Genomic DNA, 72,089 nt, shown 5'->3' on the forward strand with positions numbered 1-72,089 from the left:
TCGGGAGGTGAGTAAACCCGACGGCCCGCGGCCATGAACGCTACAAAGGGGCATGGAGACTCTAAGTTATGAGGAACGATTTAAATAACTAAACCTATTTAGCCTTGAAAAAAGACGACTAAGGGAGGACATGATTAACGTATATAAATATATTAATGGCACATACAAAAAATATGGTGAAATCTTGTTACATGTAAATCCCCCTAAAAATAACAAGGGGGCACTCCCTTTGTCTGGAGAAAATAGGTTCAATCTCCAGAGGTGACAAGCCTTCTTTACTGTGAGAACTGTGAATCTATGGAATAGTCTACCGCAGGAGCTGGTCACAGCAGGGACAGTAGATGGCTTTAAAAAAGGGTTAGATAATTTCCTAGAACAAAAAAAATATAAGCTCTTATGTGTAGAAATGTTTTACTTCCCCTTTCCCGTCCCTTGGTTGAACTTGATGGACATGTGTCTTTTTTCAACCGTACAAACTATGTAACTATGTATAAATGTAACATGACCCTCTGACCATTTCCTCCCTCACTTGTTTGCTAACATTGCTATGCTTGTGTAAAGTAGGAGTCCTATAAAAGTTCAAGAGCCTGAAGGAAGAGGGGGTAGGGCTAGCTTGGCCCGGGCACCACTTCACATTGATCCCCATCACAAAGGCCCCACAATAGATGCATGGGCGGCCTCTATAGTATGTATGCCCTAGTATCCATAGATAGATTCACATTCTGACACAGTGCTAATGATGTTCAGAGGAGGACATATCCTCTTTTGGTCCTGTAGCTGCTGGAGTTTATCCCTTATTTTTTTGTTATATTTCAGGTAAAATATTACTCTTTTTTTACGTTTGCAATAAAAAAAATTCTAAACGAGCAATGCATCTGTGTGAGAGTACAAGCCCAACGGGAAACAAATGTGCATGCCCAATGTCCCAGTCATATAATTTGGGACGGAAACTGATATTCTAGAAAGTAACCCTCCATGCCCATTAAAAAAAAATAAAAAATTCCTGTCTTCCTTTTGTGTTTTGTTTCTATGATTAATCTCTTATAAACTGAAGAGTGATGGCTGTATCGTACAATTTCAACCAGTTGCATAGTTCTTAGCCAAATATACTGTACCGGTTATACTACTCCCAAATTCTGGGAGATCTTCTAGCTCCCAGGCACTGTTCATACCTCATACATCTTCAAGAACAAACACTGCCTGGCAGATAATAACTTTTCAACACTTACGTAATAGAGCAATAAACAGTTACGTTACATCCATCTCTTCAATTTGTTGTAAATACCCAACAATATAACTAACAGCTTTTTATTCTTTATGTTGCCGAAATCTGGAAGCAATTCAGCCAGTCACCTAGGAGACTAATTATACAAATGAAGTATAATGTAGTTGACTCACACTTAGAAAACATGTATCATTGCTTGGATATTAATATCATGACTTTTCTATGCCCTTTAGTGGACAGAGATGACACAAAATTCTAAGTGGCAAGCAAATAAAAACACCTCATTACAACCAACCTCATCACAATTTAAAGGGGTTGTCTGCTTTACCAAATACCTGATTTGGGAATTGTGATTTAATAGAGTCCTATGCTTGGTTCGGGACCCTCATCTAGTGGAGAGTGGCTAAAAAGAGCCTATCTCGCTCTGAAGGTCCTGGCACATCCTTGCGTGAAACGGACAGACCATTGATTTCAGTGGGTACTGCATAATGCTTAATTTCTCCTGTGGTGGTGTTGCAGAGAAGTAGAACACTTGCTGGCAATTTCCCCTGCAGATTATATCTGATCACTAGGGATCCCAGCAGCAGGCCCCCCCCCCCCCCCCCCCCCCCCCCTGTAATCAGTTTATCCTCAGGGGACCTTTCTAACATAAAAGATTGTCCAAAGCAGACAGCCCCTTTAATTAAAGGAGTTTTCCCACAAAACAGGATAGGGGATACATTTGTGATCGCTGGCGGTACCACCACTGGGACCCCTAGCGATGACAAGAACAGGGGACCGGAAGTGCCACGATGTGCTCCATGAGAATGGAGCGCTAGTGCGCATGCTCCGACCAGCGCTCCATTAATTTCTCTGGGACATCCGGCAGCTCCATAGAATTGAATGGGACACTGGTCAAGCATGCGTACAATTCTCATGGAGCACTTCAGGATACTTTTGCTCCCCCGTTCTCCTCATTGCTGGGGGTTCCAGTGGTTAGCTCCTGTGGATAGGGGATACATGTGTTTGTGGGAAAAGTTCTCTAATCTTTCTTAGAACAATGCAGATATTAAGTTTAAGTCATTAAGACAACTGGGGGACAACCAGGGGCAAGCAAGCCCTATGTGCAACATGTGCAGCTGCATAGGGGCCTGGTAGGCAAAGGAGACAACTGCTACCTCAAAGAGGCTCTGTCACCAGATTCTCAAATCCCTATCTCCTATTGCATGTGATCGGCGCTGCAATGTAGATAACAGTAAAGATTTTTTTTTGTTTTTAAACGTTCTTTTTTGGCCAAGTTATGAGCAATTTTATATATATGCAAATGAGCTTTGAAATGGACAACTGGGCGTGTTTTTTTTCGTATGTCCAACTGGGCGTGTATTGTGTTTTTAACTGGGCGTGTTTACGTGTATGACGCTGACCAATCAGTGACCAGTCAGCGTCATTACAGTAAACCATGCGTAATCTCGCGAGATTACGAGGTAAATGAGATTTTGTTTCCCTTGCTGGAAATCTCACAGAAAAGATTCAGAAGTGTCAGGATTTTGAATACACATGACGTCCAGGCTGGAGGTCATGTGTATTCATTATCAGGACACTTGTGTATGTGGCTGCACATCGTTCTAGTAAGAACACTATGTGCTGTGTAAATGAATGGAGAGGAGTGTATGACGCTGACTGGTCACTGATTGGTCAGCGTCATACACGTAAACACGCCCAGTTAAAAACACAATACACGCCCAGTTGGACATACGAAAAAAAACACGCCCAGTTGTCCATTTCAAAGCTCATTTGCATATATATAAGATTGCTCATAACTTGGCCAAAAATGAACGTTTTTTAAAAAACAAAACGTTACTGTTATCTACATTGCAGCGCCAATCACATGCAATAGGAGATAGGGATTTGAGAATCTGTCACCAGATTATAAGTGTCCTACCTCCTACCTAATCTGATTGGCGCTGTAATGTACATAACAACAGTCGTTTTTATTTTGAAAAACGATCATTTTTGAGCAAGTTATGAACAATTTAAGATTTATGCTAATTAGTTTCTTAATGCCCAACTGGGCATTTTTTAAGTTTTTGACCGAGTGGGCGTTGTAAAGAGATGTGTATGACGCTGACCAATCAGCGTCATACACTTCTCTCCATTCATGTCCATCTGTATTCACAGCACAGCGTGATCTTGTGAAATCACGCTGTGCTGTCACATACACCCACATTAACTCTACTGAAGTGTCTTGAGAGTGAATAGACATCGCCTCCAGCCAGGATGCGATGTCTATTCACACTCCTGACACTTCGGTAAAGTTTCTGTGGGACTTACTCACACAACACAGCGTGGTCTCGCGAGATCACGTTGTGCTGTCATTCACAGCGTGATCTTGCAAGATCATGCTGTGCTGTATTAGGCGGGATTCACACGAACGGGTCGCGCCCGAGCCCGAGTGCCGGCCGGTAAAATCGGCCATTCTGCCCGGCCGGTTTGCCTAAAGTTTTGCATCCGTGCCGGGCCGGACAGTGACATCAGCGGCAACTCCTGAAGGGGAATCCCCATGTGTTCGGGGATTCCGCTTCAGGAGTTTCCCCTGATGTCACTGCCCAGATATGGACAGAGACATCAAGCGCTCTGTCCAGGAGCGGAATCCCCGAAAACACGGGGATTCCGCTCCTTCAAGGAGCTAAAGTGCGGCTAGCACATAGCAGAGCGGGGAGATACCTCCCTGCTCTGCTATAGTGGCGTCGCTGCAGTAGTAGCAGCCGCAGCAGCAGCATCGAAGGTGTCGCCGGGCCAGGAAAACAAGCAGGGGACGGGAGCCAGCGCAGCGCTCCCTTCCACCTGCTGTACACCCCGGCCCTGCCACACCGTGTACAGCGATGCCATTCGTCAGAATGGCATCAACTCCTCCTCCTCACATGCACTCTGCGCTGTGAGGAGGAGGAGATAGAGCGCAAGCGCCGGGAAACCCGGCCATCACTCGGAACACATTCCGGTGATGGCCGTGTAATACCCGGCCCCATAGACTTCTATGGGAGCCGGGCGGCCGGGTACCCGGGCGAAGATAAAGCATGTCCTATTTTTTGACGGCCGGATTTCCCGGCCGTCAAAAAATCGGTCGTGTGAATAGCCCCATTAGGGGTCTATTATTCCTAATGCAGCCGGGTGCCGGCCGATTTATGAACGGCCGGCACCCGGCCGGGAAACCCTGCCGTGTGAATGAGGCCTTAGACTTGACTTGAATGGAGAGAAGTGTATGATGCTGATTGGTCAGCATCATACACTTCTCTTTACAATGCCCACTTGGTCAAAAGTAAAAAAACGCCCAGTTGGGCATTAAGAAACGAATTAGCATAAATCTAGAATAGTTCCTAACTTGCTCAAAAATGATTGTTTTTCAAAATAAAAACCACTGGTGTAATCTACATTACAGCGCAGATTATGTAGGAAATAGGGCACTTATAATCTGGGAACACAGCCTCTTTAAGAGAAAAATAGTAGCACTACCTAAGTCTATTAGAATGCATGCAAGGGACTATGCTATTGATTTTGATGGATTACAATTACTGATGGATTGAAACACCAGGAATGCACTATTCCCTGTGTGGCCGTGCAGCTTAAAAACTCCCCCTGCTCCGGAAAAGTCTGCTCCTGCGCAGTCTTCCCGACCCCTCCCCTCAGAGATCGGGAAGAATTCTCATGACGTTTTCTGCCCCAACATAGAGAGAACTGTAGGGCAGTACAGTTCCCACTATCCCCTCCCTTCACTGATATCTATGATTAGTGCAGGGAGAGAACAGGAAGCTCATTAATCATTGTTCGTGAAGGGGTGAGTGAGTGACCCACAAGACACCAGATATGTAACATTTACCCTTCCTCTGCCCTAGAACACCAGGGATGGAGATATTAACCCCTTCTCTGCCCTTGACCACCAAGGATGCAGATATTAACCCTTTCACTGCCCTAGACCAGTAGGGTTGCAGACATAAATTTCTTCCTTTTCTAACCCTGGACCCCAGGGACGTTGCCATAAACCTATTAACTACCATAGCTAATTATTTGGTGCTACAACATCTGTATCCACCACCGTCATTGGTGACAATCCCCTTTGGGAGTTAAAATTGTAGCTATATAATTTGTCATCCAGAACAATATATACATGGCTGAATAGAATTTAACAATACAAGCGGACAACTCAATCGTGTATGATTAATAGGGGGGGGGGGGGGTTGTAGTTTTCATTTGAAAAATGTTTTATTTTTTTAATCATCTTCTATAGAAACGCATAATCTTACTAAATATATTGCAGCTATAAATTACAGGGAAATATTACAGAGATCATGTTTATTTGAATAAAAAAAGCTAATGTTGATTTCAATTCTATTTTCAGAAAGAAATCCAAATGGCAAAGAACATAAACCATTCATAAAACTGGAAAAAAAAAGGACAACCCCTCCTAAGATATGGCTGAGAGGATTTCCAAATCAGTGATTTTTCTTTGACCTCCCATTGTATTTCTGAATACTTAGCTTAGATGTCTAGACTTCTGTGCACCACTCCCCTGTCCTGAACGTTTCTGTGTTCCTGATGTTGTTACTATTGATCTAAAAATGTATTCATAATCTACAGCTTAGATTGTATACATACATACATATATATATACTATACATACATATTTTATATACAAACACATACATATATACATACATACAGCTTTCAGACGGGCATAATACAGGTGCTTTTTGGCGCCCGCATTACTAACACAACACCCTGATCTCCCGCGGTTTATCAGAAACAGAGTTAAAGCACCATAGGCTGCTATTGTGCTGTAACTCCGGTTCTGATGAACCACGGGTGATCTGGGTGTTGCATCGGTAATATGGGTGCAAAAAAGCACCTGTATTATGCCCGTCTGAAAGCGGCCTTAGTGCAAGATCTAATTTCCATGAAGTCTTTCACATTCTCTCACTTTTGGGGCTTATTAATTTCAGAGCTTCTGTTAAATAATTTTTCACAGATTTTAAAAAAATCAATCAATACATGCAACAAGTTGCTTCCGAGAATCGAGGAATAGAAGCTGTCTCCTATTTTAAATAGGGGTTATCCGAGGGAAAAAAAAAGTCTGTTTTTTTTTCCCCCAGAAACAGTACCATGCCTATCCATGGGCTGTGTCTGGTATTGAATGTTGTGCGGCAGTACCAGAGACATACCCATGGTCAAGCGTGGTGTTGTTTCTGGATAGAAGCAAACCCTTTTTTCTAATCCTGTACAACCCTTTTAAATATTAATGCAAATTAAAAATATCAACATAAGGGCTCCTTTACACACAGAAAAACGCTTCTAAAAATGTTAGCGTTATTGAAATGAAACATGCATTTTTTTAAGGCATTTTTCATTTGGTGTAATTTTGTACATGATTTTTTTTCTGCCGTTTTTGAAGTCCTATATGGGCCTATGGGTAAATGCCTGAAAAAAAAGTCATACCCAGAGCATGCTGCATTTGGAAAAACCCCACTGCCACAAAATTGCCTAAAAAACTCCACAAACCAAAACGCATTTTATATTTTACTACAGACTTTAATGTGACATCTGGCTGCACTACAAAAAAGAACCACAAAACCATAAAAAATGCAGCAAATCTCTGTGTGAATCCAGCCTAAGGACGGGTTACCACCACGTAGCGTAAACGCTGCGGAATTTACGCAACGGAATTCTGTGCAGAAAATCCGCAGCATTTACAGTAGCAGCAAAGTGGATGAGATTCAGAAAATCGAAACTATAATAAATTGACCTGTGGTGTGGAATTTAACTCGTTCCCGACCGCCTACCGTCTTTTGACGTCAGGCAGTGTAGGTCCCCAGTCTACAATGGCGTCTTTTGGTGTCGCTGTAGATCAGGCTGATGAGCGCTCATCCTCTAAGCAGGAGCTGTAACTAACAGCTCCTGATCCTAGAGCAGCCTCCTGAATACAGCTGGGATCGGAAAACTTTCAGACCCCAGCTGTTTAACCCCTTGATTGCCGTGGTCCGTGACCGCGGCATGATCAAAGAGAATTCCACTCTTTGATCGCATCACCGGGATTCCGGTGACGAGATCAAACAACGGGGAATCCCTCTGCAGTCAGCCCTGGGGACCTACAAAGTATAGAGGAAAGACCGATACATAGACTCTATTTTGTATCCACTCTCGGCATTTGCTAAAAAAAAAACTGCATCAAAAATCCAGCTTAAAATATGTTACTCATATATAGAAGTGGATGGGAAGAGTAAAGAAATATATGCATGCAGATTATATACATGTATTCATACACGTGAAGACATGCACTGTAAGGTTTTTCTGCAGTGCTGTTGGCTAATCATATTATATCATTGTTTTTGTAAACAATATATACGAAAAACCAGACAATCTCTAGACACACCCTTATTGAAACTGCCTCTGTCATTGCATGAAACTAGTAGACTTGTGCTTCGCAGATCTTTGTTAATCTAAGGCCTTGTCCACACAGTGCAGATTTGATATGCATTTTTAAAGCCAAAACCAGAATTCAATCCAGGAGAGGAGAGACCTTTCTTTATATATTTCTTCGGTTTCTTATATTTTGGCTCATTGATGCATTTATGTGGTCCCTCTTGGCCTGTGCATTAATTTACATACAATGGGGCAGATTTACTGATTTGATGAAAGTTTTTTTTTTCTTAGAAAGCTCGTTGCCGATAATTGCCCTGTGTAAACAGGGCAGTGATCAGCGTTAAACAAGCAAATACTCGATCATCTGCTGGTCGTATAGTTTTAAAAAAGTAAAATATTATCGTTGTCGGCAGCACATCTACCTGTGTAAACAGGGAGACGCGCTGCCGACATGATAATAACGTATGGGGACGAGCGATCGGAGTAACGACCGCTCATACCCATCCATAGCTCCGTGTGACAGGAGAAACGAGTGCCGACCAACGATGTCTCGTTGATTGGCGCTCGCTGCACTGGCCGATTATCACATGGACACATGTATTTTAATGTGGGCGATTCACACGGCCGTTGTTTTAACGGATAGTGTGAAGGGTCCGTTGAAAAATAGGACGTGCTATTTTCTTCCGTTTTCACAGATCCCTCGATAGACTAAAGTCGTTTTTCACGTCCGAGTTTGCACTTGGTTGTGTGAATCAAGCCTAAATGTAGAACATAATTTTGTGTCCGACCTATTTATGAAGATATGCGCCAAAAAGAACAGGTTTGTGTCACCATGGATACTTTTCGAAAACTGTTGTAAACTAAGCCAACAAAGAGGTGGTATAAGAAAGAGAAAAGTGTCTAAAATGTCTAGCAAAATGCACCAAAATTATACAGCCTGCACCACTGTGATAAATTTGGCGCATCTTCTTGTCTAAGTTTACGCTGCAGTATTAGTAAATCTGTCCCAATGCCCATATTCGATAGGTAACCCAAGCAGGGGTGTTATTCAGCAGATGTTATAGCATCCGCGGAGATGTTTGCCTCTAAAAGAGAAGGAAGACTGTGTGGTGAAGCTTCAGCCAAAAACTGCGGAGTGATGTACATGTGTATGTGAAGATGGGGGGGGGCATCATTTTGGAAACTGCGGGTGTACATCCCAGTAACGTGAAGAGGTAGTTGTTATTTCCTGTGGTAAGGACCTATAGTGTGTGAATAAACTTGGGAACTTGCATTTGAGCGACCAGAATGAGAGAATAAACAGCCCTAGTATGTAACATTAGTAGCATTTCACTAATTATGAACATTTGCTTGAAGATTTACTTTAAAGATACTAAACTTTATCTTATCCATATGTTCTCTGCAGTCCAATAAAATGTATTGTTGCCTGCAAGCAGCCATTTCAGTCTTGGCCATATAATAAAATTGCTGACAAAAAAAAATCCGCCCTCCACCAGTTCTGATAATCTCCAGAACCATTTACAATGCATTCCTATATGTCAATGATATTAATTATTAATAAATGTGTGTGTTAGTGACCCTTTAACAAGTCTGGTAATTTTGCATCACATAAAAATATGTATACCACAAAGCTGCATTGGGCAATTGGCGTAAAAAGTTAATAAAATACACAATGACACAAGTAGTTACTTATAGATCTTTATATGTAATAAATAGTTTTATTATATATCTGTTATCCAACAAACACTTTGAGACCTTATTTACAAAACAAAATTAGTGCTAATAATGTGGCGTACAAAGTGCTTCATAGTAAAGAAGGACATCAAAGACTGCAGGAGATGGCAACCAAATATATCATCCCCTCCACACAAGAATTCGCAATATCAGTAACTAAGGCCGAGTTCACATATGAATTCGTATTTCGAAAAACAACAGCATTGCCGGATCAGTCACATGATAGAAACCAATGGCATCCAACAGACCCAATTTCCATCATGATGTCCGTCATTTTGCCGTAAAAAGTAACTGCATCCTGTGCTGTTTTTTCCGCCATTTTTGACAGAATCTACAACGGACCCTCCTAGTGGACCCTCCAATGCAGTTGTGAACAAAGTCTTATCCACAAATATATTGTTAAAACTACTAAATTGTAGATATCCTGGACATGAAGGGATATTCATTACCTAATTTTATCCAAAGATATGTTCAAAAACGTTTCATATTCTCTCATCAACATTAGTTTTTTTTTTAATGGAAGGGAATAGACATGAGAGTGGAGAATAGATGAGAAAACACCAGTGGACATATATACTATGGAGATGTACACAAAAGTTGCCAAACTCCTGCAGTTTCCAGAGATCCAACAAACCCAAATATGAGAACTTCAAATCTACATGTCTTGTTCCGATGTGATCTAGAAGATTAAATTTACAATTTTGAGCAAATCAACAAATTCAGCATTAGAATTGCAGACAATATGAGGCGAAGGGGTGGTTTACGAAATTAGTCTGAAGGAAAAAAAGACATGTAGCCCACAACAGCGTATTGGTTCCTATGAGCTACAACAATTGTTTTTATTTGATAGTGCCACACTTACTTTTATTACTATATCATAACTATAAAACATGGTATTGCACTGTAGAGTCTATTATCATTAAGGCCTATTAGAAAAGTGTAGAAAGAATGGACTGCACTCCTAGACAGGAATATTCAGGTGCTATAAGGGTTCGGGACGGATATCCCACAATATAGTATAGTAGAAAAACCCAAGCACTCTATAGCAATGATGGACGTAGAAATAGATTTTCTAAAATCATTGTTTTTTTTATACAAAGTAATTAAACTTTTTCTTATGTTTTTTGTCTTTTTGTCAGGCGATTTTCAAAAGACGTTTTGGCCCATCCCAGGCCTTTGTCACAATCGCTGTATCAGAGAAGGATGTCTGTGACAAAGGCCTGGGATGGGCCAAAACGTCTTTTGAAAATCGCCTGACAAAAAACATAAGAAAAAGTTGAATTACTTTATAGAAATGATGGACGTAGAAATAGATTTTCTCAAATCATTGTTTTTTTATTCAGAGTGCTTGGTTTTTTCTACTATACTATTAGAATAAAGTGCTCATGCAAACATAAGACATTGCTACTGGGAAAAGAAAAAAGATATTAAGAAATATGATTACTCATTCATTTTTGGGGACATCGGCAGACCACTCCATTTTGGCTGGTGGGTTGGAGCTCGGGACGTACAACCTTCACATCAAACTTGTATCTGTGTTTATTTATTTATTCTTTGCTAAACATTGTTAAAATAAACCTCTAATAAATACAGTTTAAAAAAAAAAAAAAAAAAAAATGAATGCTAAACCGGTCATAAGAGTAGTGGGAGAGATGGATGGCTGCCAGACACCTATAGTGCAGATTATAGTCAATAAAGTCAACCAGGAAAAAATCTAAGGCCCCATGCACGCGACCGTATTTTCATCTATCCGTCAATATTGTACGTAAATACGGATCCATAGTAATCCGTAATTCATCCGTATATAGGAAGGGTGTCCGTAAATACGGATCCGTAAAAAAGGGGGAGGCTGCAAATGATGACACAAGCATGTTGCATAGCAACGCTTCCATAAATACGGACGGTTTACGGATGCACATCCGTAGCCGTACGTATTTACGGACGTGCCCATAGGCTTCTATGGGAGAGTCCGTGCCGTAATTACAGACAAGAATAGGACGGGTTCTATAATTTTTTCAGCACGGACACCCATCAGTAAAAATACTGAAAGGTATCACTGGCCAATAGAAATGAATGGGTCCGTAATTACGGTCGTGTGCATTTGGCCTAACCTGTCTATTTTTCCCATGATATCTGATGTTAGGGGGCGATCTGACAATCTCATTTGTCAGGACAAATATTTAGTGAGGGGCTATAGAGTGTAGATTTTGACTATGCTTTTATATATACATATTTAGTGTATCCATTCAAAAGTCTATTTTCAGAATTATCTACTGAAAGATCAAACCATAAAAACATATGGAAGAAATTCGAACATTAAAACCCGTATACAAAGACTGGCCAAGAATCGCCATTTGATCTTCAGTAATAATAATGCTGAGTACTAGATGATGGAAGACTACAGTATCTATTTTCTGTCAACCAATTAAGGGCTTGTTGCGTTATTATGTTCGTATTCCCTTGCTGGGATCTCTTGCCAAAACAAAACCACAAGATATGGAAGGGAAGATGGACATAAAATAGGCTTCATAAGCAAGTACCTAATATTTGTAGTTCACATCTTACAAGCAATGTAAAGATCAGTATCTCAAATTTTTTATAACGTAATAAATACAATTTCTTTAGTGCTGCCACAGTCATAAAAAGAAATTTAATTAAATTAATATATGCTTTAATAAAATATACCCCCTTACCTTATATTAGCGTTAACATCAAAATATTACCTGACATAAAAATCTCCTTTTTATAAATAAGACAGTCAGGATAAAACAGAATATACGATTCAGACAGTAGTTTCAGATAACTAAAAGAGAAATCTTAAAATGTTTTTTTTTCATCAAGACCCAGCGATCATCTTGGTGAAGCCATAAATTACCCCTGCAGGGAACATGTAGTATTACATGTCAGTCACTCAAATAAGAGACCATCCATGCAACACATGGATGGGGCTAGTTCGCTAGAGTGAGAGCTACTATTTGTTACTCTCATCTCTGGCTAATTCCGGGGTTCCTGAGTACCCCCTTCTATGACGTCTGTACGCCCTAATATGGACGGGGCTGTCATCTTGAGACAACTGTACTGAAAAATGTATTGAAAAAAAATTCAAAATCAAGGTAAGCAACATCCTACTGACAATGCTAAGGTAGTTTATCTTCAGATACAAACCAATTTCACAACCAATTTCAACATCTGATTGAACTTTAAAGGGTTGTGTATGTTTGTATTTATTTCGATCTGTTATTAAGCACACTTGATGGTGTAGAGATTGTTCATATTTTCCCATCAGTTTGGAAAAGTCATACGTTTACAATATTTTTTTTAACATGTAACCCAAAAAAGACGAGATAAATCCCTATATTCGGTAACTGTACCTGCCATTTTTAAAATAAAAAAAGATTAGAAATTAAAAGCTTTAATTAACTTAACCTCAAATATTTTCCTGTTTTTTAGATAAAGCTTTTCAGGATTGTCTATACAGCGTACTGAGCCATCAAAAGTTTTATGCCTCATGCACATGACCGTGTGTGCCGTCATTTTTCATGGACCCGATTCACCCGCTAAAGTAAATGGGTCCGTGAAGACTATCGGGTGCCAATCGGATGACGTCAAAAACGGCCCGAGTGGTACAACGGTCATGTGCATGAGGCATTAGGAGGTGGGGGGGCTTCAACCATTTGTAGTCTATACCAAAGTTTCTGCATCCCTTCATTTTGTTGTTGAGTGCCACAATATAGGACTATATAGATAACAATGTCATTGCCACACCAAAGGGTTTAGGGCACGTTGTGAGGACTGGTTGCCCATGTCAGTGGCCAAATGTAGTAGGGAATAAAAAAAATTATCATCTCTATATTTCTGTGGCATTGTGAGGTTTTGTTTTTGTCTTTTTCAAACCACAGAACACGTATTCCCGTCATTTTTGTGACTTTTTGCTCCATTGACTTGAATGAAGAAATGCACACCAGGGAAACTTGCATGTAAAAACCACAACCATTATGTGATTTGAAGTAGAGGCTCCGCCCTGAATTACTACTTTTCCAGTCTGCAGGGTTTTGCTTTTTTAACACAATCCTTTCCAGGAAGTATAATTTAGGAGCAGTGGTTATAAGACGAACATATCCAACAGTTGGGTCTGGGCCAACCCATAACAAGGGCAGGTTTGTCCCCCTGGAAACACAATGCCCACACTCTGTGTTTCCTTACATACACACATTATATATATATATATATATATATATATATATATATATATATATATATATTTGCACACTATACAGTATATACGACACATATTTCCTCAAGGAGAATTTTCTTCATACATACAAAATAACAGAACCCGTATGAGCTAAATTTGGTTGCTATGGCAACTAAAGTGGTTAATTGCTCTCCAGGGTCCCTATGAAGTGCATCATCATTTCCACCTTTCCTACAATCCAGGTCATGTCTATGGTTCTTCAAAGTAAAGATTTACTTCCTGAAACTAAGATACTTGAATGGAAAGTTTTGACTTGTCTTGAGGAAGGATTCGTGGAAAACATATGTAAAATCTGGAACAAAGCCAATCACGGGCTACATCGACTTGGTGAAGGAAGTGGAGAACAGCGACGTTTCACTTGATAGTAATCTGAGGAAAGAACGGAGAAAGAAATTATTAAAAATTGGGTTTCATTTACACTGACATGCTTTTCTCATTGACTTATACATAAAATGCATTATAACATTTGTTAATTTACATTGAGTCGTATTATAGATTTTTGTTCTAAATACTTTCTATTATACAAAAGACTATTTAACCAGGTTAAATGAAATAATCTGTGTTTTCTTATGTGGCAGAGATGCTGTTGGGTCCCTCAGGCACTAGGTGTGACCACAACCCATATAGTTACACCCGTGCATAATCACATTCTAATTTCCTGTTCTCACTAAAGCTGTCAACACATCCATAATTTGGGTACCATTCTTCTTTACCTGGAAGCTCGGCTCAATGGTTGTCCTAACTCCCATACACTTGAACTTATAGAGATGCGTACATGAGCAGCCACCTCTCCACTTATTCTCTGTCTGTATGTGGATGCCACCTCAAAAGGTGGAACGTGGCTCAGACATTTATGGCATTTCCCTTGAACTTACCTGTATTATATAATCCCTTTATACCAAATACTAATCATCAAAATCAGTGTTATCTACACATTAAGACATGTGTAATGGGAAGAATTAAATGTCAATTGATCAGAACCCCTCCGTGAAGAAGGCATTCACAATTTGAGGATTTCTTATTCAGTTAGAATTTTTACAATTACATTTTCCTATAGCTCAGTTTACATGGAAGAGTGACCAAATTGATGCATCTCTTCAAATGCTGATCACCTAAATGGGCCTTTACCATAGCGCCTTCTAAGGGGTGTTCCCTAAATTGACATTAATTATTGCCGCTCCCTTCAATTACTATAAGACTGACTGAAACAGCTCAGCGCCGTGCTTGGCTGTCTCTGTCAGTCCCATAAACTTGAATGGAATGGCAACGCGCATGCTGGTACACCGCTCCTTTGAAAGTTCTCCTCACTGCGGTCGTGCAGTGAGGAGAAACGAGGGTTCAGGACCCCCATTCTAGTGTTCAATGGGGCCCCCATCAATCAGATTCTTATCACCTATCCTGTAAATAGTTGATAAGTGTCAATTCTGGGAATACCCCTTAAAAGAAATTGATGGCCTATCCTCAGGATAGGCCATCAATATCGCAGCTGTCGGCAACCGACTCCCGGCACCCCCGCCGATCAATGTTTTGAAGGGGTTGCAGCGTTTATATAAATGCTGCTTGCCCTTTGTTTAATTTACTGCTCACACTGTGAATCTCCGACGGTTTACAGTATTACAGCCTTCTCCCATTGAAGTGAACGGGAGAAGGCTGTAATACTGAGACCCGCAGCTACAAGTAAGTAACGGCGATTTACAGTGCGAGCAGTAAAGGAAATGAAGGGGAAGCAGCGCTCCTACGAGAACTGTCGCCCTTTCAAACCACTGAATGGGAGATAGCCGATCAATTTCTTAGGACTGGAAAAACCCTTAAATGTCTCTTTTGCTACATAACACTCATTTCTTCAGATACTGTTCACTAGAGTATTCCACTCTGCTACTACTTAAGAACAGCAGAACATTCATCTCTGCAAGGTCGAGGAGTCAAAAACAGATTTTTCTTTTGTGCGGAGTTGTTATTTTTATAGGAACGGAAAACCAGTGTGTTTCCTTTAAGTTATAGGCCAGTGTAGGGACAGCTAAAGTAGCTCTGTGAAGAATCTACCTTACAACTTCCAATAGTCAGCTAAGCTTCCAGAACCTTTGTGAGTGTGATTTACAAAAGAGTGTGTAGGATTAGCTACAATCACTTTTGGTTTTCTTTTTGCGTGGAGGTAGACTTTAAAGAGAACCTATCACCACCATTTCACCTATTAAACCCACAATACCTGGTGGAAGAGGGTGAAATCATTTTTATGTAACCTATAATTATCTTCTGCGTAGGTTCTGTACCTTTAGTACTCCGTTTTTTTTAGTGTTCCTGCACCGTATGCTAATGAGTATAAAAGAGTCATATCTTCATTCCTCAAGCATTTCCGAGATAACCCCGCCTCGTCACTTTTGAGTGACAGCTTACTTTTGATTGACAGAATTCAGGGTGGGCCAGTTTGCGGCGAGGGGCGGGCATAAGAGGAACGAACGAGAGTGCCGGATTACCATAAAAGGCACATTATGTTTGCAGACCGTTATTTACGGTCAGAGGAGAAGTTTAGGAGAGGGGATAATGGCAATTAACTTTTGACAGCAGCGGCCAGCGAGGGGTGAGTAGAGTTCAATAGGTGAAATGCTAGTGACAGGTTCCCTTTAACAGTTTCATTGCCAAGAATGAATGTAATATGGCATGACGCTTGCCCTGTATATAATATAAGAGATAAAATCTTTGTACCATAATATACTAGATAAAGTCTCGGTGCCGTATTAAAGCTTAGAATCTTAGTTTTCAAATGATATCATGAAAAAAGCTCTGGGTGCAATATTCAGGGAGCAGGATGAAAAGTTTTACTGCCTGGTTTTGTGTCGGTTTAAGGGGAAGGGGTGAGCAGCTGCAAGTGACATCAGGAAGAAAGATCACCGCTTGATACGGTCATCTGTCCCTCTGTAAAGCCTTCCATTGACCCCACAGAGGTTATATGGGAAATTTTCTTCATGTTATCGATCCACCTCTCTTAACAATCTGAGAGGATATCTACTCGGATTGTCAAATTTTGGGGGGTTAATGGATGTGGTTTTTTTTCTACTAAAGGAGTGAGAATATTTGAAGTTGCCCCCTGTATACCCCCTGCTCCTAATCACAACACTGGCCAACTCTGTCTATTAGAATTTTACTGCCATCTGGATCGTGGAGAATTTTGGTCTGTTCAGTTTTTTAACTATACGTTCATGTAGACACGTATCAACTCTGCACATCTTGAACTTTTATCTTTAGGAATTGCGAGTCTCTGCTTAAGTCAGACTTTTAGGTTTAAATGAATTTTGAAGCATTTTTTACAAATATTAAGCTTTGATGCAAAATTGCATGAAGGCGTCCATGAGTGTAAAGTGCTGGGTGCTATTTTCACAATTTCTATATAATATGAATTTTTTTATTTTAGAATTCAGGTTTTATTTGTGCTTGTCAGAAGTCTAAAAATTGTCGCGAAAGGATTGAAGGAACACTTTAAGCAAACTGATACAGTGTGTTATGCCTAGTGCACTGCCCAAGGCGGCAGTGCATGACGCAGAGATTCCCTGTTTGTATACTTTGAATCCATACGTCATGCACTGCTCCTTCAGGCCCTGCACTAGGAATAATACAAAGTACAAGGTTTGCCAAGAGTGGTTTATTAATAATAGAACATTTTGCAGATCATTTCATTGGCAAAAAAAACCCATACCGCATGTTTTAATTACCGGTAATAAGCGCTTGCTTCCGCTTGCAACAATTTGATCCTCTACTTTCAAGCTCCTGGACCGATACAAGGCTGGACGTTGTGTCATCATCATCTGTTGTAGTCTCCTGGTTTAGGTCTTTCACTCTCTCCCACACATAATCCCCCTGCAATGGAGTCTCAGCCACAAAGTCAAAGTTCCATTTGCATTTGGCTTCTTCTGAAGTATTGGTCATGATTGTCTCGAATTCACTTTTAAGGAGTTCATGATCCACTTCTCCAAATAGGTTCCGACAAACCTTTTCACCACCACCGTTAGCCTGTAAGATGGCCCTGGCAGAAAACATTTTCTCTGCAAAACAGATCAAAATTATATGGTAAAGAACCCCACATATCACATACAATATTAATACTTGACTAAACAGTAACCATTGTTGCATGTACACATTGTATCAATTTCTGTATACATTTCCATCTAAAAATCAGCATCTTCGTTTTTTGCAAAATTGTTATAGATTTTATTTAGGCATTTCTTTGTTACGTCTGTTATGGGAAAGTTCGGTAAAAACTTTTATTTTCACAGGAATTGTCTCTCATTGCAGAACCAACTCTATAGTTACATAGTTAATAAGGTTGAAAAAAGAAACAGGTCGATCAAGTCCAACCTATAATCCTACTGTGTTGATACAGAGGTAGGCAAAAACCCCCATGAGGTTAACGCCAATTGCGTCATTAGGTAAAAAAATCTTCCCTATTCCAATATGGCAATCAGAATAAATCCCTGCATTGACGTCCCATCTCCAGAATCTAGTACTCATAACCTGTACTATTATATTTTTCAAGAAAAGCATCAAGGACCTTCTTGAACTTGTTCAGAGAATCAACCACCACAACATCCTGTGGAAGAGAGTTCCATAGTCTCACTGCTCTCACAGTAAAGAATCCCCTTCTATTATGGTGGTGAAACCTTTTTTCCTCTAGATGTGGAGGATGCCGCCTTTGTCCTTGTTACAGGTCTAGGTGCAAAAAGATCATTAGAAAGATCACTGTACTGTCCAATTATATATTTGTACATTGTAATTAGTTCGCCCCCTAAGCCGTCTTTTTTCTAAACTGAATAGCCCCAAGTTTTATAACCTTTCTTGGTACTGCAATCCGTCCATTCCCTTAATCGCCCTTCTTTGCAACCATTAGTTCAGCCATGTCCTTCTGATACTCAGGTGCCTAAAATTGTACACAATATTCCATGTATGGTCTGACTAGGGATTTATACAGAGGCAAAACTATGTTCTTGTCATAAGCATCTATGCCTCTTTTGATGAATCCCATGATTTTATTTGCCTTGGCAACAGCTGCCTGGCACTGGTTGCTATAGTAATGCAGCAATTTGACAGAATTTGGTGCATAGTTGCCTAGGTTGCCAGAATTGTCATTCAAAAGAAACAGAAACAGATGTAACTAAGAAATTGGACATCACAATTTACCATGGATAAGTTATTTTAAGAGGAATGTATTTCTTCAGAAGCTTAAAAATGGTAGAGTTCCCACGTCGCGGATTTCACGCAGATTTTCAGCGCATATTTTACACTTTGCAATGCAAAAGGGTGAGATCTGCGTCAAAACCGCAATAAAATCTGCGACAAATCCGCAACGTGTGAACTCAGCCTTAAATGGGTAGCAATGGCTTCACATGGTGCAACTAAAGACACTACCAACATTATGTCAGATGAGGCCCAAGTATTGCAGAAGCCTGGTCAGAATGATCAGATATCTGCATATTTGCTACTGAAAATACATAGAAAAACCCCACAAATACGCCCTAATTCTTCTAGTAAACATTTGCAGAAGAATAACCTCGAAACTCGCGAGTCCTCAGAAACCGAGTTTGACTGCGTCCTTCATTCACATGCATTACTGTGTGTATATGAGCTATGTGCTTTGTATAGAAAAATACAAACTGTGCGCCATAAACCACATCGTCTGAGAAAAGGAAAACAGACATGATAAAAATAGTCTTGTTTGCCTGTATCATATTACTACTGTTCCCACCCAGTCCTGTGCTGACATCATTGCACAGTGAGTCAGGCATGTTCCAGCTTGCTCAAACATGCACCTTGTCCTCACACTTGAAGGAACTTGTCAGTACAAGCTTCTGCAGCTGTCACACACAGATTAAGATAGGAGGTGCACTGCCAGTATGGAACTATAGCTCCCAGCAAACTCTGACAGGCATTGTGATAGGGACTGTAGTTTAATAACTTTTAGGTGGCCAGGAGTTTAAAAGATGTGCCGCTCTTGACTATGAAGTTCAGGGACAATAAATATATACGGTACTGTGCAAAGGTTTTAGGCAGTTGTGGAAAAATGTTGCAAAGTAAGAATGCTTTCAAAAATCGAAGTGTTCAGGTTTTGTTTTTTTTATCAATTAACAAAATACAAGGTGAATGAAAGAGAGAAATCTAAATCAAATCAATATTTGGAGTGACCACCCTTTGCCTTCAAAACAGTGTCAATTCTTCTAGGTAAACTTGCACAAAGTCCTAGATTTTGTAGGATTATAGTCAGGTGTATGATTAACCAATTATACCAAAGAGGTGGTAATTATTATTTTCATATGTAGGTTGAAAGACAGTTATTAACTGTAACAGAAACAGCTGTGTAGGAGGCTTAAAACTGGATGAGGAACAGCCAAACTCTGCTACAAAGGTGAGGTTGTAGATGACAGTTTCATGTCATAGGTCCATAATGGAAAGACTGAGCACAGCAACAAGACACAAAGTAGTTATACTGAATCAGCAAGGTCTATCCCAGGCAAAGATTTCAAAGACTGGGGTTTCAAGATGTGCTGTTTTTTGAAGAAGCACAAAGAAACGGGCAACGTTGAGGACCTAAAAGAATTGATGCTGTTTTGAAGGCAACGGGTGGTCACGCCAAATATTCATTTGATTTAGATTTCACTTCTGTTCGTTCACTTTGCATTTTGTTACTTGATAAAAAAAAACTATTATTAACACTTCTATTTTTGAAAGCATTCATACTTTGCACAATTTTTTCACGACTGCCTAAAATCTATGAACAGTGCTGTATATTTATATGCACACACATACTGTATTCCATAGAGAGGAAGCACCCTTCTTTCCTATATGTGGTGCAAACCTTTGCACCGATCCCCTTCTCTACACACACCCAACTCCGGCAAACAACGGAGAATGGAATTTCCCTGAGAATCATACTGCCGTTCTCTCATACCAAAGATGGGATCAAGGATGAACTATATTCAGTGCCTTCTGTCCTGTGATGGCGGAATGTCATTTTCTGACGTAGCAACCAGTGTGTGGATGTCATTTTAATTGTTTTATATGGGGCCCACGCACCTGCTCATACCAACCTTTACTTATGTTTTCCCAAGAGTGTCAGGTCTGTGACAGGAAATTGAGATTACATTGGAATGATAGGGAAGTCAGTGATACCATTATCTATATAAAAATATGTATTGGGAATCATTGCAATCTTTCCAGAACCACTGAAATCTGTCAAAAGAAACACTTTGCACAATGAACAGTGCCACATAGCAATCTATGCAGGTATTGACAGATTACAACTCTCAGCATTTCACCAGTAAGGTCATACCCTCAATGAACAGGGCAAAACACCAAGTGTAATATACTATAAACAGAGCAATATAAGTTATACGGTACAGATAAGAGCATTATTAAGGCAATTCTATGAACTATCATTCAATTAATGAATCAATGGATATGTTCACGGACGTACTTTTATTGTTGGTCCTTATGACTTAGGGTGAGTTCACATGCAGCGTAAATACTGAGGACTTGCCGCAACGGATTTAGTTGCGGAAAATCCACAGCATAATACAGTAGCAGCAGAGTGTATGAGATTTGAACAATGCTGAGCGGAAAAAACCCTCAGAAATTGACCTGCGGTGCGTTTTTTTAATCCGCAGCATGTCAATTGTATTTGCGTAATGGCTGCTTATTTGTTGCGGGTATTCCCCATTGAATTCAATGGAGAGTTAAAAGCCGCAACAAATAGCAGATGTTGCGTTTTTTGGCTGTGAAAAAGCAGCCATTCCGCCGCAAAAAAAGCAACTCAGAATTTTTTTTATCTTATACTTACCCAGAATTCTGTGTGTCTTCGTCCAGGCCGGCATCCTAGCATGACGTTTCATCCCATGTGACCGCTGCAGCCTGTGATTGGGACCATCCCATGTCACATGGGATGAAACGTCATCCGAGGAGGCTGGTTGTAGGACGGCAGAGGAACGCGTCACCATGGCTACGTTACTATCAAAAAAAAATTATGTGCAATTTTCCGCAGCCGACATCGCGCCCGAAAAACTGCACCACAATTTGGTGCGTTTTTTTACGACCAGAATTCCCTGCGGCGCCCAGGGCGTATATGCTGTGTGCTTTTACGCAGCGTATCCGCCCTGTGTGAACATAGCTTAAAGCAGAAATTATACGAAAATCAAATATAATAAGAACATGCTGCCAGCAATATCACATATAGAATCCTGTCTCTATCAGGAGCTGTTTGTGTCCAGACATTTATATCTATGGTAACCAAAACAGTGGAAGCTATGGAAAACTCACACTAATGTCTATGATAAACTGGAACTTTCTGTAGAATTAGTGATGTCATCTTCACAACATTGAGACACTTGTTTTTAAACATCTGTAACTAAAGGAAATGCAGAACATATGATTCTAATGATAAATCGGAGGATTAATTGAGGAGATAGGGGGGAGATTTATTGAAGCTGGCGTTACATACGCCAGTCTTAACAAGAAACAAGCAGGAGTAGCATGCGACAAAGTTATTAAGAGACGAACACCTTTTAATAACTTAGTCACATCTTTGACTGTCCACGCGCCACTGAATGAAATTTCCGCTATACTTTATGCCAGTTTATGGCGTAAATCGTAGTAAATGCTTCCACTAAGTCCCACCCACTTTAAAAAAAAAAAAAGTTGGGAATCTATGAAAATACGTATACATGTATATGGTGTAATATGCGCTGCAAGTGTACATATAATGTCTTCAGCACATTACAGAAAAAAGTCGGAGAGCCTAGCAGTAGTTGCTGAATGAACAGCATTGGCTACGGGCCATTGGCAAGCAATCAAATCCTCTCGCAGCTGGTTTTTGAGGCATCTCAGTCTGTCAGATATCAAAATTCCAAAGCCCTCAATAGTAAATAGTGATCTGACTATTCTCATTCCTTAATCTTTTCTCCTATATGTGTAGAAATCACATATATGAAAACTATTTTAATTCAAACGGACAGTCAGATTACAAAAACTGGGGGGAAAAAGTGGGCAACATTCTTTACAAATCACATTGAGCGCCACTTTTCCTGCCACCTTCCTACTTAGAAAAGGTCTGACCTCAAGGTCTGGCCTGGCGTTGTTTGTATCCTTATCATATGAATAAGCAACTGGGCGTGCTCCGTTGATAAATCAGGCACGTGCTACACAGGATATTTACATATAAGTGAATATCCCCATTTGTCGCTTGTATTTACGGGCTCATTCAGACAAGCGTATATGGAGTCCGTGTGACGGACGTTAAAACAAAGACCGTCACACGGACTCATGTACTTCAATGGGGCTGTTCAAATGATCGTTGCTTCAATGGAGCGTGTGAAGAGTTCGTGAAAAAATAGGACATGTCCTATTTTATTGCACTTCATCCATCCCTCCGTAGACTCTAGTCTATGGGGGATGGGTGATAATGCGTCCCGTACGGGTGCACCTCGGACGTGAAAAACTGTCACATCATTATTATACATGTATTTGATATCATCATTAATTCAACCTGGTATCTGTGATGTCACCAAGTCATATTACATCATTATTATACAAGTACTTGACATCATCATTAATTCAAACTGGTATCTGTGATGTCACTATCGTTTTTCATGTCTGAGGTTGGCTAGGTTCGTCTGAGTGTAACTTTATAGTTCTCACGTATATTCGTAAATGACACCAGCACTTCCAGTCATGTATTGCTAGGGAAAGGCAGATGTCAATGGCACTTACTGCTGCATTGTGGATTTCTCTGTATTTTTTATTTTAAACTTGAAAAAAAAAATTAACCCATAATGCAATTCAATGTGCAGTGCTTGTTCATTATAAGTATGTCATATAATAGACTGGATGCAGTGGCTAAACAACACAATGACATTGTAAATTATATTAAATACGATAGGTGCTGTACATACAAAGTTAGAAAACAAAAACTGCCCATCCTAATGAGAACTAGGTCAGATGCAAGACAATTGCCTACACCATTGGTTGTTTTGGGGAAAATGATGCTCAAAGGCTGCAAGAGTTCAACATTTCTATTGTCGACCAATGGCTTCTACTTTCTACTGGCGACCATTGACCTCTACCATTGACCTTTACCATTGATCTCTACGTATGCCATACCAGACAGGTGACAATGTGGAAGTATGACATAGAAAAATGTATTTCTGAGACTTTTTGTCTCTAGCTCTCATTTTACTATAATGTAAGAACCTATAATGGAAATAGATAAAACAATGGTAAACCAATTGAAGACACTAAGGGCACACACATGCCACATCCCAGATTGGTTAAGACACGTACGTGCTGTTACTGATTATTGATGTCAGTATCCCACTTTGCCCACAAGGTGGCAACACATTGTAGCAGAATACAAAATGTTAACATTATTCCAAATTAAATGACACCCCCTGTATGTTGAGCAATCATGGACACCATTAATCCCACAACGTTACTCTTATCTATTTATACCAACGTTTCTGAAATCATTCAGTACATAAGCAACTTGGATTTATAAATGTAGATGTATGTGTGTCGTTATGAACATAAGTCATGACATTATGTCATATTACATCATTATTATACATGTATTTGATATTATCATTAATTCAAGCTGGTATCTGTGATGTCACCAAGTCCTATTACATCATTATTATACATGTACTTGATATCATTAATTTAAACTGGTATCTGTGATGTCACCAAGTCATATTACATCATTATTATACATGTGTTTTTTTTATATCATCATTAATTCAAGCCAGTATCTATGATGTCACCAAGTCATGTTACATTATTATACATGTGTTTGATATTATCATTAATTCAAACTGGTATCTGTGATGTCACCAAGTCATATTACATCATTATTATACATGTACTTGATATCATCATTAATTCAAGCTGGTATCTGTGATGTCACCAAGTCATATTACATCATTATTATACATGTACTTGATATCATTAATTCAAGCCGTTATCTATGATGTCACCAAGTCATATTACATCATTATTATACATGTACTTGATATCATTAATTCAAGCCGTTATCTATGATGTCACCAAGTCATATTACATCATTATTATACATGTACTTGATATCATCATGCATTCAAGCTGGTATCTGTGATGTCACCAAGTCATATTATTATTGCCTGTACTGTTTACAAAATTGTATTGTCTTACTTTCTACGTTTTTTAGTATGTGATAAGAACTTCACAAGAAGCTAAAACTGAAAAATGGAAAAAAAACAACAAAAAAAGAAAATGGAATTTCCCTTCAACTCTTTTTTTTATCCTTCATGACAAGGAAGAAAAAAATGAAGGGATCACAGTTGTTTACAACAAATCATATGTTCTTATCTCCACTTTGACCTTGGACTCCAAACACTTTCTGCTTCACGCTGAGAACACTATATCATGGTAACTGCACTAATAACAGATGCTAACAGGCAATTGTAGAGGTTTTTTTTTTTTCTTTTTCAACCTTATATTGCTCCGTACCATTTATGTACACTGACCTGGGATGACACTTTCAGAACGCCAAGAAAGTATAATTATAGAAAAGAATTGATGTCTGACACACGGCCATCTAACGTAAAGACCAGCTCTTAGTTCAGCCCCTGAACAACATTAAAAGGGGTTTGTCTGCTTTGTATGAGGGTCCATTCACTTGTTGCGTTAGAGGTGCCTTTAGATCGCATCTAAAAAACGCATCCAAATCAATTTGGTGCATCCGTTTATGCCGTTGCGGTAAATAAAAAACAGCGAAAAACGAACTAAATTGCAGTAAAAATGCATGCGGCTTTCAGAAACGTGTTTTCTGATGCGGTTCCCACCGCAATGTGCGACTGGAATGTAAAGGTTAACCTAAATGAGTGCTGTAAACGTTATTATTTTATAGTAAATGAACTGCAGCCATTGGGTCCATGGAGTAGATCTCAGGAACTAGAGTTATGGTGGCTTCATATGCAGCGTTTTGGAGACATGCAGGACCCACTCTCAACAAAGAATAAGTCCCGCTCACCTGGCGGATTTGGATTTCAGCGCAAGATACATCTTCTATGTATCTAGGACACATAGAGGTTGTATCTCAAAAAGCTTACGTTTTTTTTAATAAGAACCAATTAAAAAGTTGCATTAAACACCATGATACATTGATATATATATATATATAAAAGTGTTCGAAGGTTTACATAGCCTTTAAATCACTGTATGAACGAAAAGTTCTGCAACTTTTTCAAGATATTTGTTTGCTGTCATAAAATGAGAGCTCATTATTTTGGGTCTTCAACTCCTATACAATGCAGACCTATGTGTCTCCATGGTAACAGACTACTTGTGGAAGGGACATAGGTGGAAGGACTAAGGCCTCATGCACACGACAGTAAGGGTTTTTACTGTCCTCAAATACGGATCCAATGGCTACAGATACACATCCGTAACCGTCCACATAGACTTCTATGGGCGAGTTCGTGCCGCAATTGCGATCAAGATTAGGACATGTTCGATAATTTGCAGATCATTTCTACAGCCCGGACACACATCCGTAAGTATGCGAAAAAGGTGTTTGTGGCCAATAAAATTAAATGGCTCTGCAATTTCATCTATAACTATGGATGAAAATTACGGTCGTGTACATGGGGCCTAAGACTGCAATTTTTTTTTTGTCGTTTCTAACCATGGAGAGTGGTTATTTTCACACTGTGTTTGCATTCGGCATATGCACCGGGAAAGCCCTCGGCACACACGCCAAATGTATCATAGTTTCCTATACACCTGACAGATGCCAAAGGAGTGTCCTTGCTTTTTTCTCACTTTCTTTGGATTAACCTGGCAGTCAGCTGACTTGGGCACAGAATAATTGTACTGTTCCTCTTTACCATATACTATTATTGTTAATAGGTGATATTGTGGGCGCTCTATCTCAGTAACTATGTAACTATTAGGTAATCTAAGATTCAATGGCAGCTTTCCATTGTAGAGATTTTATCTTAAGAAATTAAACAGTAGGGTGTATTCCATTTTATGTTTACTCCTTTAGCATAGATAACACTATCACACTTTAATTACTAGGAATAACAATACTAAAATCCCCGAGATGTCAAACAAAATTTTTCCGTTGTATTTCAGAGAAATAGCAACATAAGTAAAAGCAATATATAGCTGGTCATACAAAATTTAAAGGGACATTCCGGGCAAAACAAAATTTTCCCATGTGTACCTGTTATTTTTCTTGCTGCTTCTCTCTCTATATATCAGACTGGGATGGTTGCTTAGCAGCAGTGTGAATCAGGCTCGGTGACACTCTTTCTCTACTTGAGTCAATGGAGATCTGTGTGTCACCCATCACAGGCTTCAGCAGTTCCTGTACCACACTAGTTTTGCACAGGGGGGACAGAAACTTCTATCATCATGTAATAAAAACTGATCAAAAAGTTGTATGTACTGAAAAATTGTACCGATAAAAACTACAGTTCGTCCCTCAAAAAATAAGCCCTTACACTGCTCAATAGACGGAAAAATTAAAAAAAAGTTATGGCCCTCAGAATGTGGGGAAACAAAAATATATATTTTTGAACAAATTGTTAAAAAAAAAAAAAAAAAGGTTGTAAAATTGTAAAAAAAAAAAACTATAGAAATTTGGTATCACCGTAATCGTATCGAGCCGCAGAATGAAGTTAAACAATGGAGGAATCGTAGTTTTCTCCAATTACAGCCCGCAAAGATTTTTTTTCAGTTTCCTAGTACATTATATGGTACTTTAAATGGTGCCACTAGAAACTACAATTCCTACTGCAAAAAAAAGCCCTCACAACACTCTATTGACGGAAAAAGAAAAAAAGTGATCGCTCTTGGAAGGTGGGGGGGGGGAGAGAAAATAAAAAATAAAAAAATGGCTCAGTCCTGAAGGGGTTAAGACAGGTTCCTGTCACACAGGTATAATGTAGAAGAATATATTGCAGCCTCCCTGTCGGTATACTTATGGTTTCTCAGCTTATTTAGGTGAATATAGAGAGAATGATAATCAGTGTCCCGCAGCATCCAGCAATGGTATGGTCTTTAGCTGGGCATGTGATGCTGTGCTGAAGCATCATGGATTTCATAGCAAAGCAGAGAGGAAGAGAAAGCTGGGGAAATCTAAGAATCAAGATGGAGGCTTTTTCTAAGCACAGTTCATAAAGTAAGTACAGTATACATAAAGGAAGTGTTGAGTGTGGTACACAGTCAGGTCGGGAATTTAGATATAGGAAGTTGTGTTACCAATGGAGGTCTTCTTTAACATTTTGTGGAGAATTAGGTTGAAAAGTGGACCATGTATTTCAAGCAAAAGAGGGCTTGGAAGCAATGAGACTTTGCTAAGATTCCTCCAGAGAAAATGGAGCGATCATAATTTTGCTATGCTGGTGGTACAATGTAAGCCTATGTAAGGCGACTTAAAGGCGTTGTCTACTAATGAATAATTGATGACTTATCCACCAGATAGGTCATCAGTACATCATCGGTGCGGATCCGACACCCAGACCCGGCACAGTTAAGCCGCTCCGGATGCCTCCAGGCACCGGATGTTATGGCCCATTATGCGATGTACGGAGCCGGAGACAGTTGGCTCCGTACATAGCATAGCAGTCGTGAATAGGAGCAGAGCTGCAGTACTGCAGCTCGGCTGCTATTCAGTGGCCTGGAGCCAACTGGTTCCAGCATGTACGTCCAGTTCTCGGAGGCAGCCGGAGCGGCTTAACGGTGCAGGGTCCGGTTGTCAGACACCCACAGATCATGTACTGATGACCTATCCGGTGGATAGGTCATCAGTTGTCCAGTAGTGGACAACCCCTTTAATAATCATAGGTGTCACTACATGGCTGACTATTCTGGTGATACTGCTGGAGTGGCAGTCAGTATTCCTCAGGCAATATTAGCGGCTGTTTTAGGTTACAGGTTCCCAGTGTGCAGAATGTAATCTAAAGGCCCAAAAGAATGGATTGCTGCAGCAGGTGACAGGTCAAGTGAAAGACGCATTAAAACCAGGTCCTAAGTCAAACTACAAATTCGCTAGCGGCTATTCTATGGTTATGGCTGGTCTATATATTAATACCTTTGGCAACTAATAACCAAAGCAGACCTCATGACAGCAATACGGTTCTATTAAAAGCATGGGTACAGACGGGACGATCATACACTGTCATATTACATTTGTGGGTCGTTTTACTATGCTAGTGGCAACTCTTGCCTTTTTTAATATGACTTTTAGAAGTACTCCGAAGCAGAGCTTAGATAATTCAGTTATCAGCCGCAGCTTAACATCACGCTCAGACATCAAACTGTGTATGCCCACATTAAAGTAAAGTAAAGTAAATATCCACCTTTTAAAACACATCATTTTTTTAGATCCAAGATTTAGTGCTGACAAATCCATGCTGCCAAAATTCGGCCTTGGTGACCGGGTTTTGCTCACAGCACTTAAAACATTTGGACGAGTACTTCCACCCAGTGAAAAATAGTCAGTTTGTATGTAGCTTCCTGCCAGAAGGGGGGGACAATTTGCGAGAGCACATGGGAGAAGGGGTTGGGCGGGATTGTGGATGTGAATACTGGGAGTGGAATGGGCTTGGAGGGTGTGGCTGTGACTACTAGTAGGGGGATGGGCTGGGAGGCGTGTTGCTATGAGTACTGGGGATGTCGAGGGTCTACGGCGACTACTAGCACAGTGAAGTGGAAAGTACAGGACACAAATTTTAGAATAAATTTACACAGGTTAGTAATGGTGTGACTACGCTATAGCAAAACCGCATTTAAGTACCTGCAATTTTTTCCGCAATCATGGCTTTTCTGGGGTGCAAAAGAGGAGGGGGTACAAACATGGGAGCTCTATTCTGATTGCTCAAGGGGGTAAAATGTCATGTGACGTGTAAGGCCTGGCTCGCAGATACCGTGTTTCAGTGTGGACCAAGCCGTACAGTTAGACATTGCTGTCTCCCAATCTTTGGAGCTGACTCCTAGACCTAAGATTTGTCCTGGCCTGATATATATGTGTAGTGGTTTGATCTCCATTTTTATACCGAGTTCATATTCTCCTGCATAGACAAATACTTAAATGATAAAATTCTGTCTGCCTGCAGCCACCACTAGAGGGAGATTATGAGCTTACAGGGTACTTATTTTTATCATGGAGTGAAATTAACCTTTGAGTGAACATATATTAAGAAATTAATAACCACAAGTTTTTGGACCTCTGTAACTTAAAAAACCCAAAATGGTGTTAAAGGGGAGACATTTACAGGTTTTTTTAAGCATTTGCAATACCAGACATAATACTCTTGTTCTTCTGTACAGAAATAGAGCTTTATTATATTTAGTGTGATGAACTGTATTAATAAAATATAAAGTATATCGAGTGGCGAAAACAAGATAATGAGAAGTTCATGAAAAGTAAGAGACATCTAAATTGTATTTCAGGAGAAATGCTAAAACACACACACACAAACACACGAATATGACCACTTTATTTTCCTGTTCCTAGCACAGGGAGATTTCCCATGTTGATGTAATAGGCTGAGTCAGCTAGCTGCAGGCCAAGCTACGGCGTCATTCACTGTCATCTAGGTCCCAGTGTAGTCACACTTCTTGTCAGGCAGGAGGCACGGTCTAGGGCATGCCCAAACATATTCCCCTGCACGCATACATTATGAAGCATATAGTACAAATCGTACAAAACTATTCCAAGATAGTATCTTGATCACTGAAGCTACATTTTTGTTAATGGATAATTTGATTATAAACTTAGATCCATATTTGAGTAACATTGGCTATGTTCTGTAGTTAGTACATGTAAATATATATTTTTCTACTCTTTTTGATGATTTCAGTTTAATTTTTACTCTAATTCTACGTGGAAAATATCAACAAGCAGGGTTACGTCTGGTGTCAAAATATCTTATTGTAGGTTTATTTTTAATCTAAATATGGCTTGTGTCTTCATCCACGGCACTTTAACAGATGAACAGTATGGAAGATCAATAGTGAAATCTTACTTGTGTGTATATGCCTTGTAGGCTTAGAACACAACTATTTTGGCAGTTTCCTACCATTATGACATGTCATTTGTGTAGCATTACTAGAAAGCATAATATTTCCTTGTCAATGTTTATGAAAGCTGAGGTTCAGGTAGTGATGTAGTAAACATATAACATATTGAGGACAAAAAAAACTAAACATAAACTTTCACTGTACTTGGGCATTGCTTTAAATATACATACTAGCCAGCCCTGACAATGGCTTTTGATAATTACAGCCTTAAGGCCAGTTCACAACCCCTTTTTTACCATCCGTTTGAGGATTTCCTTCAGGAGGAGTCCCGATGTATAGCTCAAATGGAATATAGTCATACAGTGGGATACGTTGCCCGAACTCCCCGGGCAGAGTGCTACTGGAAGCATTGTGCCCGGGAAAACTCCTTTGGTCACAGTCCATTTATGGACAGTGATGTCAGGAGCTACAATACCAGAGTCCCCAGCCAGAGCATCGCAATCGCTCTGGCTGGGGACTTCGGTCCTGTGGAAGCCCTTGACATTTTGGTCCATATATGGACGGTGATGTCAGAGTCTTCTCCAGTCCCAGAATCGCCGTCCAGAGCGTTACCTTTGCTCTGGCTGGGGACTCCGTAGTTAAGAGCCCCATATATGGACAGTGACCTCTGGGGCTCCTCCAGGGCCGAGATCCCTGAGCTTACAGGGAATTCCCGTCCTGGGGAATCTCCCCGAGGTATACGTGTAGCGTTTACCTGTGACGGATGCCATACTGTTAAATAAACTTATACCGCGCGATATACTTTTTTGCAGGATCCCTAAGGGTGGAATAGTGTAGTGTATACCAGCTTGAAAAAGGCCAAAAGGACACTCTTTTAGCATTTATGGGATAATGGAGCCCTGTGGACATGTTTGTAGAGCTTTCCCAACGTATGTACTAAACGTAGGGCAAAAACATTATGTGAACAGGCCTTTACATATACTACCCACCTGGAATAGTCAGGGGTGTATAATAAGTTTTAAGATAAAGGGCATGGCATTTAAACTTAAAAATACAACAAACTGGCTAAGGGCCACATTAGCGCTGTCTTCCATTTGGGCTTTCCGTTCATCTGTTCAGTCAGAGTAACAGCTGAATGGAAAGCCAAACTGAAAGCATTGCTTCTGTTTGAATGACCATTGATTTCAATGGTATTTTTTTTGTTTCAGTTGGCTTCCGTTTGCCTCCGTTCCGCTAGGTTTGCGGTTTTTTCACCGAGTCAATAGTGCTGCCGACTACACTATTGTTTCCGTGAAAGGAATAACGAAAACCTAGCGGAACGGAGGCAGACTGAAATAGACAAACCCAAAAAAATGCCATTGAAATCAATGGTGATACTACCGGAAGCAAAGCTTTCCGTTTGGCTTTCCGTTAATCTGTTCCTCTGACTGAACAAATGAACTGAAAGCCCAAATGGAAGGCAAACGCTAATGTGAACAGGCCCTAAGCTTGTGGACATTTAAACAAGGACATCAGTAAGAGCCTATTCAGACCAGCGTTGTTCACGTCCATGTGCTGTCCGAGTGTAGAACGGACAGCACACAAACTGAACACTGACCCATTAAGCTCAATGTGCTAATTCAAAGTCCGATTTTGGTCCGATTTTGGACTGTTGGTCCGTGTAGAGAAAAAAAAATCGCTGCATGCACTACTTTGGTCAGATTCTCGCACTGCACTTGCCTGGTCAAGTCATTGGATCCGCAAAAAAAAATCAAAAAAAAAATCTGTCAGAACACGTACACCATTCGAGTATGGTCTGTTTGGCACAGGTGGTTTACTAGGAGACGCTTAAAAGAAAGCAGGATTTTTTTGGGACAAACATGAAAAACTGATGATCACTGTTGCTACACAGAGTTTAAAACTGATTCAACTCTGATGCAAAATCGTCAGCTTTTCGCTGATAAAACAGAGATGCGTTTTAGAAACGAGCATCTGAATACAGCCTAAAAGTGCAGTAAGGGTTTATCTAGCTAAGAGCCCCCACTATACAGCTCCCAGAACCAAAATTCTAAAGAAATATATAATACGCCTGGTATCCAACTGAAATCGGTGCTTGGGAGTATCTACAGTGAAGGAAATAAGTATTTGATCCCTTGCTGATTTTGTAAGTTTGCCCACTGTCAAAGTCATGAACAGTCTAGACTTTTTAGGCTAGGTTAATTTTACCAGTGAGAGATAGATTATATAAAAAAAAAAAAAGAAAATCACATTGTCAAAATTATATATATTTATTTGCATTTTGCACAGAGAAATAAGTATTTGATCCCCTACCAACCATTAAGAGTTCAGCCTCCTCCAGACCAGTTACACGCTCCAAATCAACTTGGTGCCTGCATTAAAGACAGCTGTCTTACATGGTCATCTGTATAAAAGACTCCTGTCCACAGACTCAATTAATCAGTCTGACTCTAACCTCTACAACATGGGCAAGACCAAAGAGCTTTCTAAGGATGTCGGGGACAAGATCAAAGACCTGCACAAGGCTGGAATGGGCTACAAAACCATAAGTAAGGCGGTGGGTGAGAAGGAGACAACTGTTGGTGCAATAGTAAGAAAATGGAAGACATACAAAATGACTGTCAATCGACATCGATCTGGGGCTCCATGCAAAATCTCACCTCGTGGGGTATCCTTGATCCTGAGGAAGGTGAGAGCTCAGCCGAAAACTACACGGGGGGAACTTGTTAATGATCTCAAGGCAGCTGGGACCACAATCACCAAGAAAACCATTGGTAACACATTACGCCGTAATGGATTAAAATCCTGCAGTGCCCACAAGGTCCCCCTGCTAAAGAAGGCACATGTACAGGCCCGTCTGAAGTTTGCAAATGAACATCTGGATGATTCTGAGAGTGACTGGGAGAAGGTGCTGTGGTCAGATGAGACTAAAATTGAGCTCTTTGGCATTAACTCAACTCGCCGTGTTTGGAGGAAGAGAAATGCTGCCTATGACCCAAAGAACACCATCCCCACTGTCAAGCATGGAGGTGGAAACATTATGTTTTGGGGGTGTTTCTCTGCTAAGGGCACAGGACTACTTCACCGCATCAATGGGGGAATGGATGGAGCCATGTACCATCAAATCCTGAGTGACAACCTCCTTCCCTCCACCAGGACAATAAAAATGGCTCGTGGCTGGGTCTTCCAGCACGACAATGACCCAAAACATACAGCCAAGGCAACAAAGGAGTGGCTCAAAAAGAAGCACATTAAGGTCATGGAGTGGCCTAGCCAGTCTCCAGACCTTAATCCCATCGAAAACTTATGGAGGGAGCTGAAGATCCGAGTTGCCAAGCGACAGCCTCGAAATCTTAATGATTTACAGATGATCTGCAAAGAGGAGTGGGCCAAAATTCCATCTAACATGTGTGCAAACCTCATCATCAACTACAAAAAATGTCTGATTGCTCTGCTTGCCAACAAGGGTTTTGCCACCAAGTATTAAGTCTTGTTTGCCAAAGGGATCAAATACTTATTTCTCTGTGCAAAATGCAAATATATATAATTTTGACAATGTGATTTTCTGTTTTTTTTTAAATATAATCTATCTCTCACTGGTAAAATTAACCTAGCCTAAAAATTCTAGACTGTTCATGTCTTTGACAGTGGGCAAACTTACAAAATCAGTAAGGGATCAAATACTTATTTCCTCCACTGTATGTGAGGAAGATCCATATCTGTCGGCTGCTCTGGACAATATGACCTTGGCATCTCACAGTGTTTTTCTCAAATATCCCTTTCAGCTGGATGCCAGTCATCTGAAATTATGTGCCTGGTGCTGTAAAGTGGGATCTCTCAGCACCCAATTGTTTAACCATGGTAGTTTATAGATTCCTTTGTTTAAAGTGGTTTTGTCTCAAGACAACAGCGCTTATGCTTGCTAATTCAAGTCTAACAAATTATTTGGTCTTTCCCCACATATATACAATTTCGGGTTCCTTTTTACACCGGCCAATATTGGATGTAATAACGAGCGCTGATCCACGAGACAGCACTTTGATCGGCGCTAGTTTGCGCCTTTCACAAGGAGCTATGATCAGTAATTTATGGGGACTATGATCGCTCGTTCCCAAGCATTACCATCATGTCGGCAGCACAACTCCCTGTTTACACAGGGAGACGTACTGATAACAACAATAATATTATCTGCTGCATAAACTATATGATCAGCCAATAGACGGGCATTTGCTCGTCCATCGTCTGATCGTTTTGCTGTTTACACAAGGCACTGATCTGAAACGAGCGATCATATGAATGCTCGCTTGCCCGATCATTGGCTTGTGTGAATGGGCCTTTACTTCCAGCATTGAGGCGAACTAATAAAAGCAATCCAAGATAACAAAATAATAAAGATCAAGAATAATAAAATTGCTGCCGTTTCAGAGCTGAATCAAAACCACTTGCTATTAGATTTCTATTGAACATATAATGAATACATTGTGCCATTAGGTGGAAATCATCATCTCTAGGGAGGAGACCGTCTTCCATTTCCCACAGATACAATCTGCAAAGCTTTAAATGACATGTTTACGATGGCGTGCACGATAATTTGGTGTGTCACCTCTAATTAGGACTTAGAGGCTCTGTCACCACCTTATAAGTGCCCTATCTTATAAGTTACTAGTAAGTTTCTACAAGCCACAGGAGACTCTGCGCTTGCCACAGCCACTCCTTATGTTCCATGTTGTATAGCCATGCAGATCTACCCCCACCTAAAGTAATTACGTACAAAAAGAAGGGGATATACAGTTCACCCACCAGTCTTGCAGTAACATCAGCTAATGGATGTGCTGCAGCTCCAAAACATATGATCTAGAGTGAGGGTGCAAGGTCACGGCTTGAGGATGAGCAAGTAACCATCCAGTGTGAACAGGGCAAAGTATGCTTCTACGAAGGAATACAGTGCCTCGTCGTAATACAGGAATAATAAGGGACTCTACAAGGCCCATACACATGGCTAAACGTATGGCCAAAACGTGATGTGGACAAAGCCTTATATAATAATACAAAATCAATCAAGTCACAAACGCGTTAATCCTTTGGGAAGCTTATGAATATACCATTGTGTAATGTCTATGATTCTATGGCCCATATTTACTAAGTCTTGAGTATCCTTTGCCAGTCTAAGTAAAGATGATACTTGGAGTGATTTGCGCCAAATTTATTAAAAGATGCACACCTCCTTAGAGACCACACCCACTTTTCTCATCACTTTCCTACAAAAAAGTTGCAAATTGTTCCGCTAATTTGTCGCACGTCACCCCGCTTTGTAAACGCGGACCTATGACTATAAGGCTGGGTTCACACGACCTATTTTCAGACGTAAACGAGGCGTATTATGCCTCGTTTTACGTCTGAAAATAAGGCTACAATACGTCGGCAAACATCTGCCCATTCATTTGAATGGGTTTGCCGACGTACTGTGCAGACGACCTGTCATTTACGTGTCGTCGTTTGACAGCTGTCAAACGACGACGCGTAAAAATACAGCCTCGTCAAAAGAAGTGCAGGACACTTCTTTGGACGTTTTTGGAGCTGTTTTCTCATAGACTCCAATGAAAACAGCTCCAAAAAAGGACGTAAAAAACGCCACGAAAACGCCGCGAAAAATGCAGCGAAAAACGCGAGTTGCTCAAAAAACGTCTGAAAAGCAGGGGCTGTTTTCCCTTGAAAACAGCTCTGTATTTTCAGACGTTTCTGTTCACTACGTGTGCACATACCCTTAAGGTTGCAGTCACACGTTGGAGATTTTGTTACAGAAATCAATGAACGTATTGCAGAAACAACCCCATTCAGATGAATATAACGGATTTTCAGTCGCAGACTCTGCGCTTGCCACAGCCACTCCTTATGTTCCATGTTGTATAGCCATGCAGATCTACCCCCACCTAAAGTAATTACGTACAAAAAGAAGGGGATATACAGTTCACCCACCAGTCTTGCAGTAACATCAGCTAATGGATGTGCTGCAGCTCCAAAACATATGATCTAGAGTGAGGGTGCAAGGTCACGGCTTGAGGATGAGCAAGTAACCATCCAGTGTGAACAGGGCAAAGTATGCTTCTACGAAGGAATACAGTGCCTCGTCGTAATACAGGAATAATAAGGGACTCTACAAGGCCCATACACATGGCTAAACGTATGGCCAAAACGTGATGTGGACAAAGCCTTATATAATAATACAAAATCAATCAAGTCACAAACGCGTTAATCCTTTGGGAAGCTTATGAATATACCATTGTGTAATGTCTATGATTCTATGGCCCATATTTACTAAGTCTTGAGTATCCTTTGCCAGTCTAAGTAAAGATGATACTTGGAGTGATTTGCGCCAAATTTATTAAAAGATGCACACCTCCTTAGAGACCACACCCACTTTTCTCATCACTTTCCTACAAAAAAGTTGCAAATTGTTCCGCTAATTTGTCGCACGTCACCCCGCTTTGTAAACGCGGACCTATGACTATAAGGCTGGGTTCACACGACCTATTTTCAGACGTAAACGAGGCGTATTATGCCTCGTTTTACGTCTGAAAATAAGGCTACAATACGTCGGCAAACATCTGCCCATTCATTTGAATGGGTTTGCCGACGTACTGTGCAGACGACCTGTCATTTACGTGTCGTCGTTTGACAGCTGTCAAACGACGACGCGTAAAAATACAGCCTCGTCAAAAGAAGTGCAGGACACTTCTTTGGACGTTTTTGGAGCTGTTTTCTCATAGACTCCAATGAAAACAGCTCCAAAAAAGGACGTAAAAAACGCCACGAAAACGCCGCGAAAAATGCAGCGAAAAACGCGAGTTGCTCAAAAAACGTCTGAAAAGCAGGGGCTGTTTTCCCTTGAAAACAGCTCTGTATTTTCAGACGTTTCTGTTCACTACGTGTGCACATACCCTTAAGGTTGCAGTCACACGTTGGAGATTTTGTTACAGAAATCAATGAACGTATTGCAGAAACAACCCCATTCAGATGAATATAACGGATTTTCAGTCGCAGAAATATCTGCAACAGAATCTGCTGCGTGTGAATTCACCCTTGAGCCCCTTTCACATGGGCCAATAATCGGGTGAACGAGTGATACACGAACGAAGTGTAAACAGGGCAAAGAACAGCAGATGAACAGGCAAACGCTCATCATCGGCTGATCGCATCTTTTATACGGCCAAAAAAATGGTATCTAGTAAGCAGCACACCAACATGTATAAACAGGAAGATGTGCTGCCCACATCGGAGTAATAATACTTTATCTCCATACATAATGATTGTTGCTTCTTGTGAATGGAGCAAATGATCGCCGATCGACAAACTCTATTATTGATCAGCGCTCGTTAAGGTGGTAAAAACAAGAGCGATATCTGCCTTAAGTCTCAGTGGCTACTGTCAAATTCCTGGTATTCTATTCACATGAAAACCTCTTGTAAACCTCATGATTTTTCCTAGCAGATCCTTCCAAGTCTTGGTGTCCTCTCTTCATGTATACAAAACAAGCCTTTGCTGGTATTTCATCCACAACTACAAAGATATTGAAATTGAAATCTCTAATTTATATTTCAACCTTAGACAATTGGTAATAATAACACATAATTTCTCTATGAATAGCGCAAAGTTCAGCAACTTCTAAGTTAAAAAAAAAAACTAAAGTTTTATTATGCCATCTTAAAATAGCTGCAACAAATCTGGAATAAAAACTGCTCTACAAGTTTCAAGTGTGTAGTTCTTAGTCATGGCCAACATTTGAAGAATACAAACAGCACAAGTTTAAAAACCCCTCCCTCACCAATCCAAACCAACAAGGAAAACCACTCCCATGTCACCTATGGGGAGTTAACCCATTCTATGTCAGTTGCTGCATCCAAACAAGTCTATTTCCTAGTATGGGGAAAAAAATGTGTGTGTGTGTGTGTGTGTGTGTATACTGTATATATATATATATATATATATATATATATATATATATATATATATATATATAGATATATACAGAGATATATATATACAGTACATATATATATATATATATATATATAATTATTATTATTATTTTTTTTTTAGAGACATATATATATATATATATATATATATATATATTGAAACCGAATACAGGGGTTTTCCAACCAATAAAAATATCCTCAGGATATGAAGGGGAAGCTGCGATCGTACGAGCGCTGTGGCCCCTCCAAAACAGCTGATCGGCGGAGGTCCCGGGAGTCGGAACCCGACTGATCAGCTATTGATGGCCTATCCTGAGGATCGGCCATCAATTTTTACTGGCTGCAAAACCCCTTTAAGGACAGTAGTTGATGTTTTATAGAAAAAAATGTATCCGGCTATATAGTGAAGAAAAAAAACTATTTTCTCTTTTCCTCCTTCTCCCTTCCCTCTTCATGAATGACCTCAATTAAGAAATATATATTACATGATTATTAAAACTAATAATGAAACATAAGATGTTTTATACCAGCAAGAAATCTAGTGTCCAATTGGTAAATTCAATATGCTTCACGGCGCAACAATAACCTGCGCCAATCCCTACCGTGTGGGTTCATTGACAAGTTCTATACCAAAGAATTTAAACGTGGAGGGATCGCCGCCATGTACAATAATGAAATGTCTAGACGTACCTGAGGGATTTAGGTACTGTATATTATTGGCATCAGGCAAATGTTCAGATATTCCGATTTTTAAATTGTGCATCCGACATGTATACTACGTATTTCATTTGACAATTAATGTAGTTCCGTATTGTAAATAATAACCTTTTGCTGTCAAAAAATGTTTGTTACCAATGCTATACAACAACATGTGTGACATCTATTGGATCCGCATTTATAAAAGCCACTATTGCATAGCCATGTTTTCCATTCTGTTTAAATACGGACTCGCAAATACAGACGCACATCTGCAGCCATCCGCAATTTCAGAAGCGCCCATAGACTTCTATTGGCCAGTCCGTGCTGCATTTGTGGACAAGAATAGGACATGTTCTATGTTTTGAGGATCATTTCTACAGCCCGGACACACAACTGTAAATATACGGAAAGGTTCCGTGGCCTATAGAAATGAATGGGTGTGCAATTTCATCCGTAATTACGGATGAATACTATGGTCGTGTGCATGGGGCCTAAATTGTTGAGAATGTTAATGGAGATTGATTAGAGAATTTTACAGTAGCCACTGAGAATTAAGGCCTTATTCAAACGAGCGTACTTGGGACTTCCGGTTCCGGCGCGCACATGAGTAGACGCGAGTAAGGAGAGCTCCGTTAACCCGACTCAAAAACCGGGGTCCCGAGGCTTTGATACCTGACCTGAGGCTGCTGGCCGACAACCCTACGTACAGGCTTCTCTCCGGCGTATGGAGAGATATCTGGTGAAAACCGGGACCCCAGGATTAAAAACACAGGCCCTGCAGACTGACGACATGCTGCCGCTGGGGAAAATGGCGCCTGAGCCGGCCAGGAACACGAGGAGTACGAGCTCGCGCTCGGCATCACAACCTCCTCTGGTGCAGCCAGATGGGGAAGAAGGTGAGCCTGAGACTATGTTTCACAATATGGACATTTCATGTCGAGTCTTGGCCAGGGAAGTAGCGAAACTTATAGCCCCAGATATCACAGCTTCTCTGGAGGCGACGGTGTCGAAATTATTGCACCAAATTCAGTCGGATGTCTCAGCTCAGGCGGAAAGACTTAACGATTTGGAACAACAGTTCAGTTTATTGGAGGATGAGCTAGCGGGAACACAGGAGGAGGTGAAGAAGGTGATAGCTTGCAATCTACAGCTGGTTGATAAAGTGGATGACTTGGAGAATCGCTCGAGGAGGAGCAATTTACGTATTATTGGGCTCCCAGAGTCTATACCAGCAGGCCAGCTGCTAAAGTTGTGTGCGGTGGAGTTGCCTCAGGCGCTGGGGTTGCCAGCCCCGCTGAGAGCGGAGAGAGCTCATAGAGTGGGACCGGTGCGAAGTGTGACCCAAGATGGCGCCCCAGCACGACCGCGACCAGTCATTGTGAAGTACCTGGACTATGTGGATAAAACGAATGTGTTACAGGCCTACCGAAGGTCAGCGGCACAAGTGAGAGTGCGAGGCAGCAGAATCTTAATGATTGGAGATTACTCGGCTGAGGTTACACGTAAGCGGCGGGCTTTTAGCACGGTGTGCTCTCTACTGGTCCAGAAACGCATTCGGTTCTCTTTGATGTTTCCCGCCATTCTCAGGATCTTCGAACCCGGTGGTGGGATGGAATCGTTTTCTTCTCCAGGGGAGGCGGCTAAGTTTGTGGAAAGCTTGTCCAAAGACAACAATGGGGATAGCCAGACACACAGGGGCGGACTGCCTCGCAGGGGACGTTCCAGAAACAGGAGTATCAGGAGGGGTCTCACCAGGCGGTGATGGAAGGAGACTCATGTTATTTTAAGTTCCACATTGTTTGAGACAAAATTGTTATACCTATCGGTGCATCGGAGGTTGAGGTTTACTGATGTTAATGGTAGGAGAGGGCCCAGCTGAGGGAGGCTTGAGGAAATTTTTGCAAGGAGTCGGGTGGGAGTGTAAGGCGCTGTTGATACTTTCCGGGTATACAGGGAGGTCATGGTATACCAAGGGGTTTCTAGTGGTGGAATGTACAGAGATTTCACGCTAAAATGTGCGAAAAAAGTGAAGTCTGAAATTAGTAATGATCTGTTGTTGGGGGTTCAATTCTGTTTTATGTTTAGGGAGGGGGAAGGAGGGGGGGAAACTGTCTCGGTGGATGAGGTTTGCTTTGCCATTACTGTGAGATGCCTAAGGTAATAACATGGAATGTGAAGGGGCTGCAGTCCCCACATAAACGCATGATGGTTCTTCGCCACCTGAAAAAGCTGAAAGCGGATATAGCGATTTTACAGGAAACCCATCTATTGGAACGTGATTTCCAGAGAATGCGTAAATTATGGGTGGGCACAGTAATGGGTTCTCCAGCAGTTAATGGCAAGGCAGGCGTCTTACTGCTCATACACAAAAGAATTGAATGTTCTGTGATTACTTATGAGCGGGATGAGGGGGGCAGATATTTGCATGTGATCTTAGAGGGCGCCATGGGGAGAGTGAGTTTGTACTGTATATATGCACCAAATGACAACAATCGGGTATTTTTTAAATTTCTGGAAGGAAAACTGCTAGCGGATAAAGAACCTCAGATTCTGCTGGGAGGGGACCTTAACTCAGTCTTATGCACAACAGAGGATAGGAGAAGGGGAGATGGTAGGGTGTTGGTTGAAAGAACACACGATAAAGTCTTGGCCCCATTAATGTCTTCCACGGGCATGGTAGATGTATGGAGAACACAATTTCCATTAGGTAGAGAGTTCACTCATTTTTCTCATGTGCATACCGCATGGTCGCGTATTGACTATTTTATGGCTTCTCCGGTGCTCCTCTCTAGGATCCTTAGTGCTCGAATAGAGGACTTGGTGATTTCAGATCATTCACCGGTTTCTCTGATCTTGGCAGATACATTTAAAAGGGGGTCGGATATATTGTGGAAATTTCCGTCGTTTCTGGCCACTGATGAATCCTTTCAATCATGCTTGAAGGGGTGGTTAGGGGAATATAGTCAGGAAAATCAAGCTCATGGAGAGAACAGTCACTTGTTTTGGGACACAGCCGAGGCAGTGCTGAGGGGGAGGATAATTTCTTATGTGGCGTCGCTTAAACGAAAAACCAACAAGCATTACAACGAGTCTAGTAGGAATCTTCGCATGAAATACACAGCGTACTTGGCAAATTCGACACTAGCGCTTAGGGGGGAATGGCTCACGGCTAAGGCAGAGTTTGAAAGGTGGCTGGACAAAAAAGAAAGGTTCCAGAGAGAACAAACAACTGCGCATTTTTTCAGATATGGGAACAAATCAGGCTCCCTGCTGGCCAAAATGGCGAAAGGACAATTTCGCCCGACTCACATAGGGGGGTTGAGAGATGGGAACGGGGAAATACAGAAGGATCCAAAGATCGTCAATGATATACTGGGAGATTATTATACTGCGCTATATGCACAGGACAACTCGGAGAGAGCTGAGGGGAGGGAGTTTCTGGATTCCTTAACGTTACCGTCTCTCTCGGACTCTGATAGAGAAGCATTAAATGCATTGATCACGGAACAAGAGGTCATATCGACCATTAAATCATTGACGAATAACAAAGCGCCAGGGCCAGATGGATTTTCTAGCGATTTTTACAAACTTATGAGGGAGGAAGTCACGCCCATTTTATTGCCGGTGTATAATCGTATACTGTTGAATAAGGAATTCTTGAAATCGGGAAATGTAGCTTATATCAAAGTCTTGTATAAGGAAGGGAAAGACCCGGGGTCCTATCGACCAATCTCTTTGATAAATCAGGATGTTAAAATATTGTCGAAGATACTGGCAGACAGGTTGGCTATGTTTCTCCCGAATTTGATTGGGCCACACCAGGTGGGGTTTGTTAAGGGGAGGTCGGCGGTCAAAAACATACGCACGGTTTTGGCGGTACAAGACGCAATGAGGACTTCTAACATGGAGGGACATGATTCGCCAGCACTTTTAACGCTAGATGCCGAAAAGGCCTTCGATAATGTCCACTGGGAGTGGCTGAGGTTAGTTCTAGATAGATTTGGGGTACAAGGATTGTTTAGGAATTACTTGGAAGCATTATATTCAGAACCGCTAGCTAGGGTGTTCACTGCAGGATTTTTGTCAGCACCAATACATTTACAGAAGGGAACAAGGCAGGGATGCCCCCTGTCTCCATTGCTGTTCGACTTGGCTTTGGAACCGCTATCGAGACATCTTTTGTCCTCTAGGGATTTTGAAGGGATTATGGTTGGCAGTCAGGAGGTCAAACTAACATGCTTTGCTGACGATCTTCTGTTGTTTCTGAGATCGCCTGGGGATCATTTGGGGGGAGTGCTGGAGAAGCTAAAATACTTTGGGTCATTCTCAGGCTATAAAGTCAATGCGCAAAAGAGTCAACTACTTTACTTGAAGGAATCAGGGGCAAGACCACCCTTGCAGGGTACGGTGGAAATAGCCAGATCTTATATCACATACCTGGGGATTAAGATAGGTAAATTTCCCTCTTCCCTCTATAAGCTAAATTATTCGCCCTTGTTTGAAAAAATTCATAAGGAACTAAATCGATGGGCGTCATTGCCATTGTCGTTGTTTGGGAGAGCTGCTCTTTTAAAAATGATAAGCTTTGCTCGCCTGTTATATCCAATGCAAACCATACCCATATTGATAAAGCATCTAGATAACCAGAAATTACAGACAGCATTTTTACAATTCTTGTGGCAAAAGAAGAGACCTAGGATTGCATATAAAAAATTGGCTCTACCCAAAGTGGATGGAGGCATTCAGCTGCCACTTATACGATATTACAATTTAGCGGCCATCTGCAGGCATATAGGGGACTGGATACATAACACTAATATGTACTCCAATGTTCAGCTGGAGCAGGATTTGGCGGGATCGGTTCCGCTGCAGGCCCTGCTACATCTGCCGTATGCTCAACTGCCTAATAATGTTAAGTCAAGTCTGTTGCTGAAAGATACAATCGGTGCCTGGAAGGCGGTGCGGAAGCTTTTTGGTCTTCCGTATGGTCTTTCTAAATTCTGGCCGTTGTGGGATAACCCCATGTTCCCACAGGGGAGTCAGAATAAATTGTTTTTGCAGTGGAGAGATGAAGGGATCAATGTCCTGGGCCAACTCATGAATGTTGAGGAGGGGAGATGGCTTACGTGGCAGGAGGTTTCTAGCAAATATAATTTGAGGGGAAACCAGTATTTGCAATATGCTCAAGTAACAGGGTTGTGTAAAACCAAAGTCTGCAATATTGAGGCAGTGGAGATGCGGGGAACATTTGATGGGTTGGTGCCGCAGGGTGGTACGGGGAGAAGCCTTGCAAGTTTATATGGTAAACTTCGGAATGCTCATCTTGATTCCTTTAGTACTTCTTGCTTTAAAACGTGGGAGATGGATGGGAGAGGGTGAGGAAGGTCATGGTAAATGAACAGTGGCGGGAGATGCACTTCCGGCTTATGCACAGAGCGACATACGCCTTTAATTTATCCTATAGGGACGCTCCAGCACACTATCTGCGTAGTTGTCCTAAATGCGACTTACACAAAGCTAATTTACTTCATGGGATGTGGTTGTGGTTGTGCCCACAAATTCGCACGTTTTGGGATCGGGCTCTACAATTCATTAAAGACACCTGGGGGGAGGAGGTGCACGCAAACCCACAGGCAGTGTTGTTTCACTATATCCCTTTGGATCCAGGGGGGGAGGGACCACCTATAGTGGCCCGGAAAGGAGTACATATGGCATTATTGGCTATCAAGAAGTGCATCTTGCGCCACTGGTTACAGGCATCGGTACCGGAAATTGCGGAGGTCGTGACCACTCTCAAGACTTTAATAGGATATGATAGAACGGACCTAGAAAGACACAAAGAAAGGTCTACAGAGCAATTTTTTAAAACTTGGCGTACATTCATCGAGCAACATTATCCCACAGCAGAGATAGGGGTGTTCATGCGCACATTTCGACACACATCATGGTATAGTTCACAGAGTATCCAGGGCACGCTAGGCATTCTGGTGGCTAGTTGAGAAAATGTTCACCGAGATGGGGGAGAAGTTGGGGGGAGGGAAGGGAATTGTTGGATGTGTTTTGCATTATTAATTACTTTGTAACTTAATGATGACAAGGAAAATGGAAAATAATTTTGAAGCTGGAACACATTATTATCTGATGTACGTATTATTGTATGTGTGACACACATTGCATACTTGTAACTGTTCTGGCTTTGAATAAAAATATATTTGGAAAAAAAAAAAAAACGAGCGTACTTCACACGGACGCATGTATTAAAACACCGCCCGTCACACGGATGCATGTATTTCAATGGGGCCGTTCACATGGCCGAACGGGATCCGTACGGGAGCAACTCGGACGTCAAAAAGTTTTTCACGTCTAAGTTTCCCCACGTTCGTCTGAATTTGGCCTAATAGAGTCAGAGGTCCACATTTACAAAGCGGGGTGACGTGAGACAAGTTAGCGGAACAATTTGCAACTTTTTTGTAGGAAAATTATGCGAAAAGTAGGCGTGGTCTCCAAGGAGGTGTGGATCTTTTAATAAATTCAAAAATCACAAATCACTCCAACTATCATCTTTACTTAGACTGGCAAAGGATACTCAAGACTGAGTAAATATGGGCCATAGAATCATAGACATTACACAATGGTATATTCATAAGCTTCCCAAAGGATTAACATGTTTTGTTTGGGACTTGATGGATTTTGCAGTATTATAAGGCTTTGTCCACATCACGTTTTGGCCATGTGTTTAGAAAAGTCGTGCGTATGGACCTTGCAGAGTCCCTTCCGGTCCGTAATACAATGAGGTACTCCATTCCTTCTTAGAAGCATTGCTTCTAGGGGAGGGTTTGTACGATATAATATTCTATAATACAGCCGTGGGCATAATCCCTAACATTTTAGTACTTCTTGTTGTATTCTAAAGTCCAACTATAATCAGGGTATTAGGGCTAATAGAAATGAGCTATTCTGGAAGTGGAAGTTTGGCATGTAGAGGGTTAAAGGGTGAAGGTAGAAAAGTAAAAGGAGAAGAGATGGTGTTTGCAGTAGACAAGACATCAGGTAGGAGAAAGTTGCTGCCTGACTTTATTTTAGGTGGAGGTGGTTGGTGCTACAATTTGGGCACGTTCAGATGTGGTGGAATTTTTGTGTGGTGCAGATTCGGGGCAATTACACAACGAATCTGCACCAACATTGGCATATTTGACAGGTAATTCAGACGTTGCAGATATCACAGCGGACTTGCCACAGATTTCAGTTTTTGTATTGCAAAGGCTGAAATTCCGCAGTGAAATTCCGCTTCTTCTCCGCAATGGAATGAGCATGCTGCGAAGGGAAAAATCTGCACCACAGCCTGATTTCCGCACAGTTATTTTCTGCAACGTCTGAACTAAGTTTCCTAAAAATGTATAGAAACAAATGTAAAAAAACGGCGGCTGCAGAATTCCACTGAGAACTGTGCGCAACGGAATTCAACAGCAATTCCGCCATGTGTGAATGTGCCCTTTGAGTTTGGCTACAAGGAAGGGTGTTGAAACAAGTATTTATCGTGATTTCTATACTAAAGATGGATTGTGCGACTGGGATCAAACTTTATTGAAGATGACCTAACTTTAAGTTGATTAACATGGTTGGAAGTGGCTGGTGATGAGATTGAGGGTAGCTAAAGCTTAACACCCCCTTTAGGCCTCATGCACACGACCGTAAAAACTCCCGTTATTACGGGTCGTAATCACGACCCGTAATAACGGGCTCATAGACTTCTATTGGCGACGGGTGCCTTCCCGTTTTCTCACGGGAAGGTGCCCGTGCCGTTGAAAAAGATAGAACATGTCCTATTTCAGGCCGTAATAACGGCACGGACAGTCCATAGAAGTCTATGGAGCTCTCGTAATGACGGGTGGCTACATGTGTGCACCCGTCATTACGGCAGCGTTGCTAAGCGACGTCAGTAAATAGTCACTGTCCAGGGAGCTGAAAGAGTTAACTGATCGGCAGTAACTCTTTCAGCACCCTGGACAGTGACTACCGATCAGTATAAACCTGTAAAAAATAAAAATAAAAGACGTTCATACTTACCGACAACTTCCTGCTTCTTCCAGTCCGGTCTCCCGCCCGTTGCCTTGGTGACGCGTCCCTCTCGACATCCGGCCCGACGTCCTGGATGACGTTTCAGGCCATGTGACCGCTGCAGCCAATCACAGGTCAATCACAGGCTGCAGCGGTCACATGGACTGCCGCGTCATCCAGGGATGTCGGGCTGGATGTGAAGAGAGGGACGCGTCACCAAGACAACGGCCGGGTAAGTATGAATTTCTTTAACTTTTATTACAGAAAGGGCTGTCCCTTCTCTCTATCCTGCACTGATAGAGAGAAGGGGCTGCCGATTAGTGCAGTGCTATTTTGCCGACAAAAACGTGCTCGTAAATACGGGTGGAATACGTGTTGACACCAGACCCATATTTACGGGCACGGGTTCGTAAATACTGGTGCAAAACGGGTGGAATACGTGTGACACCGGACCCGTATTTACGCCAGTATTTACGGGTGGGAAAAAATACGGTCGTGTGCATGAGGCCTTAGTCAGAGCATTTCCATGTCTATATTGAATATGTTATTTCTAGCCCTAAAATCAGCAATGACAAATAACTTCACCCAGCCTTAGAAACCAATATACCATAGTTCAGGGATTCTGTACATTTACTATGGCAAATACAAGAGAACAGTAACACATAAAACCCGTGTTATAAAAAAGCCCGGCCGCGCATACAATACAGTGTCACACCCAAGCTGTTGTTGTGTTGGAGACAGGTGTCCCCACACTGGCTGGGAGTCCTGGTGTTGGTTGTAGGCAGTGTCTACTGAAGGTTACATCACCACCTTATTATATTGTTATTAGGACATCGTAGTTCTATGCCACGACATGCCTCCAGGGTGGACACACAGTCTACCAGCAGTGAAACGACAACTGCACTTTGCAAATATGTTTCTTTATCGGTAACGTTCAATTAGTCCTTTTATTTTTTGGAAACTTGAATTGAAGGAAGCTCAGATTTGGCGCAAGTCGCTTACTCCAATTTATTATTAGGTCATTTATGTATTATCTAGAGGCATCAAGGATAGATCCTGCAGTTCTATGTACGATCTACGGATTAACACTTTGCATTCTCTTCAAATAAACATGTAGGACATATATACATGTAACTATAAGCGCTTGTAGAAACAAACTATTAACCTTTGATTTATGTCACATTGCACATAGAGGAATCAAGTCATAATAGCTTTCAACTAGACATATTGTTATCTTACAGACCAAATGTTTGAAATGCCTTGTCACGCAAACTGGGAGGTGTGGGATTACCTGACCTCAACTCGGATACCTGAGTATTCAATGTACATTACTACTGCAGTAACATTTTCCACCTGTCTGTTTACAAGTCTGGTAGATAGAATTATCTCATGCTTTATCTTTATGATGTGCTGTATGTAACCTGAAACAAGTCAAGGCAAATCCTGGGTCTACTGTTGTGGTGAGACTACAAGCACCAGCATGCCCTACACACAAGAGCCTGGGCACCATACACCATAAGGGCCCCCCCTGCGATGCCATGACTAATCACCATCCTCTACATGAATGATTCCAGATCACTAGTAATATATAGGAATAAGGAGTTTATCTGCACTTATGGCTGCCAAAACCACTTAGCATTATGTGCGCAACTGATGAGTGCCACTATTTGTCTTCCCTGAAGGGGCAGTAGAACTGTCAGGACTGAAGGGGCAGCAGAACTGTCACGGCTGAAGGGGCAGCATAACTGTCCGGACTGAAGGGGCAGGCAGCTACCTGGTCAGGGCTAAAGGGACAGCTGAATTGTCCGGGCTAAAGGGGCAGCTGAACTGTCCGGGCTAAAGGGGCTGCTGAACTGTCCGGGCTAAAGGGGCAGCTGAACTGTCCGGGCTAAAGGGGCAACTGAACTGTCCGGGCTAAAGGGGCAGCTGAACTGTCGGGGCTAAAGGGGCAGCTGAACTGACGGGGCTGAAGGGGCAGCTGAACTGTCGGGCTGAAGGGGCAGTTGAACTGTCGGGGCTGAAGGGGCAGCAGAACTGTCGGGGCTGAAGGGACAGCAGAACTGTCAGGACTGAAGTGGCAGCAGAACTGTCAGAACTGAAGGGGCAGCAGAACTGTCAGGACTGAAGGGGCAGCATCACTGTCAGGACTGAAGGGGCAGCAGGACTGTCAGGACTGAAGGGGCAGACGAACTGTCAGGACTGAAGGGGCAGCAGGACTGTCAGGACTGAAGGGGCAGTAGGACTGTCAGGACTGAAGGGGCAGCAGAACGGTCAGGTCAGAAGGGGCAGCAGGACTGTCAGGACTGAAGTGGCAGCAGAACTGTCAGAACTGAAGGGGCAGCAGAACTGTCAGGACTGAAGGGGCAGCACGTCTGTCAGGACTGAAGGAACAGCAGAATTGTCCTGAATGAGCGGAAGAGAAAAAAATAAAGTTGGATGTGGAAGGCAGGAGAACAGTCCCGGTTGAGGCAAAAAGGGCATACATGGGTGATGAGGTTAGGAGAACAGTCCAGGATTAGGGGCAGAAAGGATATAGCCGGGTGAGATGGGCTTAAAGGACAGAGGTGGGCAGATAGGACAGCACGGGTTAGGTGGACTAAAAGCAAATATTTCGATGATGGGCAGATTACTTATGTGACTGTCAGATACGTCTACTGAGCGGAAACCTTGGTACTGAAATCCTCATCAGCTCATCTCTCCTACTGTCCACATGCAGTCAGCTACCAGTGTCACTACCAGTAAGATCACAGTCAGGTTTATTGTTATCTACCAATACGATAAATAACTGGACCAGATCCATCCAGGCGTCAGATAATCTCCGAGCTCCACATCTGCAGATACGAGACTGTAATGCCTACAATATCATTATTCTACATTATTGCATCAGCCCGCGGGCTGCCCCTACCTGTCAGATGATCAGCAGTCTACGTGTGATCCACAGGGATCTCTTCTGCAGCACTCACTGGATTCCGCTGTACGTTGTGCGGGTATGCCCTCAGAGCCGGCTATTTGACTGGAGATCCCAGAGCGTGTTTGTGGGCGGGGCCTGCGTTCACCTCACTCAGTCTCCTCCCTGTCTGCTCTATGACTCATGGACTGTGCTGTCAGCGATAGGGTAACACAAAGTTGTGGTAATAAAGTATGTGGACGGCGGCTGTGCCTTCTACGTGCAGCTGCTTTCTCTATATCTGCTTCTACGCGGGCCATGCCAACATTTTTAATCTAAAATATGAAAAAGTTAACAAACATTTCACATTTTTGACTGGAAAGTGACTTTTACATGAGCTGTGAGACCAGTTACATGTATGGAAAGACACACATTGGGGCTTATGTATTAAAATTCATAAAACAGTCATATTAAATACGTTATTAAATAAAGTATGGCGGTTGGCAGCTCTGACGGGTTTTACAGCGCTGTGGTTGCAGGTATTGTATTATATGCAAAAATTTGGTGAGGTAAACCACCAGCCTAGCCGGTATTTACACTGGGAACCTGGGAAAACTCAAATATTTTTACCGGCAATAGCAAGTGCGGGCCATTTCAGCATCTTTTTCCAAGCCACTCAGCCTTAAACACGCCAACAGCGCCAAGGCTAGGTCAAATATGAGATTAGCGCCTGTGAGAGATTGCAGCGGGCTAGGTAGCAGAGAGCCAAAGACATATATTCAGCAATCAGAGATACTGTCTCCCTGCACAGCCCCAAGAGCCAAGAATGAAGGTTGAAGGATACTGACTGTGTAAGGGTATATTCACACAGTGCCATTTTGGTGCAGTTTTCTTGGGCCCGTAGAAGAAGCCAAGATATACTCGGAGAAATGCGCGTCAGGACGACTATAGGCAGTTCGTTTAGGGACCATGAATCACCACAGCCCTTATTCACACGACAGGGTCACCTGGCTTCAGTAGGAACAATAGACCCCTAATGGGGCTATTCACACGACCGATTTTTTGACGGCCCGGGAAACCTGGCCGTCAAAAAATGGGACATTTCCTATTTTCTGCCGTTTACCCAGCCGCCCAGCCCCCATAGAAGTCTATGGGGCCGGGTAATACACGGCCATCACCAGAATGTGTCCCGAGTGATGGCCGTGTATTCCGTCGCTCGCTCTCTCCTCACAGTGCAGAGTGCATGTGAGGAGGAGGAGTTTATGCCATTCGGACGAATGGCTGTACGCTGGAGGTAAGTTTATACACTGTGTGGTAGGGCCGGGGTGCACAGCAGGTGGAAGGGAGCACTGCGCTGGCTCCCTTCCCCTGCTTGTTTTAAAAGCGCCCTGGCCCGGCGACACCTTCCATGGCCGATGGCGCCACTAGCAGCTGCTGCTGCTGGAGCTGCTACTACTATAGCGACGCCACTATAGCAGACCAGGGATGTATCTCCCTGTTCTGCTATGTGCTAGCCCCACTTTAGCTCCCTGAAGGAGCGAAATCCCGGTGTGTTCGGGGATTCCGCTCCTGGACAGAGCGCTTGTTGTCTCTGTCCATATCTGGGCAGTGACATCAGGGGTAACTCCTGAAGCGGAATCCCCGAACACTCTGTGACCGGGGATTCCACACCAGGCGAAGCCAGTAACGTTCAGTGTCCATAAATGGACACAGACGACAGGGGCTTTTCCTGAAGTGGAATCACCGGCCACATGGGGATTCCCCTTCAGGAGTTGCCCCTGATGTCACTGCCCAGATATGCCCGGCCCGGAACGGATGCAAAACGAATGCAAACCGGCCGGGAAAAACGGCCGATTTTATCGGCCGACACTCGGGCTCGGGCGGGACCCTGTCGTGTGAATAAGGGCTTAGTCAGTTAAAGGGGTTTTCCGGGCATGGGACGTTTTTTCATCTACAGGATACGTCATCAGTATATGATCGTGGGGGTCCGACACCCGGACCCTGCACCAATCAGCTGCCTCTGGGCACCGAATGTCTGTGCCGGAAGCAGATGGCTCCGGTCACAGTATAGCAGTTCAAGTGAATAGGAGCAGAATTGCAGTTCTGCAGCACGGCCGCTATGCTATGTACGGAGCCATCTGCTTCCGGCACCAAACACTGCATACAGTGCACAACATCCAGTGCCCGGAGGCAGCCAGAACAGCTGATCGGTGAGGGGTCTGGGTGTCGCACCCCCACCGATCATTTACTGATGGCCTATCTTGTGGATGTCATCAGTATGAAAAAACGTCCCATGCCAACCCCTTTGGGCCACCAGTTTAGTCTCACAGGCAGAACTTTCAGCACGTTGTTGTGGTGTACCAACAACATGCTGAATACAACGAATACATGATCACACGCCGCGCTGACATAATTCTCTGCCTCTGAGAACTGTATAGGAGCTACTGCAGTTGCCTTTCACATGGCGGGCAAGACACACGCCGCAGTGCCAACTAGTGATCTTTTTGCATTTTATGAATATATTCAGCACGGAGAGCATAACTGTTTGCTACGCGGGACGCCAGTATAGCCGCTCCTTCTGCGGTGTGCGAGATACATACTGCTACGCTAGTTAGGTTATTGCAATAGTTTGTTTTGTACTCCGTGAAGAGATTTACCACGGTGAGTTCCAATATTCCTATGCTGCAAAGATGTTTAAACACTGCTCGTCCTCATACATTTCCGTCATGTCGGCAGCACATGGCACTTGTTTGTTTCTCTACCTGGTTTAATTAGTATCTTGCGTTTTGACCAGATTCATTTTACTTTTTTAGATACAGCTGCTCGGTATTCTCTATACAGAGCAGCTGTATCATTCACTATTACCTGAATCCATCAGTCCTGCGGACGGACACAGGATCCACCTGTAATTTATAGGGTAAGGCCACACGGTGCGTCATTGACGCGGTTTTGTTGTGTTTGAAAACCGCATGCGGTCAACTGTATGAGTTTTTTGTCTCTGTAATGCTGCAGTTCTATTGCGTTTTTTTTAAGCACACAGTTTATGGACATAGTTTTCACCCGTGTTGAAGTTTGTTAGGTGCTTCCTGTATATAGTTCATTACAAGGCATTGCAGAACTGTCAGGCTGGGTTCACACGACCTATTTTCAGACGTAAAGAGGCGTATTATGCCTCGTTTTACGTCTGAAAATAGGGCTCCAATACGTCGGCAAACATCTGCCCATTCATTTGAATGGGTTTGCCGATGTATTGTGCAGACGACCTGTAATTTACGCGTCGTCGTTTGACAGCTGTCAAACTACGACGCGTAAATGGACTGCCTCGGCAAAGAAGTGCAGGGCACTTCTTTGCCATGTAATTTGAGCTGTTCTTCATTGAACTCAATGAAGCACAGCTCAAGATTTACGAGCGTCTCAGACGGCTCGCAAAATGCGAGGAGGAGCATTTACGTGTGAAACGAGGCAGCTGTTTTCTCTTGAAAACAGTCTGTCTTTTCACACGTAAATGACAGCTAGCGTGTGCACATACCCTCAGCAAAAACGCTAGCAGTTCAGCAACAACTTTGGCAGCGCGGTCATTAACTCCATGCGGTTGGACATTATGAAGATGCAGTCACCCGTACAAAAAACACATTGTAATATAATAGCAGCAGTCTGTACATAACACAAATTTCAACATTGACTTCTATTGAAAAATGACTTGCTGCAGTTTAAAAACGCAACATAAACGCAACGTGGCTGCACCGTGTGGACTTACCCTTACATCTAAGTTCAAAACTTAGATGTAATAGATTACAAGTGGATCCTGCGTGTCAGAGGCACGCAGGACCTGCTGTCACTGAACCAGTCTGTCCCGCGGACCTGACGGGAGCATGATTTAACGCTAGATACAGCCGTTCTGTATAGAGAATACAGAGCAGTTGTAGCTCAAAAAGTAAAATTAATTTTTAATAAAAACTATTTATAAAGTTACACAAAACACACTGACCTGTTTATTAAAAAAAAAAAAAAAAATGCCCTGCAAAGGATTACATAGCCTTTGAAGGATTATATTATTTGTAGTCTACAAAAGGGATTTATTAAATTCTTATCCATATCTGGGAAGGGGAAAAGTAGAAGACTGCTTTTAAAGGGGTTTTCCAGTCCCTAAAATTTGATGGCCTATCCTTAGGTTAGGCCATACATAGCTGATCGGTCGTGGTCCGACTGCCAGGACCCCCACCGATCAGCTGTTTTGAAGGGGCCACAGCGCTCGTACAAGCACTGCTTCCCCTTCATTCAGGTCATTGCTCGTATTGTAAATCGCCGACACAGTAGTAGCGGCGGTTCACAGTATTACATCCTTCTCCCATTGAAGTGAATGGGAGAAGGCTGTAATACTCAGAACCGCCACTACTGCTGTGTTGGCGATTCATAGTACGAGCAGGGACCAGAATAAAGGGGAAGCGGCGCTCATACGAGCGCTGTGGCCCCTTTAAAACAGCTGATTGGCGGGGGTCCCGGCAGTCGGCCCCCAACCGGTCAGCTATTGATCAGGTCATCAATTTTTAGGGACTGGAAAACCCCTTTAATACTCCTGACGGTCATTATGACTATAAGTTATGCCGTTTGACCCATGTAACACCCCAGCAATCTTCCATGGCTTCATGAATCATATGTTTAGAGATTTCATAGGTCAATTTATGGTGGTATATCTTAATGACATAATGATTTTATTCTTCTGATTTGGTCAGTCATGTGTCACATGTACGTATTGTGTTACAGAAGTTGCAAGATAGTCATTTTTTTGCTATACTAGTGTACTCCTGTTGGAAAATAGTTTGTGCCACCTCAATGTGTACTACAAAAAGTAAGATTCTGGTGCGTGTGCACAACGGGACACCAAAACGGCGCATGGGCAGTAACTAGATTTGACGAAGCAGGAAGGGTGTCAGACCAAACATGATGGGCGCATGCGTGCTATCTCAGATGAGATTTCGGCATTCAGGGCGGGCCAGTTTTCGGCGGTGGGCGGGTTTAAGAAAACGAACGAACGAACGAACGAACGAACGAGACTGACGGATTATTACTATAAAAGGCGCAAAATGTTTGCAGACCGTTATTTACGGTCACAGGACGAGTTTGGGAGAGGGGATAAAAGCAATTAACTTTTAACAGCAGCTGCCAGCGAGGGGTGAGAAGAGTTCAATAGCTGAAATGCTGGTGACAGGAACAACAAGAACATATTAAGACTTCCAAATTTTTCTGTTATTTTGAGTTCCATCCCCAATTCTGTTATTTTTCTTCTATCAAGGTTGACACGCCGAAACAATCACCGACCGTTTGAAATCCATCTGGTTGGAAGTTCTGAAAATAAATAAACAATAGCTGCTGGTAGGCGATGTTCTCTAGATCCTTTGCTTAAGGGGTAACTAAACGTTTGACAAACGTCTGACATGTCATAGTGACATGTCAGAAGTTTTTATTGGTGGGGGTCCAGGCACTGAGACCCCCACCAATCGCTAAAACGAAGCTGCAGAAGCGCTCGTGTGAGCGATCAGCCGCTTAGTTTCTGTTCGGCTTTCTCCAATGTATCTGTATACGGGCTCATGGACTTTCTATGAGCCCGTACTCCGATACATTGATTTCTGGAACGGCCAAACAGACATGAAGTGGCTGAGCGCTCAGACTCGCTTCTGCCTCTTAGTTTTATTGATTGGTGGGGGTCTCAGTGCTCAGACCCCCACCAATCAAAACTTCTGACATGTCACTATGACATGTCAGAAGTTTGTCAAACGTTTAGTTACCCTTTAAAGTAGGATAAAGTAGTGGATAACATTTGGTTGGCCACATAAAATCTCAAGTTAAAACTTCCCTCTGCAAGATTAGGTCCTAAATATCCTACTACTTTCCCGCTTCAGCTCCCTGCATCTCTGAGACTTCTAAATCTTTTTCTTAAGCGGGTTTTCCCATGAGAGACATTTATGACATATCCACAGGATATGTCATAATTGTTAGATAGATGCGGGTCCCACCTCTGGGACCCGCACCTATCCCCAGAACGGGGCCCCCTAAACCCCATTCTGCAGCTACGTGTTGCGGCTCAATCAGGTGAATTCCGACCATGAAAAAGGTTATATGGTCGTGAGTTATGAAAACAGCGTATCTCACAGAGCTACGTTGTTTCTGTAAGTTTTATAGAACTGAATGGTAGTTACGGAAGCAGCGTAGCTCACATGCTACGCTGCTTCCGTAACTGACATTCACTACTATGGGAGTTACGGAAACAGCGTAGCTCCCAACCATATAACTAGGAAGTGGCCGGCAGTCAGCAAGATCAGACAAAGCTAGAACAGGGTTTAGGGGGCCCCGTTCTAGGGATAGGTGAGGGTCCCAGAGGTGGGACCTGCATCTATTTGACATTTATGACATATCATGTGGATATTTCATAAATGTCTATCATTGGAAACCCCCTTTAAGTCCTTGCTGAAGCTTTACATGTAACCAGTTTACCCATTAAACCACCTCCTTCTCCTGTCATAGTCGAAGGACATCAGGAAATTGAGGTCCATTAAATAGCAGATTCTAGTCTATTAGGGGTCCCTCCATTATTTAGTTCATTGGAAGGGATATGGACTAGAGATCTTGGGTACCAGCCAAGTCAGTGCATGCTGATATATTGAAAAGGAAATTTAATTCTGAGAATCCTTCCAGGCCTAGTCCTAAGGGCCAGTGGCCCCTCGTAGAAGAGGGGTACTGTAACATACTTACTCCCTTTACTATCCTGTGCTATCTCTCCTAGCTGGCCACAGCCGCAGTAAGTTTCTTGGCGGGGAATGGCCGTCCAACCAGTCAGTGTGCTAGGCATCTTAGATAAAGCACCAGCAGTGCACACATAGTGACATGTTTCCATACCTGGTTTAGCTATCATCTACGTGCGCCTTCTCTTTTGACTGGATTTTTTATTCCTGACTACTCTTTTGGATAATCCTCTCTACCACATACCCGACTCTGCTACATTACTGTTGCCAAACCCTAGATTGTCTGACTACGCTACTGAACTATGGAACTGGACCACGAGCCCAAGTCTTCTATATCACCTCTGCTTATTCCTTTTTACGCGAGTCCTTTCTTTCTTCCCTCAAACTTGTTATGTGACTGTTGCTAAGGGTAATGCCCTTAGCAACCATATCTCCAACCTCACAATAATTTGTCTGTTTCCCGCTGTCGTTATCACCGCGCTAGTTAGAGGCACCAAAGTCTTGGCGCCACCGAATACTTCGACCCCCGTGGGAGAGGAGTTTCCATAGGTGAATTATGTGCCTGATTGGTACTTTCTCTGGGTATCATAGGAACCAGCTAAGATTATAGATTATCTGTAACAGCATCAGGGCCTGGTAGGGTTGTTGAGGTGACTAAAAAGGCACAGGTGATTGCACATACATTTCTTGGCATCAATGTCATCTTGGGGACACACATAAGTCTAGTTTATTAAAACAAAAGAATTTGTGAAAACTTTTCTAAATGAGGATGATGTCCCAATAAAAAGAATCTATATAATAAAAATGACCTTTGGCAGAAATGCTACCACAGAAATAATGCATGTGATTCTGCTACAAACCACTGCTTTTCCAAGTCTACACATATGACGTGTTATTATTTCTGTGAAGGCTTTCCTGGTATTTGCTATTAATATTCTGTGTTCATAATATCCACATTTGAAATACTTCCTCTTCTGTGAAATAACGTTGACCCCGCTCGCCCTCAAAACCCATGTTAAGAATTTCAAATATTTTAGTCATCAAATACATACTTTTTTGTCAAGACAGACAAGCTATATGATAATAAATCATCGTCATATTATTGTATCATCATGTACATTGCTATACGTTAATTTGTCTACATATTAGGTTTACTTAGGGCCGTATTATTGGGAGGTCGAAACGAGGTAAATTCTCCAAGGCGTCCACTATTTTTGGGCCACTATCCTCTTCAGGATGATTCACAGCAGTTTCTAAATATAAGTCTTTTATGTTTGGCTTGAGGACGTGTGATCAGAGCACTGCTATCTGAGCATTGTGTAGTACTGCTATAAAATTTTGTCATTATAAGCCAGTATTACTAGTACACAGTATGGCATTATTATTTAGGTACTATACAACTCTGTTATTTGGACATTGTAATGACATTATGTTATGCAGTGTACGGTGGTATTTTCTGGCCACTCCATTTTACTAGTATTTATATTACCAACCATTTTAATAGGAGTTGTGTTGCAGTTCTTTATGACTTTTTTTTATGACTTCCTTCTAAAACCCACCAAAGAAAAATATGTAAAGACCTTGTGGTCCCTTTATAAAGGCTGTTGTGATTGCGCTACTATTTGTTGCTATCAATTTATTGTAACTATAGAATTTTCATCTTTCGTCTGAAGTTCCCTTCCTTCCAAAGAAAAATTGAAGGGCCCCAGAAATGCTTTGCCCAAGGGCCTCCACAGTATTTGATCCTGCTGTCATGGTGATTCCAGTTGGGCCAACGCACCGACCGACAAGCAGAGTAAAGGCTGCAGTGGCTCATGTCAGCCCGTGGCTGACATTGCCTTGTCCTCAAAAGTGGCCCGTGGATGCGTAGGCCAACTGGACCATGATGAGAAGCATGGAATTCTCGGATTAAGGTTGGATCATGCATATTGTGAAAAGGTTCCCATGTATATAATTAAGGCCCAACACCCTTTTAGGCAATCAGATATTGCTAGTCACCATCGTACCTTTTGCAGTCTAGAATTTTCTTCACCTCATATTCCTCTTGAGTTATCAAGGACAGCAGGTCTGAGAGCAGAAAACTTCCCCAAAAAATCAGAAGTTTGAATAAATGGTTAGAGGCTGAACAATAGTGGAGAATTTGTGAATAAACATCCTGTAGAAGTTAGCAAACTCCAAAAATCTTTGAATCTCCTTTTGACTAGATGGAGTTGGACATTGCGGCATAGCTGCCACCTTCCTTGGATTCATCTGCGTGAGTCTACTGGGTGGAAAGAATGAAACTGAGGAATTCCACTGTGTCTTTATGGGGCTCACACTTTTTAGAGTTAGCAAATAGATTATGAATCTGTAGCCGGTTAAGATCTTTCTTCATATATATCTGGTGTTCGTTCAATAAGGCAGAAATGAAATCTCTTAACAAGTAATTGTCTCGGAAGGGTCTTGTACAGAGGTATGTAGAGTCTCAGGAGGCAGACAATATGAACGGCAATAGAAAAAGGGAAAGGAGATTTCATTGCTGGAACAGTTAGTGAGAGGGTCATGTGTCCTCAGCCAGGGGGCAACCAGGATAATCGGGAACAATGGGGACTTGACAACATCAAAACGTAACCACTCATGCGAATCCAGAAAAAGTAGAAAGCAACGGAATAGTTGATGCGGTCAGAATCAAGAATGGAACCATCCTCTAACTTAACCAGGACAGACTTTAAGAGGAATCAGGTGTAGCTCAGCGAATCCATGAAGCAGCCACTAGCACCTGAGGGAAGGATTGCTGAGGTAAGTATTCCATTCTAGGACAATTGGAAGGAAAGGGATATGATGAAATGATTAGCGGAAAGGGAGCATGGAGTGGTAGCACAGCTATAAGCAGAAATAGGCTTAGCTTTAGTAGTGGTACAACATTCTACTATTACATTTTGCATTGTAACCTTTGTTTGCTCTTTCAGCCCATGATGAAAGCTGTGTAGAATTTTCGAGAGTTCATCATCCACCCATCACACTTAGGTGTAAAGCATGCCAGTACATCTTATGTCCACATCATTTATCAATTTATCAACAACCCAATCCTCTAAATCTCATGTATGTGTAAATTTTTCAATTGCTAAATCATAAAATCTTAAATGTGAAAAGCTTCGATTTCAAAAGCTATTTAATTAGCCACTAAACTGGATCACTTTATACAGTGCCGTATTTAGGAATTTCTGGGCTCCATACACAGGGCCAGTTTTAGACAAAGTGTGGCCCTGAGCAAAATTAAAAGTGGGGCCACAAATCTTTAAATATTGTACCGATCAGTATTAGTATCTTACCACAACAACAGTGGCACATCCACTATGCAGACGCAACACATGTTTAAGTGGTACTCCCATCTCTGACATTTATGGCATATCCACCAGATGCACCAATCTCTAGAACCGGCCCCCTGACCCGTCTCCTACCTTCTGCCATAGGGCTCTGGCCACTCTCTGAAGTTGCAAAACAGGGTAGCAGAATGTGTTCAGTTGTTTCCGGAAAATCCGGCCGCCTCGTAAGACAGTGGCCGGAGCCCAACGACAGAAAGTAAGATGGGTGTCAGGGGGCTTTATTCTAAATATACAATATACAATAAATTTATACAATATTTTTTTAAAATAAATTACCCTTAGCAACGGCTAGCTTCCTAAGCGATTATATTAGAAGTGTTTCTCCACTGAAGTAAGCACTTTCCCCCACATTATGGGTATGTCCACACGTAGCGTAAGCACTGCAGATTTTTCACAAGGGATTTCATGGTGGAAAATTCGCAGCATATTACAGTAGCAGCCAGGAGCATAACTAGGAAAGACTGGGCCCCATAGCAAACTCTTGACCGGGCCCCCCCCCCTGGTGCCACAAGCAGCCCCCCTTATAAATAGTGCCCCCTGTAGAATGTGCCATACAGCCCCCTGTGGACAGTGCTATATAGCCACACCTATAGACAGTGTCACACCCCATTTGTAGATAGCGCCCCCACCTCCCCCTTGTAGATAGTGCCATACAGCCCCCCTGTAGATATCGCCATAAAGCCCCCACTGTATATAGCGCTATACAACTCCCACTGTATATAGTGCCACACAGCCCCCCTCCCTTGTATATAGTGCCACACAGCCCCCCCTTAGTAGAAAGGGCCTCACACAGACCCCTGTAGATTGTACCACACTCAGCCCCCTGTAGATAGAGCCACAGCCCTCCCCCTTGTAAATAGTGCCATACAGTTCCCCCATGTGTATAGTGCCACACAGCTCTCCCTTGTGTATAGTGCCACACAGCTCCCCCTTGTGTATAGTGCCACACATCCCCCCCTTGTGTATAGTGCCACAAGGCAATGGTACATCCGAGAAAGTTGTATCAGCCAGGGAGATGTCACTCAAACATAGAAAGGTGAGTTTGGAGGCAGGACTACGTGACTCTTCAGGATAGCGGCACCACCCCATGACCCTCTAATGAGTAATTAGCATATAGTGTGCGCCGTTTTAAAAGTGGATTTTAAGGATTTTGCGCCATCTGAAAAAAACATACAAGGGAATATTTGGAAATATTTTCAGGTCATGTATTACCGCATGGTGGTGGTTCAAGGGGTTAAAACTACCTGACAGATTCCCATTAAATATACAATGAATTGAGAACAATTCCTGCAATTTTGTTATTATAAATATATCCTATATTATGACAGATCCAGAACCAAGCTCTGACATATATAAAGTACCACAACCAATCTCAGTATATAAATACAGTACCACAACCAAGATCAGTACATAAATACAGCACTAGAACAAAGCTAAGTATATATAGACTGCACCAGAACAAAGCTCAGTACATAAATACAGCACTAGAACCAAGCATTGACATATATATAGCACCAGAACAAAGCTCAGTACATATATACAGTACTAGAACCAAGCTCAGTACATACATACAGCACTAGAACCAAGCTAAGTACATATAGACCGCACCAGAACAAAGCTCAGTACATAAATACAGCACTAGAACCAAGCATTGACATATATATAGCACCAGAACAAAGCTCAGTACATATATACAGTACTAGAACCAAGCTCAGTACATATATATGCAGCACCAGAACCAATCTCATACGTATATACAGCACAAGAACAAAGCTCAGTATTTACATACAGCATCAGAACCAAGATCAGTACATATATACAACACCAGAACAAATACAGCTCAATTTAGTGCAACCCCTGCCGTATAGGTTTGTACGGTGTAAAACTACAGCTCCCAGCATGGCCCGAACAATGGTAAGGATTTGCTGGGAGATGCTGTTTCACAAAATAAATCATACCACCCATCATCTCGCTGCAGATCATCCAGTGACTACAGTGCTGATTAGAGGCAGAATAAACATTTACATTAAGTGTCTCACCGGTGACGTCTCAGATTCTAATTATTTTCTTCTCCCTCCGGTCCAGACATCTATGATGGATTTCTACCGGCCATGACCCATTTTTGACGTTTTCCGCTTAGATGTCTTCAGCTTCTCACTTTTAAAACATTTCTATACCTATAAACGAAGTTACAATTCTCAACACCTCTAAATATAATAAAACGCCATACACTGCACCTCTAACTATAATAGCGCCATAGACTGTGTCCCTGATTATAATAGTTCCATACACTGTCACACACACAGACACACGCACACACGCACACACGCACGCACACACGCACACACGCACACACACACACACCATGCCCCCTTTAAATAGTGCCCCCATAGCCCCCTGTAGATAGTGACCTACATAGAAGCCCCTGTAGATAGTGTCTCACATACAACCCTCTGTAGATAGTGCCCACATTTGGACTCCAGAGCTGCAAGGCAATAGTGCTAACCACTGAGCCACCGTGCTGCCCTACATATAGCTTCCCCTATAGATAGTGTTCCACGTATAGCCCACCTCTGTAGATAGTCTCACATATAGCTCCCCCTGTATATAGTGTCCCACATATAACCCACCCCTGTAGACAGTGCCCTACATATAACCACCCTGTTGCTAGTGCCCCACAGGTAACCCACCCCTGTATATAGTGTCCCACATATAGCCCACTCCTATAGAAAGTGCCCTAAAAAATAGCCCCCTGTAGATAGTGCTCTACATATAGCCCACCCCTGTATAGTGTCTTACATATAGCTCCCCCTGTATATAGTGCCCCACATATAGACCCCCCTGTAGATAGTGCCCCACATATAGACCCCCCTGTAGATAGTGGCCCACATATAGATCCCCCTGTATATAGTGGCCCACATCCCCACATATAGACCCCCCCTGTAGATTGTGCCCCACATCCCCACATACAGACCACCCCTGTAGCTAGTGCCTCACATCCCCACATATAGACCCCCCCTGTATATAGTGGCCCACATATAGACGACCCCAGAATTACTTGCCCCATCAATCAGCGCCTTTCAAGCATGGAAGCGGCGCGATGACATCATCGCGCCGCTAGCCAATCAGCGTCATTGTAAGGCATTCAGCGCTAATGCATGTATTTGGCTGTTGCTAGCACCGGGGCCCCCTCCGGTGCTAGCGATACCTACAGGCATGAGAGGGCCTGTGTCGCCCGGCCCATACTTGTTGGAGGCTCGGCGGCGCGGGCCCCATAGTATCGGCGCTACCGCTGTAGCAGCCATAACGGCTGCTAGTGGCGCCACCGGGCATATGGGGGGGCGTGTCTGCTGGCGGCACGGGCCCTCTCAAGCCTCGGGCCCCGTAGCAGCCGCTACGGCTGCTATCGCGGTAGTTACGCCACTGGTAGCAGCAGAGTAGGTGAGATTTAAACAAATCTCATACACTTGCTGCGTAAAATAAACCCTTAAAAAACGTTCAAAAATTGACCTGCGGTGCGTTTTTTTAAAATCCGCAGCATGTCAATTTATGCTTCAGAATCGCTGCTTTTCTGTTGCGCGTTTTTCCCATTGAATTCAATGGGGAGGTAAAACCAGCAACACATAGCAGATGTTGCGATTTTTGCGGCGGAAAAGCTTCATCCCATGTGACTGTTGCAGCGGTCACTTGGGATGAAACTTCATCCTAGAAGGCCAGGCTGCATTGTTTTTTACGTACTGTTTTCCGCAGCAGACTTCCCGTCTGAAAAACTGCACCTCAATTTGGTGCCGTTTTTCGGACGGAATTCCTTCAGGCTCCTGGGCTGATATGCTGTGTACTTTGACGCAGCGTATCCGCCCTGTGTGAAGATACCCTATTAGAGACAGTCTTTCTAGGACTGCAGAGACTATACAACATTACCCACAGTTTTTCCGGTCGCTACCTTATATTTTATACCTTAAATAAAAACAGGACACCCCGTATGGTAAGTGGGAAGTGGCCACAGCTTTATTTATTAACCCCTTCCCCCTGCTGGCATTCTGGGCCCTAATGTCCAAGCCATTTTTTAGATTTTTCCATTGTCACATTCGAAGAGCTGTAACTTTTTTATTTTTGCGTCGGCATAGCTGTATAAGGTCTTGTTTTTTGCGGGACGACTTGCAGTTTTTATTGGTACCATTTGAGAGTAGATGCGACTTTTTGATCACTTTCTATCACATTTTTTTTAAGTCAGGATTAACAGAAAACAGCAATTTTTCCATTGTTTTTTATTTTATTTTTTATGGCGTTCACCGTGCGGGTTAAATAACGTAACAGCTTTATAGTCGGGGTCGTTACGGACGCGGCGATACCAAATATGTGTAACTTTTTTGCTTTATTGTAGTTTTTTTTAATAGTAAAGCATTTTGTAAGGGGAAAAGCTGGGTTTTTCATTTTTTTTTTTTCACTTTTTTTTTTTATTAACTTTATTAAACTTTTTTTACTTTTTTACTAGTCCCACTAGGGGACTTCACTATCCTCCGATCGCTATTATAATACACTGCAATACTTTTGTATTGCAGTGTATTACTGCCTGTCCGTTTAAAACGGACAGGCATCTGCTAGGTCATGCCTGCGGCATGATCTAGCAGGCATTCGCTGCAGGCAGACCTGGGGGTCTTTATTAGACCCCCGGCTGCCATAGAAGACACAGACACTCGGCGATTTTATCGCCGGGTGTCAGTGAGATGAGAGGGAGCTCCCTCCCTCTCTCCAAAACCATTCAGATGCGGTGCTCGCTATTGTGCACCGCATCTGAAGGGTTAAACAGGTGAGATCGATACTAATATCGATCTCACCCGGCAGAGCAGGGACGCCCCCAGCCCTCAGCTGCTTCTGGCAGCTGAGAGCAGGGAGATTTCACGGCTCCCTGCTCTGTTTACTTTATTCTACAGCAGCGACGTAGTTTGGCGGCGCTCTAGAATAAAGCCCACTAATGACCGTAATTTCGTAACAGCTTTATAGTCGGGGTCGTTACGGACGCGGCGATACCAAATATGTGTAACATTTTTGCTTTATTGTAGTTTTTTTTAATAGTAAAGCATTTTGTAAGGGGAAAAGCTGGGTTTTTCATTTTATTTTTTTCACTTTTTTTTTTTATTAACTTTATTAAACTTTTTTTACTTTTTTACTAGTCCCACTAGGGGACTTCACTATCCTCCGATCGCTATTATAATACACTGCAATACTTTTGTATTGCAGTGTATTACTGCCTGTCCGTTTAAAACGGACAGGCATCTGCTAGGTCATGCCTGCGGCATGATCTAGCAGGCATTCGCTGCAGGCAGACCTGGGGGTCTTTATTAGACCCTCGGCTGCCATAGAAGACACAGACACTCGGCGATTTTATCGCCGGGTGTCAGTGAGATGAGAGGGAGCTCCCTCCCTCTCTCCAAAACCATTCAGATGCGGTGCTCGCTATTGTGCACCGCATCTGAAGGGTTAAACAGGTGAGATCGATACTAATATCGATCTCACCCGGCAGAGCAGGGACGCCCCCAGCCCTCAGCTGCTTCTGGCAGCTGAGAGCAGGGAGATTTCACGGCTCCCTGCTCTGTTTACTTTATTCTACAGCAGCGACGTAGTTTGGCGGCGCTCTAGAATAAAGCCCACTAATGACCGCCGTAAAAAGACGTATCGGCGGTCATTAAGGGGTTAACATAAATAAATAACAATAACCGACTGGCCTCAAGGCATCGCTTATTATCGTTCTTCTTCTCTAAATCCTATTATGCCAACCAACCGCTGCAGCGGGTATGTAGGGTAGTTGCGCACGCCTTTCATGGCAAAAACACGCCAGCTGTGACATCTGCAAAAAAAAGAAAGAAAAACCGAAACAGACGCCAAAGAAATTCGACAGTAAAGAAAAACATAAACCACAATCAAAACAGACTCTAGAGGGAGGGATGGTGGGTTGCAACTCTCGGTACAGCAGGAGGTAAGAGGAGGTTCTGTCCCTGAGCACGGATATTAATAGACACATAAAGTATATGGGCACCTGCGAATTTCCAGCGGTTTTCGCTGCGTAAACGCTGTAAAAACCGCAACATAAATCTGTTACGGAATTTCTGCTCCCCATTGAAGTTCATGTGCCAAACACGCAGTATCTCCGCACAGAACATGCAGCATAAATTGAAATGCTGCGGCATTGAAAAATGCACCACAGAACACTTTTCGCACGACTTTTGTGCATTTTTTTTTCGCAGCGTGGGCATGAGATTTTCTAAATCTCATTCACTTTGCTGCTACTGTAAATGCTGCAGAATTTTCGCACAGAATTCCACAGCGCTTATGCTACATGGGAACCCAGCTTTAATCAGAATGGGGTTGTTTCTGCAGGAAGCACAAAATCTACAGCATGTGAAGAAGGCCTTAGATTAGATTCACAATTTTGTAGTAGAAATTTATGCAACTCAAAATCAGTTCCATTCATCCGAATGGAACTTGAAGAAATCCATGCACATGCTGCCGAAAGAAAACCAATCAGATGAATGGAACTGATTGTCAGTTGCAGAAATTTCTGCAACAAAATCTGCCACGTGTGAATGCACTACTATGTCCAATAAATACGGACCTAAAGACTGGCGTCTAATGGGGCCTAAGGGTATGTTACTTACAGGCAGGATACGCAGCATATTTTCTGCAACAAAAAGCAGAATGTAAGAAAAAAGCAGGTAAATCAGTCACAGAAATCCGCAGCAAAAAGTGCATTTTTGCTGCGCATATTGCTCCGAAAAATGCAATGTAGTTTCAGAAATCATTGCGTATTTTCTGCAGCTGTTTTACCTATGGATTTAATGTGAGGAAATGGTTGTAGAACTTTATGTGCACCGGCGGATTTCCAGCAGGGGTTTACAGCGTTTCCGCTGTGTAAACACTGTACAAACCACAACAAACCGTCAGGGGATTCCACACACTGTCCATATATGGACAGTAATGGCAGGGGATTCCACAGAGTCCCGAAGCAGAACCTATACTAGCGCTCTGCCCGGGACTCTGCTCTGGGGAAGACCCTGACAACACTGTCCATATATGGGCAGTGATGTCAGGGGATTCCACAGAGTCCTGGAGCAGGGCCTATACAAGTGCTCTGCCCTGTACCCCGCTTTGGGGAAGCCCCTGACAACACTGTCCATATATGGACAGTGATGTCAGGGGATTCCACAGAGTCCCGGAGCAGAGCCTATACTTCTGCTCTGCTCTGGAACTCCAGCTCTGGGGTCAAATTAAGGTGTTTTTTTTAACATTATGTAAGAGAGTGTTGTTAGGTACAGTACTGATATGTTGCAGGTTTATCGTTAGCTCTCACTGATCTAATGAGAGCAGTAAAATGTCATTGTTTATAGCTGGGTGTAGTAGGCGTGATAAGTCCCTGCAGCTGGTGCATTGCATGCTGGGACACAAGCGGTGCATGCCGGGAACTGTATGACCAGAAGAGCAAGACAACGAACACACAGAGGTATACAAACCTCGCAATGTAAATAAAAGAGAATAATGGTAAATTAAAAAATAAAAATGTAGATAACGATATTCAGGGGGCATTAACCCCTTAATGACCAGTCTGTTTTAGACCTTAGTGACCAGGCTATTTTTTAAGTTTTTCCATCGTCGCATTCCAAGAGCTATAACTTTTTTATTTTTGCATCGATATAGCTGTATAAGGTCTTGTTTTCTGCAGGACAAGTTGTATTTTTTAATAGCACCATTTTGAGGTACATATTATTTATTGATTAACTTTTATTAACTTTTTTTGGGAGGGGGATAGAAAAAAATCTGAAATTTCGCCACGCTTTTTTGCATCCTAAATCTACGCCATTTACCGTGTGGTATAAATAACACAATAAATTTATTCAGCGGGTTGTTACGATTGCAACGATACCAAATTTGTATAGTTTTTGTATGTTTTACTACTTTTACACAGTAAAAACGCTTCTTTTTCACAATTATTTGTTTTCGTGTCTCCATATTTGAAGAGCCGTAACGTTTTTATTTTTTCGCCGATGCAGTTGTATGAGGGCTTTTTTTTTGCGGGAAGACTTGTAGTTTTTATTGGTACCATTTTGGAGTAGACGCGACATTTTGATCAATTTTTAATCACGTTTTTTTAAAGTCAGGATTCACAGAAAACAGCAATTTTTCTGTCGTTTTTTAATTAATTTTTTACGGCGTTCACCGTGCGGGTTAAATAATGTAATAGATTTATAGTCGGGGTTGTTATGGACGCAGCGATACCAAATATGTGTAACTTTTTAACTTTATTTTGGTTTTTTAATAGTAAAGCAGTTTGTAAGGGGAAAAAGTGGGTTTTTCATTTTTTTTTTCTTTTTTTTTAAATTAACTTTGTTCAACTTTTTTTTTTACTTTTTTACTAGTCCCACTAGGGGACTTCACTATGCGATCCTCCGATCGCTATTATAATACACTGCAATACTTTTGTTTAAAACGGACAGGCATCTGCTAGGTCATGCCGAAGGCATGACCTAGCAGGCATTCATTACAGGCAGACCTGGGGGCCTTTATTAGGCCCCCGGTTGCCATTGGAGACACAGACACTCGGCGATCTTATCGCCGGGTGTCGGTGGGAGAGAGAGGGAGCTCCCTCCCTCTCTCCAAAACCACTCAGATGCGATGCACGCTATTGAGCGCGAGAACAGCAGGGACCGCTCATGCGCGTTACAGGCTGTGCAACAGAACAGCCCATACACGGCACGTCACAAGTGATGTGTCGTATACCCGGCAAAGAATTGAAGATCAACACAGCGGCCAGAGCCAGTGCAGGGAGTGACGTCACCAGTCAAGTACCCCACGGCAGGATCTGGAAACGGGGCCACTTTGGAAAATTAAGCATATTACAAATGTATTTACATTTATCAATTACAAGCATTAACACAAAGTCATTTAATCTCAGACAACCCCTTTAATAGATGAATTGAGAAGCGTTGCAGTGATATAAACCGGCTGTCAGGGCTAAGTATAGACCTAAGCCATGTTCACATGGCGGAATTTTCAAGTGGTAACATCCAACTGGGAATTAGTCGAGAATCCGTGGCAGAAATCCATAGCAGAAATCCGTGGCTAACCCTCGGATTTCTGATGCAAATTTGCAGTTTCATCTGTGGCACATCTGCATCCAGATTAGCCCTAATGAACGGGCTAATCCGAGTGTGGCTACCCAATATTTTTTTTTCCACTACAAAGTTTTCAATTCAGTTTGTGGAAAATTCCGTCCCTGATGAACAACAGGGCGGTCTCCCATTAAAATCCATGGGACACCAAATGTAAGCGGTTTTCACACATATTTCGGAGCGGAATACATGCAATTTTCACATAATTAAAGTGTAGCTAAACGTTTGACAAACTTCTGACATGTCATAGTGACATGTCAGAAGCTTAGATTGGTGGGGGTCCGAGCACTGAGACCCCCACCAATCGCTAGAACGAAGCAGCTGAAGCGCGTGTGTGAGCGCTCAGCCGCTTCGTGTCTGTTCGGATTTTTCCGGAAAGCCGATGTATCGGAGTACGGGCTCATAGACTTTGTATTGAGTCTGTACACAATACATTTATTTCCAGAAAAAGCCAAACAGACACGAAGCGGCTGAGCGCTCACGCGAGCACTTCAGCTGCTTCTTTCTAGCAATTGGTGGGGGTCTCAGTGCTCGGACCCCCACCAATCCAAACTTCTGACATGTCACTATGACATGTCAGAAGTTTGTCAAACGCTTACTTTAAGCATGAAAAGCAGTTGTGCGAACATGGCCGAACAGCAGCCCGCGAATGCAAATTTTTTGTTTTAAAGATAAAAGAAAAATACTGATTATTTAGTATAAAATACATTTTATTGTACAAACATTACATAAAAGCAAAAAAAAACTGAACTTAATTCCACATGACCATAATAACCCGGGGAATTAATTTCATAGGTTATTTAGTTTAAAACATGAACAGCATAAAAAACAAAAAACAATGCTGAAAGTTTTTTTTATATATTGACACTACAAACAAAATTATATAAATGACACCGAAAATAATTTATACAACCAAGCTGCACCGAAACAAAAATACAACTTCTTCAACATAAAACAAGGCCTATTACAACCACATCAATGAAAAAATTAAAAAATTATGGCTGATGAAATGCAGGGAGGTAAAAACATAAAACAAAACAAAAAAATTGTCATTAAAACCCTTTCAGGCCGGGTCAATAATGGGTTAAGGAGAATTTAAGTGAGCACAAACAGTTGTGACATCATGAAATGAAAATGAAAGAATATTTGGCAAGTTATGTAGCTACTGTGCTGCTCCTTTCCTTATCTACAGCAGCTTATGACTTCACATGATAAGTTTCTATACTGACAATGATACAGTGCTGCAGAACATGCCCAGGCTGATTCCTCTCAGTGTATAGTCAGCTGAACTGTTGTAGTACTCTCAAGTAGGAATGTGTTATTCACCACTTATTGGCGAGCATTTACAGATGTAGCAGAGGTGAATTTGTCATTTCACTAGAAGTTTCATAGCAAATCACACATAATTCATTGCGATATCACTGAGTTGTTAGAAATAAGGTTATATTTACATGAGTAGTTTATTTAGTCGTTTTCATACCACCATTTTTTATGTTTTATAAATAGAGTGTTTTTGCCACAATTATGAAAATCGCACAAAAACTCAACAAAAAACATGTGATTATACCCGTACAAATCTAGCTGTGGTGCACTAATAAAGTAAGGTCTGCTACATCTGTATATCTACATCCCTTTATCTTACATTTTCACAATAAATCATTTATTTTACCATAATTAATCTACCTAAATAATAGATGTCAGTAGCAAATATGTATATACATATATGCACTATTAGGGGCCTTTCACACGAGCATGTTACGTCCGTAAAGGACGGAACGTATTTCGGCCGCAAGTCCCGTACTGAGCACACTGCAGGGAGCCGGGCTCCTAGCATCATAGTGATGTACGATGCTAGGAGTCCCTGCCTCGCTGCAGGACAACTGTCCCGTACTGTAATCATGCTTTCAGTACGGGACAGTAGTTCCACGGAGAGGCAGGGACTCCTAGCGTTGTACATAACTATGATGCTAGGAGCCGGGCTCCCTACACTGTGTTCGGTCCGGGACTTGTGGCCGAAATACGTTCCGTCCTTTACGGACGTAACATGCTTGTGTGAAAGGCCCCTTAGGGTATGTTCACACGGCCTATTTTCGTCAGTTTTTCGGGCCATAAACGCCCTCAGGGTATGTTCACACGCAAACTCAAAAACATCTGAAAATACGGAGCTGTTTTCAAGGGAAAATATCTCCTGATATTCAGATGTTTTTTAAGCCACTTGCGATTTTCGCAGCGTTTTTTTGCGGTGCTTTCTTTAGATGTTTTCAATAGAGTCAATGAAAAACGGCTCCAAAAATGTCCCAAGAAGTGACCTGCACTTCTTTCAAGCGGCCGTTTTTTTACGCGGCCGTTTTTCAAAACGGACGTGTAAAAAACGGCCCATCGGAACAGAACGCCGTTTTTCCCGTTGCAATCAATGGGCAGATGTTTGGAGGCATTCTGCTCCTGATTTTTCGGCCGTTTTTCGCCCCGAAAAACAGCCGAAAATAGGCCGTATGAACATACCCTTAGGGTATACACGCAGTGTTTTAAGCTGTTTTTCGGGAAGTAAAACCCTCGAAA

The 72,089-nt window shown here is 42.3% G+C and overlaps 1 protein-coding gene across 1 annotated transcript; it reads right to left on the reverse strand.

Annotated features, from left to right (window-relative positions):
* Nucleotides 1-10,535: 10,535 nt before the first annotated feature.
* CDKN1A (cyclin dependent kinase inhibitor 1A) lies at nt 10,536-50,460 on the reverse strand. The gene is made up of 3 exons (XM_075853887.1): nt 50,280-50,460; nt 17,312-17,641; nt 10,536-13,973 (listed from the first exon to the last, which is right to left on the reverse strand). Exons 2-3 carry the CDS (start codon nt 17,634-17,636, stop codon nt 13,912-13,914), a joined length of 387 nt encoding a protein of 128 aa, XP_075710002.1. The 5' UTR covers nt 17,637-17,641; nt 50,280-50,460; the 3' UTR covers nt 10,536-13,911.
* Between the last annotated feature and the right edge of the window lie 21,629 nt (nt 50,461-72,089).

This window comes from Rhinoderma darwinii, chromosome 2 (assembly GCF_050947455.1).
Source record: "Rhinoderma darwinii isolate aRhiDar2 chromosome 2, aRhiDar2.hap1, whole genome shotgun sequence".
In the NCBI taxonomy this organism is placed as follows: domain Eukaryota; kingdom Metazoa; phylum Chordata; class Amphibia; order Anura; family Rhinodermatidae; genus Rhinoderma; species Rhinoderma darwinii.

What these genes read in the sequence shown, in the direction of transcription:
- CDKN1A (XM_075853887.1), bottom strand. Translation starts at nt 17,636, where the DNA reads ATGTTTTCTGCCAGGGCCATCTTACAGGCTAACGGTGGTGGTGAAAAG. An exon ending in GAAGCAAGCGCTTATTACCG is followed by an intron (nt 13,974 to 17,311) that starts GTAATTAAAACA and finishes TTCTTTCCTCAG; the next exon opens with ATTACTATCAAGTGAAACGT.